Source organism: Simochromis diagramma, unplaced genomic scaffold (assembly GCF_900408965.1).
Source record: "Simochromis diagramma unplaced genomic scaffold, fSimDia1.1 OVJJ01000747.1, whole genome shotgun sequence".
In the NCBI taxonomy this organism is placed as follows: domain Eukaryota; kingdom Metazoa; phylum Chordata; class Actinopteri; order Cichliformes; family Cichlidae; genus Simochromis; species Simochromis diagramma.
In genome coordinates, this window is record NW_024386897.1 from 686,205 (window position 1) to 758,293 (window position 72,089).

Below are 72,089 nucleotides of genomic sequence, written 5' to 3' on the forward strand. Positions count from 1 at the left end.
AGATTAATGTCATTTGGGTAATCAGATTACATGTTAAGTTTTTTTTAAATAAATGTATTTATTAACACATTTACAACAATGACAGAGATAAATTTTTTACCTCCTTATACCACAATAAGGTATAAAAAAAAAAAATTCTGCTCTTGCTCTTGACGAAGGCGGTCACACTTTTCTCCTCTCCTCCTCTCCCTTAGCTTCCCTGCTTAGCCTCTTATGTCTAGTCTCGTGTATTTTGTATTACTTTTCCCTGGAACACTCTCTCACAGTCTGTTCTCTAAAACCTAAAAGATGAATTATGGATTGGATCAACCGGTCCCTAAATGCAATTGACACCCCTTTCTCAACGAGAAGTTTGGGCTTGGGTGAGCCTGAGTGCTGAAGATATCTACCTATTTGGAACCATGATAACAGGGTTCTGGCGGATCGGAGCTGGCTTGGGCCTGACTTATCGAAGAATTAAGAAAGCGGAACCGGCTGTTCAAACCCCCACAAGGCTGCCCGCTGGGATTGAAACGATGGGACGAGGCGTGAGTTTCTCAAAATGGGCTCATTGAGTGCAGCACGGATAAGATCTTGGAGAGGCTACGGCTGCTGTGAATACTCAGAATAAGATCTCTGACTGCAGACTGGATACATCTCTGAAGGGCTAGCTCGGAATAACATCTCTGGGCGCAAATTGGATGACATCTCGGGGAGGCACACTGCCGTGAGTTCTCAGAAATCGGCTCCTTGAGCACAAGAAATGACAACATCACAGAACGCAAGTATGGCGAAGTGTAGGTGTATTTTTTTCTCCTTATCTTTCCTCATGTGGTGCATTTTCCATTGTTATACCTCTCTGACCTGTCTTCCCCATGTGATGTTTTTGTGTAATGTATGTATGGTCGGAGGGTAAGATGGCACCGCCATTGCATGCAATAGGTCGGCAGCCTTATGAAATTTCCCCTTGTGGGACTAATAAAGGTATATCAATCAATCAATCAATCAATCAATCAATCAATCAATACCTCATTCATTTTAAATTGTGTTACTTTTGCAGCTATTTCTATGATAGCTATTAAACTAAATAGTTACTGTGGATTACAGTTATAAACAACAGCCAATGTATCCTGTATCATGCCAGTCCTAAGCCCAGATAAAATAAGAAGACTTGTACCAGGAATGGCACCTGACATCAAGTCACAGTCAAATATGTGGATAAGAAGTACATTTCCATACTGGATTGTTAGCGCCCTGAGTTAACATTTCCCAGCACCAGTGCTGTTGATGAGCTCAGTGCCATTACAAACTGCTGGGCTTTGACAAAGGAGGAGGATAGGGGAAGGTGTATAAATATAGGGAGGTAAAGGCAGTATGGTGTGTAAGAGTAGGGATTTTAAATGTAGGGACTATGACTGTAAAGGGAAAGCACTGGCTGATGTGTTGCAGAGAATGAAGGTGCATATAGTCCTGATCAAAAGTTTAGGACAGCTTAAAACATACCTGCTACTTAAAAACTTCATTTAATTTCACATATTTCTCTCAGTTATATTGCAGCCATCTTTAGAATGTTTCGATTTGTGGGGTCAATTTGACCACAAACATAAAATAGATTTTTTTTTATGTCTTTTTCATAAAAGACCTTGTCTGTTATCAGTTGCTCACAGGTTCTTGCACTAACATTATGCACACTGTTTAACAAATTTCTTTTTGAAACATCACATAAAGTTTTTTATAAAAATATATGACAAAAAATTATGAATTTACTGTAATGAATTTATGATTTTAAAAAAAGCCTATATCAACTACAAGCTGTAAAAAGAGTCAATTAGCTGTTTTATTCAGCTTTTTAATGCTTTGAATGTATTTCTTCCAAGAAAAACTCAACTTGTGAGGTAATTTCGTGTGATGTATGGAGGTTCGCCCACTTTTTTGCAGTTGTTTGCTTTTGAAATATGAGTGGGCGGGAGTGGAGATTCATTGAAAGCCCAGGAACACCAGCTATAAAGCGCTGACCATTACCAGTATTATTTGTATCACAGTAAGTATGCTAATTTTCTTTAGATTTCTATGTTTTCCAAGTCAGTTTTATTGACATGCCAGTAAACCAATTCTCAGCGGGACCAATACTTAATAAGCTAACAGCTATCAAGCTAACACAGCCACTTCACTAAGATAGTGGACTGAGTTCACAGCAGTAGCTGTGATAGACAGATAGATATGCTAAGTTTTTAAACTATACATAGTGGGATATTTTCAGGAATTTGATTCGTTTTCTTTTTCATTTTTTGATACAATGCTTATTATGGTGTACAGACATTATAATGAAATCTAATCTTTTAAAATATAAGGTGAAGGATTTACTGAAGAATTCAGAACTGATTAAAAAAAAGGGCCAGGAGTAGTTGGTAGGTAAGTGACATGAGATGGTTAAAGTCAAGTCAAGTTAACCTTTAGTGATATCCATGTACAGAAATGGCTGAACTTTTTGGGAGGAATATGTTGCTGGTCTGCTCAGTTAAAGCTAAAGTTAATACAAACCCATGATATTATTTAACAAAACCCATTGTATGGAGAAGCACTATAACCTTTGAACTGATTAAGTAGTTTTGCTGTACAGTGGAACCCCGACTTACAAATACCCCGTTTCACGAAAAATTCCAGTTACGAATGCACTGAACTGCAATATTTCTGCCCGTGTTACGGAAAATGCCCGATAAACAAAATCCACTGGCTCTGATTGGCTGAGCCTACAATGCCCAAAATGCCTTCCGAATCATGTGACAACCCCTTGGCTTCCGTACTTGCGCTTTCTGTTCCACTTGAACGACGTATTGTTGTTCTAGTTAGCAATTAGCCTATAGCCTATCGTTCAGCATCGCCTCACTCAAAATGCGCAATGGGTGCTTCAACATACGAAAATGTTCGACTTACGAAAGACCCTGGGGAACAAATTAATTTCGTAAGTCGGGGTTCCACTGTATTTAATTTTTGCTCGACTTTCATTGTAGGTGTACTCAGAGGTCCAATCTTCGAAGGGGGTTTAAGCAGAGAATGCCTAACACTTTTGTCATCGGCTTTCATCACGCCATCTGGTCTTTATTCATATACAGTCATGGGTTTTGGTTTACACAATGCTCCAGCTACATTTCAGCGACTCATGAATATGGTTGTTAATGGGCTAAAATGATAACAAGTAAGACTGGTTTCTGAGTTTTACAGCTGGGGTGGACAAGGCTAATCATCAGGCTTTCAAATGAATTAAAAGTCTGTCTTGGTCTTTCGTTAATTAATAGGCTGGTGTGAAAAATTTCTGCCACACCGCCCCCTCGGCCTGTACTTCGAGATTTCTGGTAGTTAGAATGACTCGGGGGTGTTGATTCATTTAAACTAACATAATCATCCTGCTGCAACCAGGTTTCTGTAAGGCAGAGTAAATCCATTTGTTGATCAATTATTAAGTCATGTACTAACAATGGAATGAAATCAATATTTAGTAGATCCGCCTTTTGCAGAAATTACAGCCTCTAAACCAGGGGTGGGCAATTCCAGGGCCCGAGGGCCGGTGTCCTGCAGGTTTTAGATCTCACCTTGGGTCAACACACCTGAATCACATGATTAGTTTGTTACCTGCCTCTGGAGAACTTCAGGACATGTTGAGGAGCTAATTTAGCCATTTAAATAAGCTGTGTTGGTTCAAGGACACATCTTGAACCAAGATGTCCCCTGCAGGGACATCGGCCCTCTAGGCCTGGAGTTGCCCACCCCTGCTCTAAATGCTTCCTGTAGGTTCCAATGAGAGTCTGGATTGTGGTTGAAGGTATTTTGGACCATTCCTCTTTACAAAACATCTCTAGTTCATTCAGGTTTGATGGCTTCAGAGCATGGACAGCTCTCTTTAACTCACACCACACATTTTCAATAATATTCAGGTCTGGGGACTGAGATGGCTGTTCCAGAACGTTGTACTTGTTCCTCTGCATGAATGCCTTAGTGGATTTTGAGCAGTGTTTCGGGTCGTTGTCTTGTTGAAAGATCCAGCCCTGGCGCAGCTTCAGCTTTGTCACTGATTCCTGGACATTGGTCTCCAGAATCTGCTGATACTGAGTGGAATCCATGTGTCCCTCAACTTTGACAAGATTCCCAGTCCCTGTAGTGGCCACACAGCCCCACGGCATGATGGAACCACCACCATATTTTACTGTAGGTAGCAGGTGTTTTTCTTGGAATGCTGTGTTCTTTTTCCTCCATGCATAATGCCCCTTGTTATGCCCAAATAACTCAATTTTAGTTTCATCAGTCCACAGCACCTTATTCCAGAATGAAGCTGGCTTGTCCAAATGTGCTTTAGCAAACCTCAAGCGGTTCTTTTTGTGCTGTGGGTAGAGAAAAGGCTTCCTCTGCATCACTCTCGCATACAGCATCTCCCTGTGTAAAGTGCGCCAAATGGTTGAACGATGGACAGTGACTCCATCTGCTGCAAGATGATGTTGTAGGTCTTTGGTGCTGGTCTGTGAGTCTACATATGCATATATGAAATATATAAACTTTTTTATCAATGACAGTAAAAGGTCCAATCCCAATGGCCCTGCTCAGATGAGAAGGCTGTCTCTGGAAAAATTTCTGTGAGTCTTTATGTCTGCAGACTTTGACTTAAGGCATCACCTGCAGTTTATAGTGCTGTGATGTTAACCACAGGTTAACCACGACAAGCGTTAAAGCACAAGACAAAAAATTAAACTTAAATAATAATAATGGATTGCCTTTATATAGGGCTTTTCAAGACCCTCAAAGCGCTTTACAATTCTACTATTCAGTCACTCTCACATTCACAGCTGCCCTGGGGCAGACTGACAGGAGCAAGGCTGCCATATTGCGCCATTGGCCCCTCTGGTCATCACCAGTAGGCGTAGGTGAAGTGTCTTGCCCAAGTACACAACGACCAAGACGGACAGAGCTGGAGATTGAACCAGCAACCTTCCGGTTAGAAGATGAGCTTCCCATCCCCCCGAACCACGGTCACCCCCTAAATAAGCACGATCTTTTTAAAAAGTGGATACCAGAAGTCCTGGGCCTTCAGCAGGGTGCTAATACAGTCGATAGAGCCAATCGCACTGGACCACCTATGAGGCTTACCGGCACAGAGGGACTGCATGCAGTACTGGTCTGGCTTCATTACTACACCGACGCACAGAAGATTCTCCAGGCTGCCAGGGCTAAAGGTACCGTACACACAGAGGCAGGAAAAGTGTCCTTTTATCAGGATTTCTCCGCCGAGGTGGTACGAAAGAGAAAGGAGGTTGACATTACACTCCAGTGCGGGGATGGTACGTGTCTGTATCCCCCTACAGCTGTACTTTAGAGCAGGGTACATATAGATGTGTATTTTATTTTATTTTACTTTGTGTTATTTGTGTTGGGGAGAGTTTAGGTTTCCAGGCTTTGTGTTCTTGTTTCATGCTCAATTAATGTCCTTAATGTAAATATGTAAGAAAAATTGTGTAAATTTCTGTTCTGTGTCCTGTGTACTGTTTGTTTGTATATGTGTCTTTTTGGCTGCTGTTACAACCAAATTTCCCCTTGTGGGACAATTAAAGGATTATTAAAGGATTATTCTAATTATTTTGGTTAATAGGTTCAGACTGGTTACACGTAGATTTGGTTAAATATGTAAACAGCACAATATATATATATATAAAAACACCCAGCACGCCCCTGCGGGCGGTTTATCCTTCAAGCTCGGGTCCTCTACCAGAGGCCTGGGAGCTTGAGGGTCCTGCGCAGTATCTTAGCTGTTCCCAGGACTGCGCTCTTCTGGACAGAGATCTCCGATGTTGTCCCCGGGATCTGCTGAAGCCACTCGCCTAGTTTGGGAGTCACCGCACCTAGTGCTCCGATTACCACGGGGACCACCGTTACCTTCACCCTCCACTTCCTCTCGAGCTCTTCTCTGAGCCCTTGGTATTTCTCCAGTTTCTCGTGTTCCTTCTTCCTGATATTGCTGTCATTCAGAACCGCTACATCGATCACTACAGCCGTCTTCTTCTGTTTGTCTACCACCACTATGTCCGGTTGGTTAGCCACCACCATTTTGTCCGTCTGTATCTGGAAGTCCCACAGGATCTTAGCTCGGTCATTCTCCACCACCCTTGGGGGCATCTCCCATTTTGACATTGGGACTTCCAGGTTATACTCGGCACAGATGTTCCTGTACACTATGCCGGCCACTTGGTTATGGCGTTCCATGTATGCCTTGCCTGCTAGCATCTTGAACCCTGCTGTTATGTGCTGGATTGTCTCTGGGGCATCTTTACACAGCCTGCACCTGGGGTCTTGCCTGGTGTGATAGACCCCAGCCTCTATGGATCTTGTACTCAGAGCTTGTTCTTGTGCTGCCATGATTAGTGCCTCTGTGCTGTCTTTCAGTCCAGCTTTGTCCAGCCACTGGTAGGATTTCTGGATATCAGCCACCTCCTCTATCTGCCGGTGGTACATACCGTGCAGGGGCCTGTCCTTCCATGATGGTTCCTCGTCTCCCTCCTCTTTCTTGGGTTTCTGCTGCCTGAGGTATTCACTGAGCACTCGGTCAGTTGGGGCCATCTTCCCAATGTATTCTTGGATGTTCGTTGTCTCATCCTGGACTGTGGTGCTGACACTCATCAGTCCCCGGCCCCCTTCTTTCCGCTTAGCGTACAGCCTCAGGGTGTGTGTGTATATATATATATATATATATATATATATATAAAATATTCCTTTATTGGGTGAGAAAATCAGAACATGTCATAACTGCTTTAAGTCATACGGAATAGATATCGGAGCCTTAAACAGGCTGACTTCTGCTAAATGGGTCAAACTGGGCAGAAAGTCTACAAACACATGACATCCTTATAGAATATGATGTAACACTATAGATCAACTTAGCTCAGAATATATAAAGCATATAAACAATTACAGCAATATGATGCAACAAACACAGCAGTGCTACTGATCCAAAATACTCAAAGCTTCATTGAACTGAAACAAACATTTATTTTTAGCTCCATTCTGCTGCTGATACATACTTTAGGTTTCTGAACATTAAACTTGTTGCTGCCTTTCATAGTGTGTAACTTGAAGGCCCTGAGTACTTTCTCCCACACTGAAAACACTGGAATGATAACATTATTTGAACATTACCTAATAAGACTGATTCAAGACAGACAATTAGTTATTTCAAACTTTCCTAGCAGTCCTTCACAAACAGGGAACAGTCTGTCTATTCTCTCCATCTGTCAGCTGCTGCTGGCTCTTCCTCCTCCTCTTCCTCACACACTGCTGAGTTTGTCCTGGTGGATCATCAAGGGTGCAAAGCCTCACAGATGATGTGCAGCAGTGGGTCCCTCAGTCTGTCCTCACTATGGACTAGGGATGGGTATCGTTTAGGTTTTATCTGATACCCCTGCAGCTATAGGGCATATATGGTATCACTCTTGGCTGGAAGCAGTGCTTAAACAATGGAAAAAAACACCAACTTTGTCCAAAAACCTCTCATGTTTAACTGTTTTCCACTTTTTCTTTGGTCATTTTAGCCTTCCTGGCCAGGGTGAAGGAAGTATCTGCCATTAAACAAGAAGACAGCCAGATGTAGCTATGATGATGTTTGCTAGTTCACCTTACATGCATTAATGTAATAACGTGGTTAGCCTACTCAACGTAAATTACACACGAACAACATTAAGCTACTCACGCAGAGAAGAACGGCTGCTGCTGCTGCCATCATCATCCTCATCATTTCTGCTACACTGGCAGGGCTAGGGGCCAGGACTCTCCTCTTCGTGTTTTTGGGGGATGTTGCTCCGGGTCCGATAACTGGCAACCCACCCGCAGTAGATGTGCTCGGTGTGAGGTCTCGCAGCAAGCTATCAAATACGGCGCATTTCTCGGCTTTTAAAAAAACGCTATGCGTCGCCAGGTGTTTCATCAGATTCGAGGTGTTTCCTCCTTTTCACAGTATCAGCTTAAAGCACTTGTTGCTGCTGAGTTTGCATCTTTTGCTGTGAAGTACAGCCAGACTTTGACCGCTTCGCTTTGGGCATTTTTAATCTGTAGCTCTGCTCTAAAAGAACGTACGTACCTGGACCCGCCTACTACGCTCGCAAAGGTAAAATGATTGGCTAGAATCCGAAGTGTATGACATCTCAGGAAAAAAAAAGCACCGAAATGTGCGCTGCTTTTTACTACCGTTTATGTCAGAACCGGTGCCATAATGGCACCGGATACCGGTACCCATCCCTACTCTGGACACTTGCAGTTGTCACACATGGAAATCAAATGTGTGATAAGCTGCAGGATTCAAACACAAGTGTAACTTATAAATACATGTTCCTACTTTCATTACACAATCAGAGAGAAAGAAACAGAGAGAGTGCAGGACAGACAGACAGGTGACAGTGACAGATCCAAACGGGACACAAAAAAAAAAAAAAAAAAAAAGACAGGTGACAGTCTCACATGTATACACTGCTACAAAACAGCACAAGAGAAGGAGGATTTAGTGTTTGTGTTATTACGAGTGCTAAACAAGAAGAGTTCCCAGATGGTACAGTGGACACATGTGTGACTCCTGTGATTAAAGCATCTTTCTTTCAGCTTAACGAGTGAACCGTCAGCTCATTCAAACACACGTTAAAGTCCGTTTGGCTCGACACCACCAAACAGAGGCAGCAATATAACATAGCTAACATTAACAGTGCAGTGACTCCTGCTTGTGCCGTGATATTCAGGACTGCAAACCGAGCAGCATCACTGACTTTCAGCCTGTTGTGCTTGTGGATATATGACTGACTTTAATTATCCACAAAATCATCACATTCTCTGTAAGATTAAGGTCAGCTATATATATAAGTAAAGGCTTTAAAACCAAGTTAACACTGAAAGTACAAACATCACAAATGTCGCATAACTTTGCCGACATGTGGCCAACAGTAATGTTTTAATGTTCTTTGTTATTAAACATTCGCACATAAATAAGTGACATCATATTTAGTACTTACTTTTGACAGTTCACTCTTTGGCCGCTCCCTTCTGCCGTCTGCCGTATTTTGGAGAAAGGTCTGGCTGCAGCCACTGGGAAGCGCCATTCTTGTGGGGTATTTTGCAGCAAAATTATCCACACCCACCGCCGCGCTATGAATTGTGGGGTATATGGGACCACGAAGCGTGCACCGGACCACGCTTGATATTTGGGGAAATCGACGGCGCATTTGGAGTATGTATTTGAAGTACACTTCGAATTGGGACAGCCGTCGTCACGTGATGGTGACGTAATCGCACTCAAAATGCGTACTTCAAGCGTGCAGTCTCTTAATTGGGACACAGCCCCTCTCACTACCCAATCCCTACTGGAAACTCGATCGGTACCCCGCATGCGCGAAAGGTGTCTACTTCCGGTCGAAGCATTTAGTTACGGGTCCGAGTATCTGTTAAGATGTTAGGAATAACAAGTATCTCTTAAAATGTTTCCAATAAAGAAACATTTCAATATAATGTAGACAAAAACGAAAAATAAAAAGATAGTTACGGATCAGGACTCCCCGATCCTTACTGCGCATGTGCAGGGGTTTTCTTCTTCTTCTGTTCATTTAATGGCAGTTTACTCCCCAGTGTACGAGGATACTGCCACCTGCTGACCGAGCGAATGAACCCTATTATAAACTGAATTAGCATCATTACAAAGGTGTGTTAAATTTGATTTAGTGATAGTCGAGTGTGTTTATGCTTGTCTGTGTGGAGAGGATTGATTGGAATAGTGATGATTATGTCCGCTATCACTGTCAATTGTCAGTAAACACTTCATCTGGCTGATAAATCTACACGTGAGATATTACAAAGTCTTTATTATTAACTCTGTAATTAGGCGCCATTCTTCTTATTTTATGGCGCTGTTGTTCAATCGGGGGACGCTCTCTGTTGAGGAGAAAAGCATGAATTTGTTTGTATACGGATTATCCATTGTTTAAATGTCCCGGTAGTCGAAAAGGAGGCAGAGCTGTTGAGAAATGCTAGGAGCTAACTGGGCGCTAACCGTATCATTCAAATATATTGAATGTCGCAATGTTGGCAAAGAGAGGAAGTGACGTAAGATTTGTGCATGTCATAATCGGGTTTCCGGTACGGATCGGGTAGCGACAGGCCCCATGAGTTTTAATGTGGATCAAATGTCAGGAGGCAGAGTTCAGGAGTCTGACAGCTGTAGGGAAGAAGCTGTTTCCGTGCCTGGTGTTATTAGTACGGAGGCTCCTGTAGCGCCTCGCAGAGGACAGGAGGGTGAAGAGTCTGAGTGCTGAATGACTGGGGTCTTTTTTTATTGTAATAGAAGACTTTATTTGCTTTTAACATTTAACCAAATGAGAACAAAAACAAAACAAAACAACAAACAAAACAACAACAACAGAAAAAAAAAAGACAGCTTCCAATCCCATGGTTAATTCACCTTTGCATTTTGGGTCTATTTTCAATAGTTAATAACTATCGGTACACACACAAAAAAAGGACAATAAAGTCAAATTCTTAAGTTATTCCGTTACTGAGTACCCCATACAAACATACAACACAGCAAACATAAAGTTTAACAAAAGATAATTGCCCTGACAAAATAAATTCCAACAATCTCAGCCAAAAACACTTCCCCATGATTTGTCAAAACCCTCCCTATCATCATTAATCCTAGCCAAGTATTTTTCATACGACACTATTTTCAGCATATTTTCTTTCCACCTATTATATTCTGGAGGAGATGGTTCCTTCCATACACTGAGAATAACTCGGGCCGCTGCAATCACCCCCAACTTTATAACCACAAAATCATATTTTGAAACCCCAGGTAACACCGACTGATCCCCTAATGAGCACAGTCTTGGTGACAAGGGTATTATCAAACCAATCCACCTTCCTATTTTGTCCAATACTTTTTGCCAAAAGGGATAAACTTTCCCACATTCCCAAATAGCATGCAAAAATGTCCCTGGATCTGAGCTACATTTCCGGCATATATTGTTGGGACTGATTCCCATTCTATAAAGTTTAGGAGTGAAGTACCATCTGTGTATTAATTTGTACTGAGTAAATTTACCCCTGGCCTCTCTCATATATTTATCAGAGAATGACAAAATTCTACACCAATCTTCTTTAAAAATTGCACAACTCAAATCTCTCTGCCATATAATCCTCAAGTTTTCACATGTCTCTTTTTTTAGATTGTTAAACAGTTTGTAGAAAACAGCTGCCCTATGTGCTGTACTGGACAATTCTAAAAACTCCACCACCGTATTTGTGCTTTGAGTAAATTTTCCTTTGGTAATACAATCCCTTATTTGTAAATATTTCCAAAAATTATTTTCTCTTATCAAACCATATTTTTGGGTTATTTCAGCGAATGACATAAACACTCCCCCTGAGTAAAGATCACTTATCCTGTGTATGCCTTTGACAAGCCATTCCTTCCAGAACACCGTTTTTTTTCTCCAATCTGTACAGCAGTGTTGTTCCATAGCGAGGTATAAGGTTGTCTTAAATGAGATGCTCCACACATCGTGTGCACCTCTATCCAGACAGCCTTAGAATGCCCGAGCACTGTGTTATCATTAAAGTCTTGTCCATTAACAGCTGAGCCCTGTGAGAGAACATCCAAGGGTGTAAAAGGGCTCACTAGTTCCTGTTCAATCTTCATCCAGCTAAGTGACTCAGAGTCGGATCCTGTCCAGTACTTGGCCAGTCTTGACATTTCAAATGCTAAATTATACAACTTAACATTTGGGAGGGCCATTCACCCAAAATTATTTTTTAAATTCACATACACTTCTCCAATCTGTTACATTATGTCCCACAGTCCTCTAAGTCGACTCCTGCAGAAATTTCTCAGCCTCCTTTCCATCTTTGAATGTTTTCTTTTGTCCGTTCCACATAAAAATAAGCGTTGCAGGATACACCAGCCTATGCTTCACTTGTAGCTCTTGGAGACGCTTCTTCACCGGGTTGAATGCCTTCCTCTTCTCCACCAGCTCTCTTGTAACATCTTCAAAGAAGGAAAGCTTGGCGCCTTGCCAGTCAATTCCCTGCTTCTCCACCCGTAGTACTTTCTCCCTAGCATATGAACGTAGAAGCGGACATGTATCGCCCTGGGAGGCTCATTAGATTCCGGCATTGGTACAGGGGAACGATGCGCACGTTCAATTTCAAATTCACTTCCAGAAAGCTCAAGTGCTCCGTCACATATTTGTCCACTTTCCCGGGTTCCTCCATGCCTTCTTTAAGTCCAATAATCCGTATGTTGTTTCTCCTACTACGGTTTTCAAGGTCCTCCACTCGTGACCACAACACCTCCAACCTTTTATGAAATTTGTCCACTTTTGCCTCGGTAAGCACGCTGGCATCTTCCATGTCTGGTATACGTTGTTCCGCCTCTCCTAACCTCACTTTTCTATCTTCCACTGAATCTTTTAGTTCTTTAGTCGCCTCTTTAATAACAGTGATGTCTTTTGAGACGAGCTGAAGAGTAGCATTCATTTTCTTAATTTCCTCAGAAATGTCCGTTTTGCTCTCGCTCCCCGTACCGTTCTCCGCTGCTGCTGGAGAGGCGGCATCAGATGCAGGTGTGTTTTCGGGCGGCTCCGGAACGAGGCTAATGCTAGCTTGCTTCCTCCTCGTGGTAGCTCCCTTGAAAAAGTTTGCTTTGTTATTACCTGCCATTTTTCAAAGGTGGTAATTCTTGAAAAACTTCACAGTCGGCAGGGGGCGTCCACTTTATGACTACAGCTGAAGTGTATGTTTCCAAATTCAGAACGTTAATCAACAGGCTTTAGGAGCGCCTCTGTGCGCCCATCTTCCTCGGCGGTCCCACGTGACTCCATGACTGGGGTCTTTGATGATTTTCCCAGCCCTTTTCAGACACTGCTTCCTGTAGATGTCTTGTGTGGCAGGAAGTTGTGCTCCGGCGATGCGCTGGGCAGTTTTCAACGCAACACCTTCCAAGGCAGAGCAGCTCCTAGACTGTTATACAGTTGGTCAGGATGCTCTCGATGGTCCAGCGATCTGAGGACGGGTGGTTCTTCCTCAGAGTCCTCAGGAAGAAGAGGCGCTCGTGAGCCTTCTTGACCAGCTTGGGGCAGTTGGTTGTCCAGGTGAGATTCTCTGAGATGCGCACTCCCAGGAATTTGAATCTGTTCACACACTCCACAGCATAGATGGGTGGATATGGGTCAGCAAATCCCACTTCCCCTCTAATAAACAGTTTAATTACTTTCTCACTTAATGTGAATTTATTGGCTAAGTGTCAGACTTCCAGCAAATTTACATCTATTTAAAAGACAGTTTAAAAATCACAAGCCCACCTGATGGAGGCAGAGAAAGCTGAATTAAATCAAAGTCATAACTTGCGCCTGTATCTGTATCTATACTTGTGCTTTAGACCTTTAAAAAGACACGTCTGAGTAATAATGAACACACAAACTTGCATAATAAAAGTATTGCTGCTGCCTGTGATGAAACCTTTATTGCTATACATTCTGTGAAAGGATCATAACTAAAAAGCTAATATTAGATAAGTGCACGTTAGTAGCAGTGTGGAACAAGAGGTCGTAAATGCAAGGACACTGGATGTGAGACTTCAGTAAAAAAAAAAAGAAGCAAACTGTTTTAGGTGAAAGTCCTCAACAACAAAGTCCAAAAAGGAGAGTAAGGAGGAATCAATGAAGTATGAGGGAAAAAACAAACAAACTCTTGAAATAAAGCAAGGATCCTACGAGGAAACTCAAGGAGACAAAAAGAGACAAGTAGGCAGTTCACTCTTTTAAGATGTAAATGTCAAGACAAACAAGAAGCTTAGATAAATTACCTAAATCACATAAATGTATGTATTTATTGTTAAACTTTTCAGTTTCGTTTTTGATGGGGTTATCTATGGTGAATACATAGTTTTGTAAAAGTAGCTAAACGTGTTGTTTATTTAGGGTTATATACTGTAGTCATTTACTTTTTACTTCTTCTTAGCTAGAATTTGATCAGCTTGTTACTATGTTCAAACTATGTCTTTTTATTAATAGTTTAATTAAATCTTTGTTTTTTTTTAACCTATTTTGTTTATTATTTCCTGTTCCTGAAATGACTAGAGATGGCACGATACCACTTTTTTTATGTCCGATACCGATACTGATATCATAAATTTTGATATCTGCCGATACAGATAGGAATCCGATATAGTGTTTTTTAATCAACAAAACTGTTTTTTAAATATCTTGCTGCATTTTGTATAAGTTCATACTCAAGTTTAAAACAACAACTACACTAAAGCTATTCTGTTATACCTGTATGCAAAAAAAAATATTTCATAGTTCAGCAATACTGATCAATCTAATAAACTTAAACCTGCACCATCCTCCCTATTCTGGTATTTTAAAGAGTACTTAGCAGAAATATTAAGCAGCCTAACTAATAGGGTTGCAAACTCCCACCAAAAAAAAATAGGGAACCACCCCCCACCCTCCACCTCACGATGCTTAATCGACGTAATCAACTTTAATTTGATGCAGTGTGAAAAAAAATGCACAGAAATAAATTATTTTTCAAGAATAATTAAATAGATAAAACATCTTTCTTCTACAGAATTGCAGACTGCAAGATGGTATCTTCCCAAAGGAAAAAGTACTATAGCTTACTAGGGTATATTAGACTTAACAGTTACTATATATAGTAATGGACTTCTATATATTTTACATAAGATTAAAACTTTGGATGTAAGATTCAAATAATCATTTATTAAAAGCTAGACATTGTAAATGAGAATAAGAAAGAAAAGTATGTCTTTGTGCCCCCTTTTCCCTGTTAATGCCCTATCGGCCCCCCTGGCTAAACTTTGCTAGATCCGCCCCTGCACAGTTACCAGCCGTCAGCTGCACAGAAAAGGATCCTGGTCTACAAAGTAATATTAAATACATTCTAACAACAGATTATCAAGCTTAAACGTGCTGCTGTTGTTCAGCCGCTGGTTTCCTCTTTCTGGTGCAAAGTGGGCCAAAAACAAACAAGAGAGACGGACTCGCAACAGAAAAGCCGATCAGCTGATCATTGATCAGTTTAATGATTGAATTAGCAGCATGAGAGGGAGAGAGAGAGAAGAGGCAGTCGCTCCATATATCGGTTGTTAAGTTTAACGTGGGAATGCTTTACAAACATTCAGAGATGAACTTACACACTTGCTTTACTTCTCTCTGGGATCACTTCCTCGGAGATGAAATGCTGGTTTGGTAGCGAGGCTCCAAATACACACAGCCGCTCTATCACGTGAGCACACTGCTCCAACGTGCTACGATTATGAGCCGAGTTACGCCATGTCGCAAGTTTTGTGAGGTGCTTTTTTGATATTTAATGGATCGATTACATTTTTTTATTTTTCTCCGATATCCGATGCAGTAATTTACGTCAGTATCGGACCGATACCGATACGTAATATTGGATCGGTCCATCTCTAGAAATGACACATTGTCTTCTAAAGATTGAATGATTTGTTCTGATTCCTAAATATATTTATTTTAGCTTTTCTTTTAGACAATCTCAGGCTCCCTCCCCACCGGGGAGGTGACATTCAATGTCCCAATTGTCAGTCTGGATAGCCCTGACCCCCACCCAACAAACAATAATGTCATGAAAGCATCATTTTAAAAAGGGCTATGCAAACATGGCCAATAACTTTCATTCTAATGATGTGCAAAATGATTTGGGCACAAAACAAATTTTGCTGTTAGAAAACTTGCAGACTTCACTATTTACAGTGTAGACCCTCTAAACTAAGTTTGGGGGATGTGATCTTTCAAGAAATGCAGACCAAACTGCTGTTTGTTTACTTACACAGCATGTCTTGTAGAATTAACTGGAGTCACCAGCAACAGCATAGTGCAGTCATATCTCAAGTCTAATAACAGAAGACAGGAAAAGATCAGTACAGAAACAACTTCCCCAAACCAAAGCACAAATAAAACAATAAGTAAAACAGGCTGATCTAAAGTATGATTAAACTTCAACCTGATTAATATAAATGTCACTGACAGTTGCTAATATATTGGAAAACCAAAATACTTACTGATGTCTTTCTGTCCAACAGCAGGAGTGCTGGTCCCGATCCTCAAAGACAGTAAGAAGGAAGCACAGGGAGAAAAAGCAGAACATTTTTCAGAAACCGATTTGATCCTTAATGGCTGTGCAATCACTGTAACATAGAGTTTCCTTATGTTGTTAAATAAAGTCTAGATTTGACATTAATAGATGCCACAGATGTTCAAAAGCTGCCACAAAGCATGAAAAAAATGGACGTCTCCGAAAAGGTCGGAGCATTTTTGCAAGTATGTGATGTCTTGATAAATCGAACAGATATTTGAACTTTACACAGCTACATTCTCGCCTGAAAATATCTTAAAAGTTTATTTTGTGACCAGGGCTGGACTGGGACAAAAAATCATCCCGGGCATTTTGACTAGAGATCGGCCCACCAGGTATTACAGGAAAAACCATAAAGCCTTTGAATGAAAACAAACGTCGTTGTGACAGTGATGTACACTGTCTTGTTGGTACATATGTATCAATCTAATAAACTTAAACCTACACCATCCTCCCTATTCTGGTATTCTAAACAGTACTTAGCCGAAACCCAAAGGCTGCTTGGTTGAGTTAACTTCCTGAACTATCTACAACATATGGTGGAAACCTGAAATTAAGACGGAGAAGACTAGAGGTGAGACATGACCATTACTGAATATTAAAAATAATAAATGACAGATTTAGTGATATTTTCATAAACTATTTATTTACCACATCAATAAACAGCATGGCAGGGCAAAATATTTTTTCTAACATGGCAACCTTTCAAAAGTGAAAGGATACAGAAAGACAGGTGAGAAAGAATAAAACTTAACTGACTTTTTGATTGCATTTTACACAAAGTACTAGTACAGTATCTGGAAAATGTGGGAAAATACTGGCATCATGTACAGTACTTTCTTCTGAAGAAATTATGTTGGGACCCTGAAAAAAACTTAGTATGTACAATAATGGATTTCTATAAATTTGACATCAGATGAAAACTTTGGTTGTAAGATTCGGATAATTATTTGTTAAAAGCTAGAAATTTTAAATGAGAATAGGAAAGAAAAGTATTTCTTTGTGCCCCCCTTTCCCTGTTAATGCCCTACATGCCCCCCTAGCAAAAACTTTGCTAGACCCGCCCCTGCACAGTTACCAGCTGTCAGCTACATAGAAAAGGATCCTGGTGTTATTTGTCTCTCAGAAACAGTTCATAACTTCCCTTCAACTCATTCATGTCACCTAAAAGGTAAACCTGTTTCTCCATCACAGCTCTGATGATTCAGTAAGGACATCTCCTGGTTTCATCTTCATGTTTCCCTCTCACCAGATAACCAAACCGATATCATGACCAGCAGCTTTTACGGCCTTGGCTCCAACAAACATCACCTGATACTAGAAAGTAATATTAAATAAATTCTAACAGCAGCTTATCAAGTTTAAAGGCGCTTCTGCTGTTTAACGCGACCTCCGCTAGTTTCCTCTTTCTGGCGCAAAGCGGGAGATAAACAAGCAAGAGAGACGGGACTTGAGGCAGAAATGCTGATCAGCTGATCATTGATCAGTTTCATGATTGAAGTAGCAGCAGGAGAGGGAGGGGGGAGAATGAGAGAAGAAGAGGCAGCTGACAGCGTAAAGACAGAGAATAACTCCAGCTTTTTGTCTTTTTTTTTATTGTAGCCGAAGTACGTGTTTATTTTCAGCTCAATACGAAACACGTAATATTAACTCTGAATACCAGAGGATTCTGTTTTTTACAGGACGGTAGGCAACTCTACTAACTAACTTTATGAATAAAATAAAGTTCACCAACGTTTCCTCATCTAATGTCACTCACAGTGGTCCAAGGGATCGCTCAGGGAGTTTGTGTGTTCACTCAGACACATGAAGAATTAGAGTGTGCACTGTGGTCACGCCGGCATCGAATCCATCCAAGTTACATGGTTTATTAAAATAATCAAATTACAGCATTTACATTTATGTTAGACTACTTTTAATTAACTGCTTTAGCCCACTTACAATGAAAATTAAAAAAATCTAGTCATTGACCTGTGTAGTATGTTAAAACTATTGGAAGTAAAAATAACTTTAACTCCAATTTCGAAAACACAACTTTCTTTCTTTTTTTTTTTTTTATAAAGCTCTGACTTGTATTAGAGTCTGTAACTCTCTGTCTGCAAAATACAGTATATAATGACCAGTGTTGGGCAATAATTATATAGTTACTTCTTCAAAAAAGTAACTAAGTTTGGCAAACAACAAAGTTTTTTGCAGCTATTTTTTTTAAATCCAGCCAAGGCGTTTTTTAAACAAACATTTCAAACTATTTACAGAACAATCAGCTGTTCTGCATCAAATCTGATGCCACAAAAATTATTTGTGCCACTCAAAAATATTTCTGTCCACTATGAGATAAAGGAGAACAACAGCCTGATACCTGCAGGCCTGACAACAGATGTATCACTGCTGTAACACCTGGAACATTCAGCAGTCGCCTCATTGTTCTGACACACACAACAAAACTATTGACACACTACACACTAACTACACAAGATTTGCGCTAAACGTCTCAAATCTCTCACATCTCAAAACACTGCCATCACTCCTAAAACTTCCCCGCGTTTCTTAACAACTAGATGCCACGTTGCCATATCATTTTTTGATTGGTCGACATACTTTTTTGGACGAATAGGAAAGGGAGAGGGGGTGGGGTTTGTGTTTGCTCGTAGGCGGAGATTGCTTTCGAGCCTTTTTTCTTATAAAAATTTTAGGGTTTCTTCCCGCAGTAAATATAAACAAGACAGTATTCAGGAAGAAAACCAAACATAGCATATTTTTTTATCACAACTCTGGTTTTACGTGGCCTATCAACACAATTTAAAAACTGGTATAAAGTCCACACTGTCCTGCTCACATCTCCAATTGTTGTACACGTTGTCATTAACGTGGCTTCACTCCACATCAGCCACGCCGCTTTGCTAGCTAAAACATCGGTGTCAGCACATAAGGATGCTGTAGCCTGTCAATGACGTTGATTGGCTGCGTATATACGCATTATTGGCTGAACTATGGGATAAGGTGGCATCGTTCTAATCCCATATGGGAGCAGCCAGTCACTTACTGACTAACACTGCAAAACAGGATTGTTGAAGTATTAATCTTAATTTCAATTCTGGTTAGATTTTTTTTGTGCGCAACGCAGATTTTCTGTGCGCAGAGACCGTGCCAGCAGTGCGCAATTGCGCACGTGTGCAGCTTAGAGGGAACATTGTTCACCAGTAACATCATAGCACCCACCCAACTGTATAGAAACTCCATCATGCTAGCTAGTACACAGTACGAGTTATTGTAACTGACTGTAAAAAGTCGGCACAACGAAAATAAACTACACCTAAACTTGGTTTATATCTGACCCAGATAGACTGCAGGTCATAACTTCTTACCTGAAGCTCATTTCACCTGACAGTCCACCTCCGCCTCCCCTTTCCCCCATCCACCTGCTGGCCTCCACCACTTGCTAATTTTACTGAATCTGTGAAAGCTCCACCATAGCCACTACCAAACAATTGAATTATTTTTACACGTCTGCCAGCATCTGTCCAATCCGCCACCTTTCACTGTTTACACGGTTACAGAAAAAAAGACAACAACAAAACATCGGCCCATTTAAAACGAAAAATTACCATCGGCCCACCGGGCAAATTATAATAATAATAATAATTAGTTAGTTAGTTAGTTAGTTCTATGGATTGAAAATACCCCCCACACCCCTCCCCTAACGGCTGCACCTCCCGAAGAATTTTGTCTGGGCTCTTATCTCACTTTTTTTTATTTCAAACAATCAACAGAAAATTTCACAGACATATTTTTATGTAAGGTTTTTAAAGCTGTGGTGTTAATTTTTAAGTAACATGAGCCCAGCGGCAGCAGCAACGCTAGGCTAACACTAACTAGCTAGCAAGATCATAAACCTGGTGCTAAACTAAGAGAAGCCACAAAATCAGTTTGAATAAGAGTAAACATTTACTCATCAAGTCAGTGTATCAGGTAAAGCTCCACAGCAATGACAATAATATCTTGAGCTGATGCTTCTCCAGGTTTCCTCAGCATATTCCATAACAAATGCACCATGAACATGCGGACTGATCCGAGAGGGAGGAGGACGGTAGTGACGGGGCATTTTCAAAACACATCTTTCATCCTTCCGCACTGAGAAGCAAAACTTCCAGCTTACTTAGTTTTTCTAAGTTAAGACAACTCAAATAAATTGAGTTTATCGGTGTTTTTGCATAAAAAGTACTTGTAACTTATTAAAATTGAGTTCTAATAACAAATTGATAAAAATTGAGTTCAGCCTATTTAATATTTTTAATTAAACACAATATTACATTTTACAGTGTAACACCCGTGTTGTCTGCTCTGATTTTCCTAATGATTTGCATGTTCGGGAAGTTGAATCACCTTTGTGTAACCTTGCTTATGCTAAAAAAGCACACGTATGGTCACATGACCAAAAATAACACTATATTGAGTTTTGGGAGTGGCACCACTTTCAGAACTTCATGTTGTTTTATTGTCAATAAAACTATTTGAAACATGAGCATTATAAAATGCATGTTGTTCAATATGTCATAGAAACATGTAAATAAAAGTTTAAAGTTTACTTTGGTGCCACGACCAAAACATTCAATGACTATATAGACTCACAAAACCTGCTGGCCCACAGGTTTTATAGAACTTATCTGCAAGTCCACTCGTTATGGATAGGCCCACTTGAAGATATATTAAACATTTACATATACAGTTTGAAGTAGTAAATTGAAACATTTTCATGTTCAGCATGAGTTTTGTAAGATCTTGAAAGAAATGGTAAGGTGATAGTCAGTAAACTGGTTTTGTGCTTGATGAATGCTCAAAACATACCAATAATAGTGTAGTAGTTTAGATAAACGTGTGTTTTTAGCATTTGCATAATTGCATTCATGTATTCATTAAGACAGATTTATTCCTGTATCTCCACATGTCTTCACTTTCTAGAGAAAGTTGACTCCCTTCAGGTTTCCTCATTTGACAGTAAAATATATGAGAAGATCAAATCAAACAAAGACTTTCTTAAAAGCCAGCTTCAGTCAACAGAGGAAAAGATAAGCTGTCAGGTGAGTTACAAATCAGTACTTTATTAATCACAAAACTTAAAAACGTATAATTCACGATTTAAATCATTTTTTAAAGATAAAAAAGATTTTTAGATATTCAAAAAGTATTTAAGTATTTATTAAGTATTGATTTATCTTGGATATGCACATTAAAGTATATATTAAGCAACTTATTAGACTGGAGATAAGAAACCTTAAATGATAAAGGTGGGTGTTAAAAAATACAGTACAATAATAATCACAATGACTATATTTGTTATACAGAAACAAAGAATGGAAGAAACCTGTTTACTGCTCATCCTGCTGCTCTCAGGTCAGTAATATTAATATGTTAAACATTTCAAATATAGCCTATAAACACAGAGAGACAGACTGATGTTATTTGGGAGAGTTACATCATGATCAACACCTGAGATCAAATCACTGCTAAATCAAATACATGGATAAGAATGAAATTTGGAAATTTGGTGGCCCGGGTTAACAGTTACCACCAGCAGTGCTGTTGACTAGCTCGATCCTGGTGGCACCTGTTGGGCTTAGACAAAGGAGGAGGATAGGGGAAAGTGTCTAAATAGTAACCTGGTCTCATGGCAGTATGGAGTGTGAGAGCAAGGATTTTAAATGTATGACTGTAAAGGTAAAGGACTGCTTAATATGTTCGAGAGAATGGAAATAGAGACATCCTCGCTGGTTTTAAACAAATTAAGTGATGTAAACTTCATTTAAAAACAAAAACAAAAAACAATCGTGCTAACTTAAATAATATATGGTCATCTAAGATTTGCTACATTTGACTTAGTTCATCTTATGATTTTTTGATCAACTTTATCTGTTTGAATCGTAAGTATATGCTACTTAAAAATATGATTTACATTTATTAATTTATTTCAATTATATAGCGGTCATCTGTGAAAGGTTTTGATTCGTGGGTTCAATTTGAACACAAACATAAGACTTATGTCTTTCTGACAAAAAAAAAATGGAGTAAAAGTGAAATGTCCTTGCCTTTTATCAGTTGCTCACAGGTTCCTACACTAACACTATGCACAAATTTTAACAAAGAGTTTTTGTTGTTATTGTTTTTATTTCTTTTTTGAAACAAACATTTTTAAAACAATGTATGAAAAAAATTATGAATTTACTGTAATCCCCAAAAGCTGTTCATCTGGACGTAGCGTTTTGTGGGAGAAACGTTTCATCACTCATCCAAGTGACTTCTTCCATCTCAGCTCACTGCAGGTTTCCTGAGTCTTATAAATAGTAAATTTGCAATAATGGCTAAAATCAGCCCACTGAAAAAAATATGGGCTGTGAGGTCAGTCCCTTGATCAATAATATTAATATTAGAGATGGCACGATACCACTTTTTTATGTCCGATACCGATACTGATATCATAAATTTGGATATCTGCCGATACCGATAGGAATCCGATATAGTGTGTTTTAATCAACAAAACTGTTTTTTAAATATCTTGCTGCATTTTGTATAAGTTCATACTCAAGTTTAAAACAACAACTACACTAAAGCTATTCTGTTATACCTGTATGCAAAAAAAAATATTTCATAGTTCAGCAATACTGATCAATCTAATAAACTTAAACCTACACCATCCTCCCTATTCTGGTATTTTAAAGAGTACTTAGCATAAATATTAAGCAACCTAACTAATAGGGTTCCAACTCCCAGCAACAACAAAAATAAATAAATAAAAAATAGGGAACCACCCCTCACGCTCCACCTCATGATGCTTAATCGACGTAATCAACCTTAATTTGATGCAGTGTGAAAAAAAAATGCACAGAAATCAATTATTTTTCAAGAAATATTAAATAGATTCAACATCTTTCTTCAACAAAATTGCAGACTGCACAGATGGTACCTTCCCAAAGGAAAAAGTACTATAGCTTACTAGGGTATATATATTAGACTTAATAGTTACTATATACAGTAATGGACTTCTATTCATTTTGCATCAAATTAAAACTTTGGGTGTCAGATAATTATTTATTAAAAGCTAGACATTTTAAATGAGAATAAGAAAGAAAAGTATTTCTTTGTGCCCCCTTTTCCCTGTTAATGCCCTATCGGCCCCCCTGGCTAAACTTTGCTAGATCCGCCCCTGCACAGTTACCAGCCGTCAGCTACGTAGAAAAAGATCCTGGTGTAGAAAGTAATATTAAATACATTCTAACAACAGCTGATCAAGCTTAAACGTGCTGCTGTTGTTCCACTGCTGGTTTCCTCTTTCTGGTGCAAAGTGGGCCAAAAGCAAACTAGAGACACGGACTCGCGACAGAAAAGCCGATCAGCTGATCATTAAGCAGTTTCATGATTGAAGTAGCAGCGAGAAGAGGCAGTCGTTTGTTAAGCTTAACGCAGGAATGCTTTACAAACATTCAGAGATGGACTTACACACTTGCTTTACTTCTCTCGGGATAACTTTGTCGGAGATGAAATGCCCGGTTGCTAGCGAAGCTCCAAATGCTATCCAGACCACCGACAGGTCCCGCATGCCACAGCCGCTCTATCACGTGATGCATACTGCTCCGACGTGCTAACGTTCTGAGGTGAGTTACGGCGTGTTGCAAGTTTTGTGAGGTGCTTTCGTGATATTTAATGGATCGGATTACATTTTTTATTTTTCTCCGATATCCGATCCAGCAATTTAGGTCAGTATCGGACCGATACCGATACGTAATATCGGATCGGTCCATCTCTAATTAATATGGTCCGCCGGCACAAACAGAGTACACTGTTAAGTGCCAGGAGGATTGTTTTTACATCGGGGAAACCAAACAACCTCTGGCGAAGCAGATGGCACAACACAGAAGAGCCACCTCGTCAGGCCAGGACTCTGCAGCAGAGGTGGGACCAAGTCATTGTTTTGCAAGTCTCAAGTAAGTCTCAAGTCTTTATCCTCAAGTCTCAAGTCAAGTCTCAAGTAATGTCAGGCAAGTCAGAGTCGAGTCTCAAGTCACTGGTGTAAAAGTCCGAGTAAAGTCACAAGTCTGAAATTTTGAATTTCAAGTCCTTTCGATTCTTTAAAAAAAAAAAAAACGATAAAAGAATGTTGCAGTTATATACTAAATGTAAATATTAGACCATGTAATTTTTAAATCTGTGTTTTTCTCAACACATGACAAAATAGTGAACTTAGAAAATATACACAAATTGTGAAATTACACCTCTTTAAAATGCAGCTCAATTAAACCTAGCTCCAAGAATAATTTTCACCGACGGTTCTGAGATAAGCTGCATGTTATTCTTGGATGCGCTTGTAGGACCGGCTTTAAAATCGCATGACAAAAATATCATACATATTAAAAAAAACTGCATCACCAACGTAGCCTGGACAACATTTGCTAGTTAGATGAAGTCAGCTATCTCATTGTAGCATATTTATATGCATATTTATAATCATACGGTTCTTGGAGTGAGTGCATACACTCATGAAGTTTAGTAACTTCAGGTCACTGCAACAAGCCCAGGAACAGTTTACCGCCGGATGGGTGCAGGACCTTGAAATGCACCGTGTAGAAAGTAAAGACCATCGTACATATCATAAGTTTACCAGTCTCACAAATTGTCGTCATAAATACACATTCGTTAACCGTTTATTAATATAACCTTTGAGCTCAACGGTAATTAATTAGTAGTGGAAATAATTTCTGGTAGCATTACAGAAATGTAGCAGTGACAATAATACTGTATGCTGTAATCGCACTGGACAATTAGTGATACAAAAAACCTGTTTTATCCTGTGAATAAAAGTATATGTTTTTGTCAATGTACCATAATAACAGAAGCGAAACGCAATATTGTGTCAGGACAATTCATTATTTATGCACAATAAACAAAGGAGCATAGCGCGACAATTTCTGTTCAGCGCCAGACTTGCTTGTAACCTATATCACCAATTATGTTATGAAAATGACGTATTAACTACTAAAAAACACTGACCTTCGTGGAAATGCTTGGAGCAGACTAACATGTGAGCTGGAGTGTTCTGGGACGTTATATTTGGTCTTTGAATGGCTGCAATCCAGGCCATCCGTCGCGTCTTTGTTACTTCGGAAACATGGCTCGAACAATTTCTCTTCAACGACGTAATCCGATAACAACCGATCTCTTTACCTGTCGGCTTCCCGTGGCTGTCATGCGACCGGCTATTGCAGTTAATAATACAACAGCTTCTTGCCATTTTTGTGTTTCTTTTTATCGCTGTGTGACTGATTTCAATTGAAAGCCTGCGTGCGCTAGTACCTCTTGCCATGAGTTCCCAGAATCCTTTGCGGTTTACCCCTGAATGACGTCACATTTTCAATCTCTATATAATATGCATGTTAAATTTTATATTTGGGGTAAAATATCAAGTCTTTTCAAGTAAACCGGTTCAAGTCCAATTCAAGTCCCAGGTCATTGGTGTAAAAGTCCAAGTCAAGTCACAAGTCTTAGAACATTTTTTCAAGTCAAGTCTAAAGTCATAAAATTAATGACTCGAGTCTGACTCGAGTCCAAGTCATGTGACTCGAGTCCACACCTCTGCTCTGCAGTCTATTTACACCTACAGGCCAGTGGACACTCTTTCAATGATGAGGATGTAACATCCTGGACAGGGAGGAACGCTGGTTTGAGCGCAGAGTCAAGGAGGCCATTTACGTGAAAAGGGAAAGACCATCTCTGAATCGAGGAGGGGGCCTAATGGTACACCTTTCACTATCTTACAATGCTGTGATTGCAGCCATTCCTGTGGGAATGGTACTCATAGGCTGTATTCCAGTTCAGGGTCTGCATTATTCAAGGCCGCATTTGAAGGCTGATTATGTCACAGCGACACAACGAAAGATGTGCCAAAGCGACAGCTACTCCAAACATGGCTGAAAATCCATCCTTCATTTCCCTGAATCTGAAGGATGGGTCTGGTGTATCCTTCGTGGCCTAACCTATCCCAGAATTCATAGCGTGGTGGTCAGTGTGGATAATTTTTCCAGAAAAAACGGAGGATGGCTGAAGCGGGCTACCGAAGAACTTTTAAAAGTAAGTACTGAATATTATGTCACTTATTTATGTGCAAATGTATAATAATGAAGAACATTAAAACATTACTGTTGGCCACATGTCGGCAAAGTTATGTGACATTAGCGATGTTTATACTAACTTGGTTTTAAAGGCTTTACTTTAAAATTTACGCCGTTCAATAGTCGGCCTTAATCTTACAGAGATTGTGATGATTTTATGGATAATTAAAGTCAGTCCTATATCCACAAACACAACAGGCTGAAAGTCAGTGATGCTGCTCGGTTTGCAGTCCTGAATATCACGGCACAAGCAGGATTCACTGCACTGTTAATGTTAGCTATGTTATATTGCTGCCTCTGTTCGGTGGTGTCGAGCCAAACGGACTTTAACGTGTGTTTGAACGAGCTGACGGTTCACTCGTTAAGCTGAAAGAAAGATGCTTTAATCACAGCAGTCACACATGTGTCCACTGTACCATCTGGAAACTCTTCTTGTTTAGCACTCGTAATAACACAAACACTAAATCCTCCTTCTCTTGTGCTGTTTTGTAGCAGTGTGTACACCTGAGACTGTCACCTGTCTGTCTGTCCTGCACTCTCTCTCTGTTTCTTTCTCTCTGATTGTGTAATAAAAGTATGAACATGTGTTTATAAGTCACACTTGTGTTTGAATCCTGCAGCTTATCACACATTTGATTTCCATGTGTGACGACTGCAAGTGTCCAGAGTGAGGACAGACTGAGGGACACACTGCTGCACATCATCTGTGAGGCTTTGCACCCCTGATGATCCACCAGGACAAACTCAACAGTGTGTGAGGAAGAGGAGGAGGAAGAGCCAGCAGCAGCTGACAGATGGAGAGAATAGACAGACTGTTCCCTGTTTGTGAAGGACTGCTAGGAAAGTTTAACATAACTGTCTGTCCTGAATCAGTCTTATTAGGTAATGTTCAAATAATGTTATCATCCCAGTGTTTTCAGTGTGGGAGAAAGTACTCAGAGTACTCAGGGCCTTCAAGTTACACACTATGAAAGGCAGCAACAAGTTTAATGTTCAGAAACCTAAAGTATGTATCAGCAGCAGAATGGAGCTAAAATAAATGTTGGTTTCAGTTCTATGAAGCTTTGAGTATTTTGGATCAGTAGCACTGCTGTGTTTGTTGCATCACATTACTGTAATTGTTTATATGCTTTATATATTCTGAGCTAAGTTGATCCATAGTGTGACATCATATTCTATAAGGATGTTATGTGTTTGTGTACTTTCTGCCCAGTTTGACCCATTTAGCAGTAGTCAGCCTGTTTAAGGCTCTGATATCTATTCTGTATGACTTAAAGCAGTTATGACATGGTCTGATTTTCTCACCCAATAAAGGAATATTTAATATATCAGTCTACTCTTCATTCTATCAGACACAGTTATCACAGCTTGTACGTTTTGTTTTTACACATATATATAAGCATCGAGCCAAATTTAGTAATGCCAACATATTAAAAGAACAATATTTGTCTTTTTATTTGAGTGAAGATTTAAGGTGATAGGAAATATAAATAAATGCAATTTTACTGAAGCTCAGTATTTGACACAGAGTTCAAGTTCACTGCTGTAATAACTAATAATGATTAATATAATAACTATAATACTGGCCATATTATATTTACATTACCAAAGTGAGATGACTTTAGTCTCATGAACAACATGAGGCATCACATCAGGGCCTGTGCTGCTAAACCAACTGAGCCTCACCAGGGCCTTTGCTGCCGGCTGAACAAACTGCATCGGTGTTGCTAGTGGAAGACATCAGCACCACACCAAGGCCTGTGCTGCTCGAAAAGCTTATCTGCAATACATCGGGCGCTGTGCTGTTGATTGAAGCCTTCTACACCACATTGGTGAATGTGCTAGCAGAAGCCCTCTGCTAGCAAGCCACAAGGACCCGAACTTCTGGCTGGCGCCTTAATTGCCATCCTAGGTTTGTGCAGCCTATTTAATTCAGCATGAACAATCATTGTGTTTTGGATAATTGCTTTTTTTAATAACTTTACTTTGCTTATTGGCCGTGGGGGACTTTTGGACACTCAATTTTTCTAAGATGAGAACATTTAACAGTGTCCCCATTCTGTGAGACATGGTTCCCAGATCTACATGCGTCACTGCTGCTATACATCCTGTACAATTTCCAATGTATTTGGAACAGGACATTAATCATTTTGAACTACAGAAAGATTTACCTCATCTTCAAAACCTTCTTGCTTTGTACAATTACAAAATTAGTTACGAAAAATCCTGCTTTGTGTCAACATTTCACACGTCAAAATCAATAAGTACAAAGCAGAGACTTCTGATCGTCTTACTACTGCTCTTATCTGGTAATGTGCAACCTAACCCAGGCCCTGAGCTGCAATGTAGCCAGACACCATCTGAATTTAAATCCTCACCTGGGCTGAAGATAGTTCATCTTAATGTGCGCAGTTTGTTACCCAAGATGGATATGATCAAGATCTGGGTTCAATCAACAGATGCAGATATTGTCCTCATTTCTGAAACTTGGTTGTCTAAATATATATCTGATGAACATGTTAGCATGGCTGGCTACAATATCTATCGCACCGATAGGCTTAAGACAGGTGGTGGTGTTGCTGCTTATGTTAAGTCAAAATTTGATGCTACAATAGTTCTATCAGAATCAATTTGCAAACAATTGGAATGTTTGGCTCTGAATGTGAATGTTGCAAAGGGTCTTTGCACAACAGTTGCTTGTTGCTATCGACCCCCTTCTGCCTCCACAGAAGCTCTGCGTTCTTTAAACCTTTTGCTGTCCAGACTAAATTATGGGGAGCTTGTTCTAGCTGGTGACTTTAACTGGGATTGGCTCAAAACTGTTTCAGATGATTTTAAATCTTTTTGTGATTCTATCAGTCTTACCCAGCTGGTCAATTTACCCACTCGGCCGAATCTCAAAAGCCCCGAAAAGTCTACCTTGATTGACTTGATTTTGACAAATGTTCCTCATAAATTTTCATCTTTGGGTGTCTTCTGTAACGACTTAAGTGACCACTGTATTGTTGCTGCTATTAGAAATACTAAAGTGGCCAAGTCACAACATCGTATTATTTTTAAAAGAACTCTTAAACATTTTAATGAGCAAGCATTTTATCATGATTTGTCAAATTATGACTGGAAGAAAATAGGATTGATCCCTGATGTAGAATTAGTGTGGGCATTCTTTAAGGATGGGTTTATGCAAATTGTCAATAAACATGCTCCATTAAGAAGATATAGGATAAAAGGTCGTGAAAACCCCTGGTTTTCCCAAGAGCTGGCAGATATCATTCATGAGCGTAACCTGGCTTGGGCCAAAGCGAGGAAAACAGGCTATCCCAGTGATTGGCTTCTTTTCAGACAACTAAGAAACAGATGTACTTCCTCTATTAAGAAAGCTAAAACAGAATATTATCTGTCTGTCACCACTGAGAACCTAAATAATCCACAGAAGTTCTGGAAAATCATTAAGTCTCTTTCAGTGAGTAAAAGCTCCCACGCTCTACCCACCTATGTTTTTATAGATTCTGTTCCTGTTTATGATAGGAAGGAGATTATGAATTGTTTTAACAAGCACTTCATATCTTCTGGCTCTTTGTTTGACTCTCTGAACCCAGTCTCTGTAAAATCTGGCACAAACCTTCCGGTGTACACTGGTCAGCCATTTAACTTTGTTCCTTTCTCTGTGCAGGAGGTCTGTAAAGCTCTTAAACTGTTAGATCCTAGAAAATCTCCAGGGCCAGACTTACTAGATCCTTACTTCTTGAAACTGGCAGCTGATTTTGTGGCAGAGCCTCTCACAACACTTTTCAACCTCACACTGGATACGAATAAAATTCCCTCAGTATGGAAATCAGCTTTTGTTGTTCCTCTATTAAAAGGGGGCGACCCAGCAGTGTTAACTAATTACAGACCAATATCTAATCTATCTGTGCTGGCCAAAGTTCTTGAAGCTCTTGTGTGTGAGCAGTTAAAGGAGTTTTTACACACCAATGCCATTTTATCTGAATATCAATCAGGCTTTAGGAAGAATCACAGTACTATCACAGCTGCAATTAGAGTGGTAAATGATATTACTATTGCACTTGATAAAAAACAACACTGTGCATCCCTTTTTATTGATTTGTCAAAAGCATTTGACACTGTTGATCATTGTATTTTAAAACTTAGACTCTTCCAGTCAGGACTCTCTGAGAGAGCAGTGGCATGGTTCTCAAACTACCTCAGTAACAGGACTCAGTGCATTAAATCTGACGGTCTATGTTCTGACTTTGTTACAGTGCACAACGGAGTGCCACAGGGTTCTGTATTAGGTCCCCTTCTATTTATCATTTACGGAAACAATCTTAGTCTACATGTGCCAGATGCAAACTTGCACTTCTATGCTGATGATACAGTTATTTACAGCTGTGGTTCAACTCTTGTCCAAGCCATCGACTCCTTGCAGAAAGCCTTTTCTGCTGTCCAGCACTCATTACATCAGCTTAAACTTGTTCTCAACGCAGACAAAACAAAGCTCATGTTGTTTTCTAAATCAAGGAGACGAGCCCAAACAATCCCATCAGTAACCACTCTTGAAGGTAATAAAATAGAGTTGGTTCACACCTATAAATATCTGGGAATCTTAATTGATGACTCGCTTACATTCAAACCACATGTAGAGAATCTTGTGAAAAACCTGAAGTTAAAACTGAGATTTTATTTTCAAAATAAGTTGTGTTTCTCTTTTAATACAAAGAAGCGGCTTGTTGCTGCAACATTCTTGCCTGTGCTGGATTATGGTGATATTCTATATATGAATGCTTCTGCTCAATGTCTTCGAATGGTTGATTCTGTGTATCATGCTTCTCTGAGGTTCATCACTAACTGTAAATTTCAGACTCACCACTGTGAGTTATACTCTCAGGTAGGATGGCCTGCTTTGGTAAGTCGGAGGAACTCTCATTTATACAGTTTTATATATAAGGCGATACTTGGGTTGCTGCCTTCTTATATATGTTCCCTGCTTGTAATGAAACATGCTGGTCGGTATTCTCTTCGTCCGCATGGTTACTTGTTGCTTTCTGTTCCATTTGCCCGAACTGAACTTGGTAAAAGAGCTTTTGTCCATTTAGCACCCTTGGCCTGGAACAAACTGCAGAAGGAAAATGACTGAATTCATTTCATTAAGTGATTTTAAATCTAAACTACGAATCCTTGAGGCCAAGTCCATAACATTCAACTGTTTCAATTAGATTGATTATCATTTTAACTGACTTTTTTATTTTATTTGAATTTTATTTTTTATTTTATTTGTATTCTTTCACTTATTGTTGCATGTGTGTTGTTGCTGCCTGTGTTTGAGTAATTTCTGTAACTGTGAGACACTTGCTGCTGCCTATCTTGGCCAGGTCTCGCTTGAAAAAGAGGTTTTTAATCTCAATGGGATCTTCCTGGTTAAATAAAGGTTAATAAATAATAAATAAATATCTAATTGTTATTTACTTGCTAATCTTAAAATGACTGTTCAGTACAGAAATGAAGCCCAACAATCATGTTTTACAGTCCCGTGGTCTAAGCCTCAGATACTTATCAAATGAAACAAAGCTCATAGAAAAACAAACAGATCAACAAAAACATTTTCTCCTTCATTTCTGTCAAACTGTCACGGCGAATGGGATGAGCCGTGTGTAGAAAATAAACGAGGATCCAAGTGCAGGCACTCGTGGAGGTGCGAAGGAGGTTTATTGTAAAATAAAACACAAGGTGAAAATGGCAAGCAGAACTTAAGACAATCTAAACTGGGAAAAACTAAACTACTAAACATGAAAAAGAAAACGGACATGAAAGAGGGTGAGCAGAGTTATATGACGGTAGAGAGCAGGTAGAACACACTGAATGTAGATTCACAGACAGACCAGCGACTAGTACACAAGTAGACATGACTTAAATACACACAGAGGAACACAGATTACACAGGGAGATTACACACAGGTGGGGAACACAGCTGGGAGTAATTGACAAGACGAGACAGGGGAAGCAAAACTGAATACACTGACATCAGACATGAACCTTCAAAGTAAAACAGGAGACAAGAGACAATTCACAAGACACAAATTTGACACTGAACTAAAAGGGACACATGGAAACATACACTGACTAAACTCAGACCTCATACTGACACAGAACCAAAAACCTAGGAACAAACAAAGACATCAAGAAATCAAAGATTAACAATACAAAAGAGACAATGCTGGGTCACCGACACAAACAATGCTGTATGAAATGTTTCCAGTGGTTAGTATCATTGTTGCTAGGCAACCTGAGCCTAGACGGTCCCATTTCACAAGCTTCGCACTTCTGGCCTTCTCGGTCTTCGAGGACGTGGCCTACGTAGACCGCGAAGTCTGGGTCCTCCAAGGCTACAGACCCTGAATTGGGATACAGCCATGGTCACTGATCAGTTTCCATTGATAACCTGTGAAATAGCCTCATGCTTTAAAACTGCCCAAGAACTGCTGATTAGGTGTGGGTTTCAATGATCAATTTTCCAGTTAAAATGGATTTTAGCTTGAATAACCCGATATTGATTCATTAAACCCTTAATCGACTTTTTAAATAAAAATGTATTTTGCCAGAAACGCTAGAATCTCAGGTAAAAGCTCACGAAACTATTTCAACATCCCCAAAACAGCTAAAACAGTAAATGAGAGCAGATAAACAGATTAAACACAAGGACAGAAACACAGAGCGCGGACCTGATGGATCAGGATCAGTGAGATGTTGGCACAAACACGCCGTCGGGGCTGAAAGTTGACATCTCACAGATTCTCATGCATCGGGTGCACGCTTTGTTTACGGCTTTTTTGCGCTCAATTCTGATGCTGTTTTGATATGAATGTTAACCAAGTATTAAATCCCGTTCTTTGTATTCTTTAATGGTCTGACAAAACAGTCAGATAAATCAAACCTTACTCAACTCATTCTTCTCCACTTCTATACCATTGATTCATTAATTTTGAATTCTGCTGCAGCTGCTCTATTCCCATGTTGTTGCAGTATACTAATGACTAAACTCGTATTATGGATGGATTATCTCAGGTGTTCCCCTGACCAAAGTTTGGTCCATTTACAGTATCCTGCCATGCGATTGCATTTGTCCATATCCATCAGGAACCCTCACATTAACCTTTATCAAGTGGAAAAAGTGGAAAAAAGTTTGCGTCCAGCAGTGGCGGTCCTAGCTTGTTTGGCGCCCTGGGCGAACACTCCCTCCTTCTTCTTTTCTATTTTTTTCTAAACTGAGGACCTGATGGCTTTGAACTTTTCTTGTCCATCTTCCATTGGTTTTAATTTTGCACTCCAGTATGAACACAAATCCCCCAACTTGAGGATCGCCATAACATAACCTAATAGATCTACACCTTAGTTCACAGGAGAGCTGATGTTCGACCAGGTACCAAAGCAAATCATTCGTACTGTACAAATAATGTAAATATGACGGTGTATCATGCAAGATTGATATCAAACTGATCACTTGACCCATATTACGTTACTTTTTCTTCAAGTGAATCAACAAATGGCAAAATGAAAAGCCGAACAACAACAATGCTGTTTCTTTAGAGAGTCTTAGTGTGTTTTTGTGTGTTTATTTCCTATTTTCAGTTGTTACCCTCCACGGCTAAATAAATCGGTTTCAGTAATGTACTGATATACAAGAATGGACATAAGGAGCTTCTTTCAAAGAAAAAACTCTGGTAGATGTTATTTTATATATTATGCTTTGTATGTTGTTCAGTATATTTCTATGCAAAACAAGAGGAATTTCAATACACAGCAGTATATTCACAGTTGAAACCAGATATTTACATACACTTTATGGAAAACACAAGAACATTTTTTTACTGTTAAACATCAATTTAGAGTAAACTTTTGTTTTAGATAAATAAATATTGAAATATCTTTTGAATTAGTTAAATGTCAGAATAAAGAGAGACAGAGCTGTCTATTTTAATCACTTTCATTAAATTTAGGAGTACATGTACACTAAGTTTATTGTTAATTAATAAGAAAACTCCAGATGATTCCATTCTGAGCTGAAGAAGCTTCTGATAGGTTAGTAGAGTCCATGTGAGTAAACTGGTGGCACAGCTGTGGATGCATATAAGGCAAAACACAGAGCCTGTTTCTGTGACATGGGAAAATCAAGAGATGTCAACCAAAACACCAGAAAAAGAACTGTGGAGCTCCATAAGTGTGGCTCAATTTTGAATACAATTTGGTGCCATTTACAATTAAAAAATACAGATAGTTTCTCTCTTTACTCTTAAAGTTAACAAATATGTTTTTATATTTATCAATAAAAAATAAACATTTTGTCTGATTTGATGTTACAATTAAAAAAGTGTTTGTTTTTATCTGAAGAGTTTGTAAATATCTGGTTTCAACTGTATATTTGATGATGTTGGTGTTTGGCTTGATTGTCAGCACAGAGAGGGAGAGAGAGGAACAGAGACTTTTGACTTTTCACACAACTTTATTTACACTGAATTAAAACAAAACAAACAAAAACAAAAAAAAACTAATGCAAAAATGCTACCACATAATCACAACATTCATTGTACACTAACCATTAACTAAGGTACTCAGCACACACACTTAAAAGATAAGCACAAGTGTCCCATCAGCTCCTACTGAAAACAAAACCCTTCCAATGCCCCACATAGTTTCAAAGGAGTCCAGACTATTAGTCAGAGAGTAAAAAGCATGCTCTACTCTCAGACGGGATGCCAACAGGCCCTTTAGACTTTGCACAACATCAGTCCAACCCTGATCTAGCACCTGGTTCTTCCTAGTCTTCCATATTGCCAGCTTAGCTGTGCCAAACAAAAAATTAATCAGAACCAAGGTCCGTCTTTTCTGCACTGAATACTTAGGGCCAAAAGCAAACAAAGGTACAGAGAAAGTATCCCCTAAAGATTCCACCCACTCCTGCAACAAAGAAAATAAATCCACTAGCCGCCAACAACAGACCACTAAGTGCTCCAGCGTCTCCCTTTCTGAACAAAAAGGACAACCCTCCCCAGTGCTTGGGTCCAGGTGGGCTCTGTGTCTGTTCATGGCTATTGCTCCATGTATAATCCTCCACTGGAGGTCAGCCATCCGTTTTTCAACAGGAGGCTTATACAGGTATAAGCCTCCTGGTGTCCCCAGGGAGAGAAGCATGCCACTCCCTTCAGGCTGCTCCTCAAAGGCAGGACTGACCATCAATGAAGGGAAAACATATTCGCTGTCATCAGCCCATTGATCAGCTAGGACATGATCTCCAGCAAAGTCTCTCAGTGATGGCGACAGAGATTGCCAAACTTCCTCCATAATTCTCTCCAGCACTCTGTAGGACTTAATGACTGTGACACCACCAAGTGCACCCATAGACATCCTTGTAAGATGACCCAGTTTGACAACGCCAGCCTCCACAAAATTGGTACTTATTGTAGCAGAAGAAAATACAGTGCTGGGAAAAAAGTCATTAAAAAACAGTGGCTCCTCGAAAAGCAACATCCCAGGTCTGGAGTCAGGAGTACATGCGACCTTCAGCGCCCGCCAGGCGTTAACCACTGAGCTGTAAAATGGCACAAGGCCAGAAAGATCCACTTGATCCAATTTCAGAAGAAAGAGGTGTTTATCCAATCCAAGCCGGCCCGCTCTCCTGAGCAGCAACTGAGCAGAAGTCATCCAGCTGTGACCACAGCCATACAGCAGCCTCTGTGCCATCTGTAGTCTAAAGGTTGCTGTTCTGGACAAAACATCTATTAGGCCTTGTAACCCCTCCACCACAGGAAGATACGGGCCCGCCGCACGAAGCCAATGCTGTCCCGACCAGACAAACTTCACCAGAAGCCGCTGCACTTCTTCCAGAAGACCGGGTGGTGGCACTAAAACAAGTAATCTGTGCCATAAAGATGAGGCAGCTAGATTGTTAGCTACTAGAACTCTACCCCTGTAGGACAGGTAGGGGAGCAACCGGTTCCATTTAGACAGCTTAGCCTCCACCTTTTCCCGCACTCCCTCCCACTTCTGCTTCACAAAGTCATCACTCCCCAAGTAAACCCCAAGAGTTTTAATGCCCCTTTGACCCCAGTGAAGGTTCCCAGGAAGCTTGGGAATACTCGACAAATTCCACTGCTCCACCAAACAGGCCTCACTCTTACCCCAATTAACCCTAGCTGAGGAAGCATTTCCATACAAAACCAGACATTCCTGCAATGCCTGCACATCCTTTTGATCCGTAATAAAAACATTAATATCATCAGCATATGCCGACACAACGACAGGAGGGCTCTGAACCATATCTGGCAAAGAGAAACCCTTAAACTGGAATACAGTAAGATTGATCCACACCAATCAGCAGTTCAATGACCATTTTCAGTCTGTTCGATAAAACCTTGGAAAGAATCTTGTAGTCTGCACATAAAAGGGCCACTGGTCTCCAGTTTTTAAGAAGGGTTAAATCTCCCTTCTTTGGTATGAGAGAGATAACTGCACGCCTGCAGGAAGCTGGAAGTATCCCTTCCATAAAACATTCCTTAACCCTTTAAGACCTACCATAGAACCAAGTCCGCCAGAGCTTATATTATATTTTTACATGGTGTGGTGCCATTTTTGGGAGCATTTCAAATTGCTATACATCAATACAACAATTATAGCCCAGATTTTAATAATATGTATTCATTAAGTGCATAATAATTACATAAATTGCAAAAAAGTGCAATAAACTACAAAAAAATGGAAAATCATTTTTGCTTTTTTAACATATATTTCTAGTTAGAGAAATTTAAGAGGCTTATCCCTCAAAACTGTAAATACAAAAAAGTTGCACAAAATAGTTTCCTACCACAGGAAATTTATTTTGAGTGTCTTCAAAGTTTTATTTTTGAAATACACCAATTTTATATACTGCAGGAAAAACGAAAATAAATATTATAATGCAAATTTGCAGAAAAGCAGCATATGCATCAAAATAAACTATTTCCAGCAGTGCAATATGAGTCCTAAGCATCCCAGAAACGACACAGAAAGTCATAAAGTCAAAGATAACTTTTAAAAACACCAGTATAGGCCCTGAGGCCCTGATGGTAAAAAAAAACTACATTTCCGCGAAAATGACATCACTTCCGGTTTCGGGCAGGTAATGGCGGACATGCAAAAGTTCGCGCTGACGTCTATTCCAACGTAGGAAGTGTTCTGAACACCTGATCGGATCGGCAAAGCGTGTTTCTGGAATATTATGTTTTTGTTGCTGCAAGTGCTTTTTATGCAGTTTTTGCAAAGCTATATGTGGAAGGAAACCGTGACCTAGGGCAAGCTGATGGCATAAGATGTAAGTACAACTCCTCTGGTTTCATATGCAAAAAAAAATATTGCGCTAGCTTACGTGGTTGCAGAGCTACCGGGATTTAAAAATAGTTACACAAAACAGAGCGTGCCCGCTCCGACCGGCTCTAAAGGGTTAAACACGTCCAGTAGGTCCCGACCCAGAAGACTCCAGAAGTGCTTAAAAAAGTCTGATGGTAAACCATCTATTCCTGGAGCTTTGCTTGAAGCCATCTGAGACACCGCCGCAGACAGCTCATCCAAGGTTATATCCCTGTTCAAAACGTCCCGATCCCCTGGGCTCGGACCCCTGCAGAAGGTCCGAAGCAGAGTCCACATCACAGCTATCCGCAATAAACAAGTCTGTGTAAAAGGCCACTGCATGCCTTCTCATCTCAGCCGGATCCATGGTCACTTTTCCATCCGAAAGCTAAAGACACACCATTTGCTTTCTGTGAACCACAGACTTCCCCAAATTAAAGAAAAATGTGGTTGGAGCGTTCATGTCCTGGAGCCTGGTGAAACGTGCTCGAACCAAAGCTCCTTTAGCTCTCTCATGTAAAAAATGGTTAAGCTCTTGCCTTTTAGAATGTAGACAGTCATTATTCCGCTGACCTAACTTTGAACCAGAGACATTCTCCACACGTGTTATCTCTTTTTCAAGGTCCTGCACAGTTCTCATGATATTGGCTGTCAAAAGAAAACTATATTGCTGACAAAACACACGAATTTGAGCCTTTCCTACCTCCCACCATTGAGTTAGGGAATCAAATTCACCCTTCCGTGATCTCCAGTAATCCCGAAGAAAACTAAAATTGTCACAGAATATCCGATGATGCAATAATTTTATATTAAACAGCCAAAAAGATTTGGATTTGCTGGTGGTAGATAGAAACAGCTCCAGTAAAACTAAGTGATGATCTGTAAAAACAACAGGAAAACACTGACAGTTAATAATTCGAGCAGTACATGAAACAGACACATAAAACCTGTCTAATCTCGCTGCACTAATCCTGCCATCAGTCACTTTCACCCAGGTATACCGCCTGGATGAGGGATGCTTCATCCTCCACGCATCAACCAAATTAATTTTCCGTAGGACATCTGTTAGAGCAGAAGATGACTGAAGATGCGGCTCCGCCCCAGTCCTATCCAAAGTAAAGTCAAGACAACAATTCCAGTCCCCACCCAACACAATACAGTCCCGTTGAGCAGCACCACTTAATTTTTCTTTCAATAATTTAAACAAAATCTCACGCTCAGACATGTTCCTCCACCTCTCCTTCCCCCGAGGCAACAACACACTCTACACCCAACTCAGAGCTCCCCATTTCATCCCCATTCCGTGCCGTACTGACCGCAGGTCCAGCCTCCACCCTCTCTGTCGGCTTGGTTGTAGTCATGCAATCACTCACCTCACTCCACACTAAAGCCGTAGCGTCCGCGGGAGAAACGCCAACCTCACCTCGCACCGAGGGCGCAGTGTCCTCTTTAGATAGAGCAGTTTCACCATACGCTGGAGGCACAGCTCCAGCCGGGTCAACGGCGGCCTCGCCCCGCACTATAGACACAGCCTCAGCCGGGACAAGAGCAGCTTTGTCCCGCACTAGAGGCACGGCCTCAGCTGGGGCAACAGCGGTCTCACCCCGTGCCGGAGGCGCAGCAACGTTTAGCGCCTGCTGCCCGCTAACCCCCTCCCCACTATCATCCACAGCAGGTCCCGCTGCAAGCTGTCTGTGAGGACACATTATTTTCTTACGACCCACATCTCCACACTCAAAACATTTCATGTTCCCAGAACTAGCATACTCCATGTAGAACCCTTCTTCATGTTTGACACAGAAGGAGACATCCAGTGTCTGTGTGGGGGAGTCTAAAAACATGTGCCTCCGAAGGGACTGAACATGCTTTAACTTGGCGTCCTTACAGCCCAGACTCACTGTCCGGAAGCCACTGGCAACTCTCCCAAAGCGCTTCAGTTCTTGCTCTAAAGCCGCATTGGAAATAAACGGAGGCACCCCCGACACAGTGATCCAAGTGGAGGGCACTGCGAGGGGTGAAACCTGCATAAATTCATCATTCAAATACAGGCCACTCTCTATAAGCTGATTGACAAACCCAGCCAACAACACCTGCTCGACAGTGGTGCTTGGCTGCGGCACCACCCTGACTCCATGCTTCAAAGACAGGGACAGCGTCCCACTGGACGCCATCCCTGTCAAACTGAAATACAAACTACACAACCACAAACAGCTATGAAACAATCATACAATAAACACAGCAAGAAAACAAGGGGAAAAAAGCATTCATTGAAAAAAAAATCACACACTCTCACTCAGACACACCAAACTCACCACCATCAAACTCGCAGCATGCAGTGCGAGAGAGAGAGAGAGGGAGAGAGAGGAACAGAGAGGGACAGAGAGGAACAGAGAGGGAGAGGGAGAATGAGGACAGAACAGAGATGAACAGGAGCAGGTGAGACACACATATTAGTCAAATGGTTGTTTGCCAAAAGTATCACCGTATCATAGGTACTCATGTATCTCGTACCTAGTGTTTCTTTTTAGGTTTGTTATTTTTCAAATTCTATATTTATTAAGTTTTGCAGGCTTGTTTGCACAACAAGGATAAATAATTATATAAACTTTTCTCAATCTAAATACTGTACTTTGGTAGAATCAAACAATGAGTGTAGTGCAGGTCTATGATGATTTTTAGTGCTACTATCATCTAGTTCTGATTCTGGTTCTATCTTGGTTAAATCCTAAGTAGTCCTGATTTTGCACTCTTGTAGTCCTGTTTTAATTCCGGATCAGTTCTGGGTCTGGTTGAATTGGGGTTTAGTCCTCGTGTCTTGATACAGCCCCGACTTTGTTCTGCCTTGCTGCTTAATTAAAAAACTAGTTTAAGGTGTCCTGCACATGTGATCTATATTTTTCCCTATATGAAGTCATTCTTTTTTGAACAAAAGTCAAAACAGAGCCAATTAATCTTTCAGTCATTTCTAACCCTGCGACATGCCTACGACATTCCCAATATGCGCTGGCTGATGTCGTGGCAGCATGAGTAGGAGCATTTTTTTTTTTTTTTTGCTGATGCCCGTCATGCCGCCCCGGGCAACCGCCCGTGTCGCCCGTATCAAAAACCGCTACTGCCCTCCAGCTTCACTGTGCTAATGTTATGCTAACATAGCTGCTAACTTCTTGCTAACTTCCTGCTAACTTCTAACACCGTTAAATTTAATAAATCCTGTTTTCATGGATGCCTGGATGTTAAACTTAATTATTACACCTGGTAAAGCAGCAATGCTGATCATTTTATTAAAGATTAAAGAATTTAGACAATTTTTAACGTTCAGTGCAGCCGCAGTGATTGTTTGACTTTGAGACCTGAAGCAGACGGAGTTTTGGACCCAGATTACTCGGCGAGGCTCCTGACTATGGTAGCTGTCTCCGACAATGCTCCGACAATCCATCAAGTGGTGCAGCTTTGTAACTTTCCAAAGTCATACTAAAACATTTTTGACAGATTTTTTAGCGCCGTGTACCACATAAAATCGGTTCAAGTTCAGTAAGCAAAACCAGAATTCATACATAAGATTATAAGGCGTAAAGTTGAGTTTTGAGAAAATTAGAGGATGCGCCTTATAGTGCGGAAAATACAATATTTAAACACAACCTGTATATTTTTGTCTCTTTCATCTCTCTGTATGAGGAAAGTCCAGGTGATAGATAGATCAATATGTTATGTTCTATGTGTTACTGTTCCCACCAATTAGACTCAAAGAAGTTTGATGTTTACGGGCGTGCAGTGATGAGCAATACGAACTTCCCCCAAATAGGTTAAACAAAGAAATGTGTTAAGAATGTTAAAACATTTCTTTTTTTTTTTCTCAGGAGGACTTTCCACTCTTCCTCCCCACTCCAGAGAATATCACTTTGTGAACCAGAAAATGACCTGGACTGAAGCTCAGAGTTACTGCAGAGAACACTTCACTGACTTGGTCACCATCTACAACAGCAACATCAAACAACTGCTTCTCTCAATGGCACAAAACATTAATGAGTGGGTATGGATAGGGCTCTATAATGACCGTTACAGCTGGAAGTGGTCGATGGAGGGAAAACTTTTTTATGTTGGCAGCACACATGAATTTTTGATCTGGGCTAACGGCCAACCAGACTGTATAAATGCAAATGAATACTGTGTGGCTCTTCAGGGACAAACACAGATGGATGATAGACCCTGTGGAGATTCTTACCCTTTCCTGTGTTACAATGGTAGGAAAAAAAATATTTGTTGGCCTAGTTATCCCTACAATTTTACGAGATTAATAATGTGTGTTTCAAAATTCATCCTTTCTTGAATCTTTCACAGCCAAAAATGCAAGTTATATCTTAGTGAAGGAGAGCCGCTCCTGGTCAGCGGCTCAGTCGTACTGCAGGACATACCACACAGACCTGACCAGTATAAGAAGCAAAGAGGAGAAATCCAACATCACGCTCACTTTGAATGGATCAGGGGTTCAGTATGTGTGGATTGGCCTCTACAGGGATCCCTGGGCCTTCTGGTCTGACAACACAACCTCAACATTCACTAACTGGAAGTCTTCTGAGCCTAATAACTTCGGTTCAGTTGAGTACTGTGGAGCATTTGATTTAAAGTCAAGGGAATGGGCTGATGGCTCCTGTACCAGCAGACACTTTGTTTTCTGTTTCACAGGTGAGGTCCAGAATGCAAACACTGTAAGATCCTGTCATCATGTAAAACACTAATGTTTGTGTTGTTATATGTGGTTCATTTTTAGCAGTGACAAAGCAAACAGTGCTGAAAATGAAGCTTCAGTCAGAGGCAGACATGCACAGCACAGAGATCCAGCAGCAGGTTTCACAGCAGGTCAGCAGTTCAGTCACAAACACAAACTTGACACAAGTTCAAACTATGCTGCATGTTTTTCATCATCTGCACATTTTGTCCAGCTGTCAGGCCTCATGCTGTCAAAAGGACTGACAGACTTCAGGATTCGTTGGAGGAAAGTCCAGAGTTACCGTGACGACCAGTCAAAGAAGCAGGATGTGGACGGTGACTGCAAAACTGAAGACTGACTGGACTGAACCACTTCATGTGTGAAGTTAATAACATGCTGTGCTGAGCTGTCTCATCCTTTAAATCTTTTATTTCAAAGTATATTGATTGCAGAAGTGCCACCAATAACTTGTTTGTTCAGCTACGGTTGTAGTTTTTCAGAAAATCTTTTAATTAGAGGTCCATGCACTAATTTTGTGGTTCATCTTGAAGTTTTTGTAGGCTGTAGTTTCTTGAATTAATCTCTGTCAGCACTATAAACACTGTTCTGGCTTTTTGTGCAAGCAGTTTATTAGGATCCATATTTCTGTTTAATTGTGACAGTAACCTCTGCTGACTTAAAAAAAATGGTAAACAAGAAAGTGAGGAGATGCAAAGCAAAAACAAACAAACCTCCCCTGAACAAAACGTTGTACTGTTTATTTCCTGTTTTTTTACGGTGGCCCCGAGAGGCCAAACGGACTGCAACTTCAGAAAACACTTGCAAAAAGAAAAATGCTGCAAAAAGAAAAAACACCTGCAAAAAGAAAAACACTTGCAAAAAGAAAAAAGCAAGTGTTTTCTGAAGTTGCAGTCCATTTGGCCTCTCAGGGCCACCGTAGATTTTGCTCAGACTGTTTGATTACCATTTGATAACCACAAAAATGTAACCATAAGAGTATCAGACCTTACCCGATTTAAATTTGGACGATCACTTTCAACTATGTGCAGTTTTAATGCAGGCTGGACGTCATCTTGACAGACACTTTAATTGAATTAGTTTTTTTTCTTTTTATCAAAGTGGCTGTGATGGATTATTTCAGAAGGGATTTATTGTTTTCTTAATGCATTATTTTCATTAGAACACTGAGATAACAGATCTTCAGGGCTGATGTGCCCATCTCCTCTCCAACCTCTCACCTCTTAAAGATAAGAACAGAGTGAGTGATGGGTTTAGATTTTATTATTGTCATTTGTATTGGGAAATATTTAACCATATATTCTTAGAGGTGTATAATCAATTGTGTAGTGATAGGATGTGTGATCTTTAGCAGTCTGCAAAGGCTTTGTGTGCATTTCAGAGTGTTCTGGCATTCACACCTACATCCTGGGAGCATGGGAGAGGTCGTACCTTATCTTATTGTTTCATGGTAGGATAAATGTATCTATGTCAGTTTTAGTCTAAGTGCCTGTTGTTTAGATGAACTGCTGGACTTCCAGACCAGCAGGTTTAGGGAAGTCTTTATGGGGTCACACACTGACCCCCCCCCCCCCCCCCCCCCACACACACACACACACACACATATACTTACACAACGCACAGGCAAGGTACTCTTTGTGTGTATGTAGACGTCTTATGTTAATGAACCTATGTATATTCATGTAACCTCAATAAAAGAGAAGTGTTATGGGGGAGTGGACGAGAGCAACTGGGGTCAAGCGAAGGAACGGCGCTTGTCGTGGTTCTCTCCCTCATGCATGAGTAACACGAAGAACTTTGCCTACTTGTGTCTTGTTTTTGCTGTGTAGTAAATTGTCCTTAACATTCCAGCGAATGGGTTTATGCTACAAACCTATCAGTCAGCATTAGCTCAGAGTAGATTAGTTAGACAATTGTAATTGATGTGATTTGATTATTATTTGATTTTTATTATCATTTCATTCTTCTTTTGCTTTTGTCCTGCTACATTGCTTTAAAAAAAATTGCTGCAATTAAAATTTCATTTGTGAAAATGAAAATCTGAACATTAATTTGTCACAATCCAGAGGGGATATTTCGAAGGTTTTCCCTGTGGAAAAGCAAAAGTACACAGCAAATTCAAAAGTGTTAAATGTTTTGGTGTTAATAGTCTCCTTGCAAAAGTAGAGTTAATTTTACTCTAAGCAGAGTCACATTCTTTTAATGTAACTCTGAGGTGTAAAATGATAGTAGTTAAAATCGAGTGTTAAAAATGAGTGTTTCTCTGTCAAATCTGGAGGTGTTACAATGGAAACATTAACTCTTGACCTCTTAACTCTGAACTCCTAGAGGCGCTATGACACCAACAGAGTAAATTCACAGACTCCGCCCCCAGCACGGCTCCAATCGAAGCTGAAGTGAAGCCGTTTCAGAACATTTTGCTCTACATATTTGAGTTGTTTGCCATGCTTGGTAAGTCATTTTTTCAAAGATTGGTTCAATTATTATTATGAGCTTTTACTTCTGTGGCTCTTTGGAGTTGAGACAAAGCTGTGTGAAAGGCATTAGCCGTGTTGCTCGGTGATAGCATAATATTCTGTTTTAGCTAGCTGAAAGGTATTGTTTGCGGGCAAATACCACAGCCTTGAAAAAAAGCTTGCATGTGAATTTTCAGTCAAACTTTTGGTCAAATACACCTAAAACAATGTCTAGAATGTGAAATGTTGGTATAATGGTAATGAAGCCTGAAAACGATCGCCCATAAAAAAAACAAACGAGCAAACAGCAGTAGCAGACGTCCTGACTGGATTCTACGTTAGCATTTAGATCCCTCCACAGTTTTGTGCACAAGGTTTAGGTAAAAATGAAAAAGGTTGAGGTTTTACATTTAGTTCAGTATTACCTGTTGCCTGTGTCTTTGTCTTTTGGGAAAATACTTTACACAAGTAATCGCTCAAAGAGGATTCCTTTTTTTTTTTTTTGACTGTGCTGCAATTGTTTACTGGATTATTTGTGCCATTAATTAGTGTCAAACTAATTTTTATTCGATCTCCGCACAGGATATGCTTGTGAAGATGGAATATGGGGGAGAGCAGAAGTGCGTTGAAGTTCCACAAAGGGATGAATGAAGGACATGCATATTGTATTGAAGAAATAAGTGATGAGAATGCTGTTATTTGCATTTACCATGTCAGACCTTTTGATAAACAAAATTCTAATGAAAATGAGAACATGTATACTGTTACATTCTTTCAGAAAAATGTTTTGAAATTGTGGTGCACAGTTCAGAATAAATGTTTTTCAAAAACCATTGCATCTTTTTAGTAAATGTTTATTTCCAAAAAGAAATTTCTAGAAGTTCAGAACAGGAAAATTCCTGCTTTTTAGAATGAATTAGAAGAAACGCAAAAAATATAGATAATTATTGAGTACACAGTGTAAATTTCAATCCAGGATTGGGTTAACCTAAATCAGTTACGTACTCAAAAAGGTTAATTAACACTCTCGTGTGGACCATTAGACCTTTAATATGTTGAAATCCATCTGACAGTATTGACATGCTGGTGGTAAGTTTGAGAAGATGTGCGATCTATCAAGGAATCCTGCTTTCCAGATTATTTCCACAGAGCACTGAGGTGGAAAACATTTTCTTCCATATCACCACCAATTTCTCTCCCTCCAAAGAACAAAATCAGCATTAGCTTAGAGTGGATTAAATAAATAAGTAGAATTGATGTGATTTTATTATCCTTTTCTAAAATCAGTTTTGCTTTTGCTTTGCTCTAAATTGTTTTAATACAATCTTCTAGAAAAAAAAGTCTAAATAATGAACATTGATTTTTTTAACCTTTTATGAAACAATATATATATATGAATATGACTATTAATCTATATTAATCCAAATAGGTTGCTCTAGCCTTTCCAAGTAACATCTTTCTTTGGGGCCTGCTGTCCAGGCTCTGAAACCAAGTCAGATAAAAAACAAAGTGCCATGATCAACAGGGGAGCTTCCATCGTAGGTGTGACTGATACGATTTGACCCGCGAGACTACTCAGGTTTCTTCGTATCAGGGTGAGCAAGGGAAAAAACGCAGATGTCAAGGCAGTCAGGCTGTGTGAGACCTCCCACCCACATCGACTCATAGGATCAGGGATTCGAACTTCTTCTACAAGGAGCTGAACCAGACTTCCTGTATAGCGGGTTCATGGGCCTACCAATTGACATTAGCTTAAAAGGTGACTCCTAACATCACCTCAATCTTCAGCTATGCTAGCATCCTTACTCTTCTCTCAACATCATGGCAGGTTTTGAGAAAAGTGGAATAGAGAGAGATTCAGCTTTGATCTTTCATATTTGTGTAAATAATAAACAGACTGGTTCTTATATTGTATATAGCACTTTTCTGATTACTCAGATAGAGTAGAGTGGGTGAATGAGGCAAGTTACACAACTTGCCTCATTCACCCATTCACACACGCACTTTTTCTAAGATTTTATTTCTATATAAGTGCTGGTTATCTAACATTCACTCACATTCATATTCCGTTAGCTACAAGGCTGCCCCCTGCTGGATGATCCACAGCTGCCCTCAGAAGTTCTGATAGACCAGGCCAAACACCTGGGCAACCTGACCTCTGTTAACCCTTTAAGACCTACCATAGAACCAAGTCCGCCAGAGCTTATATTATATTTTTACATGGTGTGGAGCCATTTTTGGGAGCATTTCAAATTGCTATACATCAATACAACCATTACAGCCTAAATCATAATAATATGTATGAATTAAGTGCATAGTAATTACATAAATTGCAAAAAAGTGCAATAAACTACAAAAAAATTGAAAATCATTTTGGGTTTTTTTAACATATATTTCTAGTTAGAGAAATTTAAGAGGCTTATCCCTCAAAACTGTAAATACAAAAAAGTTGCACAAAATAGTTTTTACACCACAGGAAATTTATTTTTGTGTCTTCATAGTTTTATTTTTGAAATACACCAATTTTTATATACAGAGGGAAAAACGAAAATAAATATTATAATGCAAATTTGCAAAAAAAACAGCATATGCAGCAATATGAGTCCTCAGCATCCCAGAAACAACACAGAAAGTTATAAAGTCAAACATAACTTTTAAAAACACTAGTATAGGCTCATGAGGCCCTGATGGTTAAAAACTACATTTCCGCGAAAATGACGTCACTTCCGGTTTCGGGCAGGTCATGGTGGACATGCGATAGTTTGCGCTGACGTCTATTCCAACGTAGGAAGTGTTACGAACAGCTGATCGGATCGGCAAAGCGTGTTTCTGGAATATTATGTTTTTGTTGCGGCAAGTGCTTTTTATGCAATTTTTGCAAAGCTATATGTGGAAGGAAACTGTGACCTAGGAAAAGCTGATGACATAAGGTGTAAGTACAACTCCTCTGGTTTCATATGCAAAAAAATTTTTTGCGCTAGCTTACATAGTTGCAGTGCTATCTGGATTTAAAAATAGTTATGCAAAACGGAGCGTGCCTGCTCCGACCGGCTTTAAAGGGTTAATGTTTGTTTTTTCTTTCTTTCGGGAAGTACAGGACAATGACTACCTTTTAAAAGATTTAATTCATTTCAGCAGTTGAAATTAGAAGATCCAGCATACTGGACCTCAATGTGAATCAGCGATCTGCTTCACAAACAGGATGACCCTGTAAGTGGGCAATACAGCATAATACCACAACAACATAATACCCGTTTGTGTCACGATCCTGGGTCTTTTGACCCAGTGTTTTGAGTTTTAGTTTATGTTTAAGCCCTTCAGGTTTTCGAAGTTCATTTTTTATCATGCCTAGGTTGTTCTAGTTCTTTGTTATTAGATTCCCCTTGTGTCTTCCACCCCTGTTACGTCTCCCTTGCCCTTCATGTGTTTCGTGTCTGTGTCTTACGTTGTCAAGTTCAGGTTGTCATGTCTGCGTCTTATGTTTCCCGTTTTATTTTGAAGAGGTCTTGTGTTCCTGTGTTCATCGAGTCTAGGTTTGGTTCTTTTGCCATCAGAATTGTGGTGTCTCCATCCCAGACACCACAGATCCGCTGCAGTTCGCCTACAGATCCAACAGATCCACAGAGGATGCCATCGCCCACGTCCTACACACCACTCTCAGCCACGTGGACAAGAAACAGGGTAACTATGTGAGAATGCTGTTTGTTGATTACAGTTCAGCGTTTAACACAATAGTGCCCTGCAGACTGTTCACAAAGCTGAGGGATCTGGGACTTAACAGCCGTCTGTGTGAGTGGGTGTTGGACTTCCTCACTGGCAGAACTCAGGTGGTGAGGGTGGGCAGGTGCTTCTCCAACAGCATCACCATCAACACAGGAGCACCTCAGGGATGTGTCCCCTCGCCACTGCTCTACTCCCTCTACACTTCAGACTGTGTGGCCACCCATGGCTCCAACACCATTGTGAAGTTTGCTGACGACACAGTGGTGTTGGGTGCCATCTCCAACAACGATGAGGCGGCCTACATGGATGAAGTGAAGAATCTGGCATCGTGGTGCCAGGACAACCACCTCCAGCTGAACGTCAGCAAGACCAAGGAGCTGGTGGTGGACTTCAGAAGGGGTCAGCACAGAGACTACAAGCCCATCATCATCAATGGAGCTCCAGTGGAGAGGGTGCAGTCCTTCAAGTATCTTGGTGTCCACATCTCCTCAGACCTGACATGGGCTGCCCACATTCAGGTCCAGACCAAAAAGGCTAGGCAGCGCCTGTATCACCTACGACAACTGAGGAAGTTCAGGGTCTCTCCAAAGATCCTCAGGATTTTCTATACAGGCGCTGTGGAGAGCATCCTCACACAGAACATGACATCGTGGTTTGGGAACAGCTGTGTGAAGGACCAAAAAGCTCTCCAGAGAGTGATCCGTACAGCAGAACGCTGCTGCAGGATTGCTCTCCCCCCGCTTCAGGACACCTACACCAGGAGATGCCGGACTAGAGCAGCGCAGATACTGAAGGACCCGTCCCATCCTGGCAACAAACTGTTCCAACTTCTGCAATCTGGTAGAAGGTTCCGCATCTTCCGGGCAAGGACAGAGAGACTCAAGAGGAGCTTCTATCCCCAAGCCATCCGTGCCCTAAACACACACACCCGCCCTCTCACATCATCTATAATTGACTGAGACAGGACTCTTCCAGACACTAAACCCAGGCACAATGTACATTTCAATTCCTTTAATTTTAAATATGTTTATATTGTCTATCCTGTAAAATAGTCAGATGTCTATTCATATTAATATACAGAATTCACCTGCTTGCTGCTACTACTGCACGTTCACCCAGTGTATATACTATATGTCTGTATATATATATATATATAATGTTCTTCCTCTACACCCCCCCCCCCCCCCCCAATTTTTGCACATGTCGAGGAGCGTGTCAGGCTACATTTCACTGTGTGTTATACTTGTATAACTATGCATGTGACAAATAAAGAACCTTGAACCTTGAACCCTTGAACCTTGAATTATTGTCTAAAGGAGAGGAAAGATGCCCAACGGATTTACTTTACCAAATGGACCATCCCAGCCTTGCCGTAATGGTCTATTTGATTCACCTTTTATTGTTTATTTTATTTTATTTTCACTTGCTAAATACAGGAAAGATTTGACTGGGGAAAAGAAAGGGGAGAAAGAAAGAGGGAAAGAAAAACAGCGGGGAAGAGGGACGGAGATAAAGGGCAAAAGACAAAAACCAACAAAATAAGCAGACAAAAAATACAAATATCGATCACCTGGATCACCTGTTGAGAAAGAAAAAAGAAAACAAGCAGAAGAAAACAAGGAGCAACATAATAAACAACATCACGATGATCTATGGGAATATAACTGTAAATACTAAATATTAAACATTATTGTGCAGCACGTAAGATCGACAGAACACAGTGTGCTTTGAGGTAGGAGCCAAAAAGGGTGTAGTTTGTGGGTGTGATCACCCGTGTGTACACCTGTGAGCATGAGCGCGCTTGTATTAAAAGGTTCCTTCATGTAATGATCTGCTAGAGGGTGTGGGGGGGCCACAGCCCCGTCCTCCAGGGCATGAAGCAGGTATGAGGGAGATCAAGACTCCAGACATCCAGAGGCCCTCAGAACACAAGAGACCAAGGAAGAGCAACGGAGGGGCAGCCGCACCACTATCCCAGAGAGAGCTGAGGAGAGCCCCAGGCTCCAGGCCCCGACAAGCAGCCACCACGGAGTGAGCCGGTGTGTACCTGGACGTCCACCCCCGGACACAAAGAACCACCAATGGACTGATGTCTGAGGGAGTCCGCCACTGGCAGGGGAAGTGGTGGTGGGGGAGATAGGCCTCCAAACCTTGGTGGGCCTGAGATGTCCCCAGAGAGGTGGCGTCTGATATCCAACCTGACATATAGACACAGACATACAGGCACACACAGACACAAACATCCATTCCCACCCTCATGCTCTCATATGCAGTTACTCAACACTCACCCAACGTGGAAACAGACATAAAGAGATGCTGTACACACAATCACACTCCCCAAGCGTACTCTACAAACCGGGTCTAGGTACCCTTGCCCCTGGAGGGGGAAACTGCACCCAGACCCAGGTGGTGTTACCCTTTTTCCTGGGGTGGAGAGAAGCAGACTGCCCCGACTCGGCAGCAGCAGGGAGGCCCCACATTCCAGACCCCATCTGACTGGGGTCTGGAATGTGGAACATGAAGCGATTTTATTGTTGAATTATCAGTGATACTTTAATGTGTTTTTGTTGAGAAATGTTAACGATGTCATTAAAAGAAAGCATTAAATTAGGGGAAAAAACCCGTTCGCAGAGAGGGTCCCCGGTTCTCCAGTTAGATTGTGCTTCATGGCGTCATGTTTCGCCGTGACGGGGTTATTATTGGAGTAAATGGATGGCTGGAGCCTCTGCTCGAAGCGTCTCTTATCGCCGCGCGCGGGTTCATATTGGAATGAATTGACAACCCACAGCGTCGCATAAAAACGTGGAAGGGTACCTTTAGCGTCAGCATGAGAAGTTACGGGACGTGACAAATCGTCAGTATTTTACGTGTCGGGAGTGAGAACGGGTTGCCACCACCTACTCCACTCTCACCACCACCGTTACTACAGACATCAGTTCAGTTCCCTGTGCCAGTGCAGACTCTCTCAGTTCAGTCTCCCGTGCAGTCATCTACTTCACCACCATTAGTAGCTCAGCTCCCACTCTCATCTGTGTCTCCAGTAGCTCAGCTCCCACTCTCATCTGTGTCTCCAGTAGCTCAGCTCCCACTCTCATCTGTGTCTCCAGAAGCTCAGCTCCCACTCTCACCTGTGTCTCCAGTAGCTCGGCTAGCTGCCCAGCAGCCACTCTCTGCTCAGTTAGCTGCCCAGCAGCCACTCTCTGCTCAGTCTCCTGTGTCGCCAGTTTTGCTCATTCACTCCATGCAGGGAGGTAACTTAATTTCTACTCAGGGTACTTTTCATGGTTTAGCCGCTGTTGGCACAGTTTGCCACTCCAGGGCTTCCCCAGAGGCTAGGTCAGCTGATTCTGGACCCGTGAAGTTTAAGCAGCCCCCTAAGAACTGCACCATGTTAGCATTGCCTGGGCAGAGTCAGTGCTTGGTGCAGCGCCAGTTGTCCTCATGTCAGCCAAAGGACTTCATGCCTGTTGGCTTTGTTTTGGCCTCCGCTGGAGGGTCCGAGGGGCCCGTTCAGCCTCCTGTATCCGCTGGAGGGTCCGAGGGGCCCGTGCAGCCTCCTGCCTCATCAGCTGGGGGTCCGGGAGGACCCCCAGACATCCTAATGTCTGCGGACGATTCTGGCGAGACCGTTCAGCCACCACCGGCTCCACCGCCTGCAACCTCAAAATCCACGCCGCCTGCAGCATCAGCATCAGCTTCTGCTTCGTCCCCGTGTGGTCCAGCCTCGCCCGAGTCTTCGTCCCCGCCTGGTCCGGCCTCCGAGCCTTCGTCCCCGTCTGCAGCATCAGCTTCTGCTTCTGCCACGCCTGGTCCGGCCTCCGAGCCTTCGTCCTCCACGCCTGGTCCAGCGATTGTTACACCCCCGTCCAAAGTACATCCAGCACCTCAGCATCGTCGGCCAGTTTCTGGGCCTCTAGCCGGACGTCATCGCCATCGTGGTCGGCCCCCAGACCGCCTTCGCCTGAGTCGCCGCCGTTACCTTCCGCACGGCCGGCCTCGAGACCAGCTCTGTGACCTGTGCCACCCACCTGGTCGGCCCCCCGACCGTTTGACTTATGAACTCTTGTGCCGGCGACCTCCGGGTCGGCCCCCTGAACTGTTCCTCTGTTGCCTCCGTTGCCGTCCGCACGGTGAGCTTCACCCCTGGACTTTGCTGCTCACCAGTCAGCTTATTCTGAAACTGCCTTTGCAAACCTACCTACTCCTGTGACCACTCCTGAGCTCCGCTCTCCACCACCTGTCCTGGCTCCCAGGGTGAGGCCAGCCAGGACACAGCCTACCTCCGCACCCGTACCTACTCCTCGGGTGGGAGCGGCTCGTGTCCGGCGGGTGCCTGCACCCATTCCCGTGTCCGCTGAAGGCTCAGGCGAGCCTATCCAGCCCCTCTTTTCCTCCAGTCAGCCCCTATGAGCTAAGGGGGGGGGGGGGTCACAGCAGATTTATTGTCCTTTTGTCTTGTATGTATCATATCCCCCATCTGCATTCCTGTGAAGGGGTCCCTCACTGCAATGTCTGCCAGCATCAGTCTACAACAAGTGACAAAATACAAATATGTGATGCTAATTATAAGATATTAGCCTTATCCCATCAGACCATACTGTTCCCAACCTCGTATTATCTCGTAATATTGTTGCAGAGTCGTAACTCTAGTAATTCAAGGTGGTGGGTAAAGTTTGTGCTAGTGCTGCCAAGAGTTATTGTTGTGATTTTAGGTTTTGAGTTGTATTTTCTATTATGGTGACATGTTTGTCTACTTTTCTTCATGTTATATTTTAAAGGGTTTTTGTTAATGTTGTCTTCTTTGCTGTGGTTTAAATTATATTTTTGTGCTTTCTGTGAAAAACCAACAGCTATTTGCATGAAAACAATGCATCTGTGTAGGTAGGTATAAAAAAGTATACAGTAAAATATAGCTTAGCAGGAGTGAACTAGGGATCATGAAACTAAGGATTGGAGCCCTGATAATTTCAGTTGTTTTTTCTTTTGAACTTAATGTGTGGTGTAGCTACTTTGAGCTTATTTTTCTATTAATAAATGAATGAGTCCTTTATGGGTTTTTACACTGAGTGATAAATCTGGTGACATTGCTATAGATCCATGAAAGTAAAGGCAGTTTAATACTGACGTTTTTGTTTATTTCGTTTTTCTTTTTCTCGATGTAAGTTTGAGGTCGCTTTTAAAATCAGAGGTTTTCAAATGTAAAAGGCCTGAATGTGATTTCTACAATCTAAAAAAGAGCAGCTGTAGTGGAAATAGGAAGGCTGAGAAAAGAGAGCTGACTGAAAACTCCAGAGAAACTTATATATGTTTAGTTAAACTAGACTTGTGAAGTATGTTATATGTTGTACTTATGGTTCATAGTAGAATTGTGTTAAATATATAGCTTTCAATCAATGACAGTAAAAGGTCCAATCCCAATATCTCTGCTCAGACGTGGCTGAATGCTGTCCCAGAGTGAAACTGGAGGAGCCCGAAGTCTCACAAAATTTCTCTTGAAATTCTGTGAGTCTGTAGTTCTACAGACTTTGTAGAAAGGCATCACCCACAGTTTATAGTTGCTGTGATGTTAACCACAGGCAGTGGCGGTCCTAGCCTGTTTGGCGCCCCGGGCGAACACTCCCTCTGGCGCCCCCCCACCCCACACACACACAGACACACACACACATAAAACATATTAAGGATTATACATTAACATAAAACTGTTGTCGGAACCATATATGAAGAGAGAGAGAGTATGCATTGTATGCAAACAGCTACCAAACAGCCACCATAATTCGTCATACAATGAGAACAGGACAAATTGACAATTGACAATGACTAATTAATATTAAAATCTGTAAAATAATGTATTGTTTGGAGTTTAGTCTGTTACTGTTACTATTTTTACCATTTCTTCTTGGAGCAACTGTAACCCACATTATTTCCTTAGGGATTAATAAAGTATTCTGATTCTGATTGTTTCAGGATGACCTGCCATTATCCAATGACACATCTGCTTACCTGTGTCTTTTGCTCCTCTTTTTTTCTATTTTTTCTAAACTGAGCACCTGATGGCTTTGAACTTTTCTTGTCCCTCTTCCATTGGTTTTAATTTTGCACTCCAGTATGAACACCCATCCCCCAACTTGAGGATCGCCACAACATAACCTAATAGACCTACACCTTAGTTCACAGATTCACTTTGTCTAGGGTTTATTTCTGGGATTTCACACAACCCAGGACTCAAATCATGAATACATAATGGACTTGGATTTACATCATTATGAATGAAATGTGCTCTATTTGGAAGCAGCTGCGCCCCTCCCCTTTCGACGGCTTGTGTGTGAGACTTTAAATCATCAAACTGTAAATTATAAATTTTAAATTGTTATTGGTCCCTTTACCCCGAGTCCTAAAGTGTATATTTATTTTCATAGTCTTCTTATATTTATTGTTTGTTTGCTTGCACTGCTGTAACTGGAGCCTCATCGTCTCGTCTCTCTATATACTGTACTGTACAGGGAGTGCAGAATTATTAGGCAAATGAGTATTTTGTCCACATCATCCTCTTCATGCATGTTGTCTTACTCCAAGAGTGCCCAAAAGCACAAGGTGTGCAATACTCAGAGACATGGCCAAGGTAAGAAAGGCTGAAAGACGACCACCACTGAACAAGACACACAAGCTGAAACGTCAAGACTGGGCCAAGAAATATCTCAAGACTGGTTTTTCTAAGGTTTTATGGACTGATGAAATGAGAGTGAGTCTTGATGGGCCAGATGGATGGGCCCGTGGCTGGATTGGTAAAGGGCAGAGAGCTCCAGTCCGACTCAGACGCCAGCAAGGTGGAGGTGGAGTACTGGTTTGGGCTGGTATCATCAAAGATGAGCTTGTGGGGCCTTTTCGGGTTGAGGATGGAGTCAAGCTCAACTCCCAGTCCTACTGCCAGTTTCTGGAAGACACCTTCTTCAAGCAGTGGTACAGGAAGAAGTCTGCATCCTTCAAGAAAAACATGATTTTCATGCAGGACAATGCTCCATCACACCCGTCCAAGTACTCCACAGCGTGGCTGGCAAGAAAGGGTATGAAAGAAGAAAAACTAATGACATGGCCACCTTGTTCACCTGATCTGAACCCCATTGAGAACCTGTGGTCCATCATCAAATGTGAGATTTACAAGGAGGGAAAACAGTACACCTCTCTGAACAGTGTCTGGGAGGCTGTGGTTGCTGCTGCACCAACACGTTCTCACTCCCAAAGCGTAACATTTTACGCTAGGTGACAAATCGTCAACATATTACGTATTCGGCTACCCACCACGTTCCTAAATGACGACCTCGGAAAAAAGAGGATGTCGGAGTTTTGGACCCAGATTACTCCGCGAAGCTCCTCACCACGGCAGCCGTAATGCTCTGACAAGCCATCAAGCAGTGCGGCTTACCAAAGTTGTACTAAAACATTTTTTAACAGATTTCTGCACGCCAAAAGTTCGAAGTCAGTAAGCACAACCAGAATTCATACATAAGGCACACTCTCGATTTTTGAGAACATTAAAGGATTTTAAGTGTGCCTTATACTGTGGAAAATACGTTATACAGAAGAAAAGAATATATCGTGATATATATCGTTACCGCACATGCTCCAAATTATATCGCGATATCAATTTTAGGCCATATCGCCCAGCCCTAGCAACGAGTTTAGATGTTTTGTTTTTTTTAGTTCTGTGAACTAATTAGATTTTACAGTGTATCAAAAACCACTACTGACCACAGGTGTCATGGTATTGAGTCTCTGGACTCAGTGGTTTTGTTTTGATTATTATATATTATCCTTGGTCTTGGTTTTGAACTCCCTTTGTTTAAAGTTCTGTCAGGTCTCTGTAATGTCTAGTGTTTCTGGATCTAGGTTCACGCTTTCTGGCTGTTTCCTCCTCATCATGTTCATTGGGTTCAGCTGTATCTCCCTCCTGTGTCTAGCTCGTCACCTTGTGTCTGTGTCGTGTGTTTGGCTGTGCTGGTTGTTGCTCTGTCTACATTTCATGGTGTTCTCTTCATTCGTCCTGCATCGCTCTGCTCTTCGTCCTGCTTTGTTATTATTTCAGGTCTCCTTATTAGTGTTCCCAGTTTAGGTTTTTAGTATTTTCTCATGCCTCATTTCCTGTTTTCAACTTTGTGTCTAGCTGTTTCCTGCATATTGCGTCCTTTTTCCACGAACACCACACGGCTTGCTCCGGCAGCCGTGACAACAGGTTAACCAGGACAAGCATTAAAGCACAAAAAACTGAACTTAGATAAGCAGGAAAGAAGAAACGAACTCTTAAATCTTAGGGTCGACTGGGATTTGGCCAAATGCCACACCTGTAGGAAAATAAACCTTAACGGATATAAAAATGCCAATGCTGTACGTTACTGATAATCAATAATAAGAAGTGTTACCGTGACGACCAGTTGAAGAATCAGGATGGGGACGGTGGCTGCAAAACTGAAGTCTGACTGGCCTGAACCACTTCATGTGTGAAGTTAATAACATGCTGTGCTGAGCTGTCTCATCCTTTGAATCTTTCAATATTTCAGAGTGTAAAGTTCCACCAACAGCTCATTTGTTCAGCTGCCGTTGTAGTTTGGTAGAAATTCTTTTAGTGATCTGCTCAATATTTTTATGTTCATCTTGAAATTTTTATGATAAGCTTGGATTCATAATTTTAGACACTGTCCCTCTCTGTAAGTCACTGCACAGGCTTTGTCTGTGTGCGGCTTATTGAGATCCATAGTTCTGTGGATTAACTGTGTTAATGCTGACAGAGGGGATTGTAAGTAAGCACCAGCTTTCAAGGCTTGATCTGCCTCCATTACAGCAGCACAGCTTTAAATTTTGAACCCATTTTGTGTTCCCAAAAAAGACCTTTTTGTATAATTTTGAAATATGCATTATTTTTCACTTTTAGGTAACCTTACCTTTGTTTTAACCTCTGCCAGTTCATATCGTACCTTTACCATTTCAAGCTATTCATTGCACTTGAATGACTTGGTATGCAATAAATAACTGGAAAAATTGGGGTGTTCTAAAACTTTTGACCGGTATATTAATAATTATATATCTTCTAAGTTCATTAAAAATATTTGATTATTTATTTATTTATTTATTTATTTATATTAATCCTTTAATAAATTATCTGATGATGGTTTGATGATGACCCAGATGCTGACCGAACTTTGGCCAGATAGACATTCTTTTCATGGCTCAATACCAACCAGGCCTACACACAGGCATTTGGACATGTGTGGACCCAAAGTGTACTTTATCTTTTGAAATACTCTGTGTCTGTCACCAGCTACACTTTTAATATTTTTTAGGATTTAGTGGCTTATTCTTTCAATATTAGCAAAAGTACTCCAATGATCCCAGAGATGGCTGCCAGCTCACCTCACAAGTGGTCGAGTTGAAACATATTTTGCATAACTCTCGCTAACACCGGACTCGGATATTTATTCCTGGATGTTCATTCATGAGCAGATGTTGCTATTAGGAGCTGGTGTGTGTATGTGTGGTGTTCTTGAGATTGTTTTCCTTTTTCGGCACAGGTAGGCGGGGCGGTGCTTTGCAGGATACCTGGTACACCTGCGGCGCATCAGATGATATCAGAGGGAGTGTTTTTGAAACTGATCAATTAACAGCTGATCGGCTTTTCTCTCTTGTTTGTTTATCGCCCACTTTGCGCCAGAAAGAGGAAACCAGCGGATAAACAACAGCAGCACGTTTAAGCTTAATCAGGTGTTGTTAGAATTTATTTAATATTACTTTCTAGTATCAGCTGATGTTTGCTGGTGCCACAGCTGTAAAAGCTGTCGGTTTGTATATCTGGTGAGAGGGAAACATGAAGATGAAACCAGGAGATGTCCTTACTGAATCATCAGAGCTCAACAGGTGATGGAGAAACAGGTTTACCCTTATGAGTTGAAGGGAAGTTATGAACTGTTTCTGAGAGACAAATAACACCAGGATCCTTTTCTAAGTAGCTGACAGCTGGTTACTGTGCAGGGGCGGGTCTAGAAAAGTGTTGCCAGGGGGGCAGATAGGGCATTAACAGGGAAAGGGGGGGACAAAGAAATACTTTTCTTTCTTATTCTCATTTAAAATTTCTATTTTTTTAATAAATAATTATCTGAATCTTACAACCAAAGTGGTCATTTGATGTAAAATGTATAAAAATCATACATATACCAACAAGACCGTGCACATCACTATCACAACAGCGTTTGGTGGGCCGGTCTCTAGTTGAAATGCTTGGGCCGATTTTTTTGTCCTAGTCCAGCCCTGGGGACAGACGTCTGGTGTCGAAGTATTGTTGCTTCCACAATTGGTTAAGGTGTTTTTGTAAAGACTCTCGAGATTGACACTACATCTTCTAAGTATTCAGGATCGGGGCCACTTGGGCAAGAGGGTGCAACACCCCCCTTAAATCAAACTTTTAGAAGTTGAGAAATAAGCTGAAAAATCCAGTGCAAAAGGCACAAATGACACGATAGATTTCACCTCTCGTTCACTCTTTCACTCCTTCCTCTGTTTGTGTTCAGACTCACACAGCGCTCACCCCCTCCCCCCAGCTAAACAGTCAATCGCTGTTAGTATGCAAATAACCCGGTGTCAGATTACTCAGTAGGCATGGCAGTGCAAAATGAATCAGCAAATCTCTGTCGTCAAATTCATAAGCGACTCGTGAGATAATTAACAACTAAAAAATACATCTATATTTGTACAGTCAATGGGAGACTTTTCCATTGTTCTTCTAACAGTTTCAGTCCTGTAGAGACGTGTTTCTCTCTGTGAGCCTGTCTGCTGCACAGACTGGAGGACCTGTGTCTGTCAGACCCACAAAGCCACGCCCACTTTCAACTCTGCACTTATCAGTTTCCTTGTTTCATATCCTGATGTAATCTCAGCGATTTTAGTAAAGCTTGTTCACTTTTGTTACATAAAGAGAAAGAAATGTGCTGATCTTGGCCCATGAGAAGTCCATAACAAATAACTTGGATACGGATCACTCTGTAAGAGTTTGTGGAAAGGGAAGCAGGAGACTGTTGTTGTAGAGTGGATTGAGGAGAAAGGAGAGTGGAGGTGTTCAGCTGCAAAAAGAATTCAGTTCCTTGCAAAACAAACAAGCTTAAAACAAGACATGAAAGAAGAAAATGTTCTGTTCTACAAATTAGTTTGAGAAATGTAGGAAAATACATGGTGAATTGTTTTTATTACAATGCCAGCCCTTTTTAGTTTTGTTAATACTGGCAATTGTTATATTTGATATATGCCATCCAATAAGGTATGTCATGTTTTAGTCGTTATAATCTGATTAGAAGGCTTTTATTTCTATTAAGGTTCTTTTATTTTTCAGTTTCCCCCCTAAGGGTTTGCCCTCTTAACATGGTCAGGGGGTTTGCATGCCTCAGTGACCCTAAGAGCTAAGTTGGTCAGGTCTTAGTGTAGAGGCCTTTCAAAGTGCAATCCAGAGCACCACCCCACCCCTTTCCTGCCTCTGTTGCCACCATTTCCCCCCTTTACATTTCTGTCTGCCCCCTCATATATGCCTGTCTAGAACCGGTCCTGTTCAGGATTTGTCTCTGTCAAGCTCTCTAAGTTTGTGCAGCTTTCCCGCTTGAAAGGGAGTGATGCGTCTACCACAGGTGTTTAACTGGATTTCATGCAATGACCAGGCAGATCTTTTGTTTCTCTTTTCTCTTTAATCTTTCTTCGGGCATAGTGAGCAATAGGTGAACAAACTTTAAATACACAAATACCAACCATGTTTGTTATCACACATCTGTGAATATTGTGAACAATCCAAACCTTTTTTAACACATCAACAGCAGTGTATAGCCTTTATGGTACTATGGTAATATTTACTTGTGTATTTTTGAAATGCTGGCATTATGTAATTTGCTCTAACCATTGTACACACAAGCTTAAAAGATACTGCTTATTTTTAAAGTACTGAACCAAATGCCCATTTGTCACTGTACTTATTTGTCTCAGGGCTCACCACCTGGTTTTGCTTGACAGTCTGCTTGCCTGTGTTCCCTTCCACTAACCTGTCCCTCTGCTTGCTCGCCTGCCTGTGGCTCTGGAGATTGTATTCCTTGGTTTGAACGGAGATCTGCCTCGCCCCTACCTGTGGTTCCAGAAGGGCTCTTCCTGCATCTGTATTTTCAGTTGTATCACGTAAGCTCTCCAACTCTCCCCGTGCGCATACGTTTTGCTCTTGGTTTACGGAGTCATTCCCTTAACTCTGTTTTGTCCTTCTCCCTTAGATTGCTCCAGTATGCCACCAATCCTCCCCGCACGCTTGCAGCTCTGTGATTTCATTTTCTCCTCATCATCGTACATTTAACATGTTACTGTCAACAACGTTCACGCTTGTATATAACCTGTCACTGTGAATAAACCTTATTCACTGCTACTTCCTAACTTAACTGTTGCAGCATTGCAACAGTGTTTTGCAGATATGTCGCCCCCCGCCGCCTGGCTGTACCAATCTCATGGAACATAGTTTTTAAAAACACTCCTCAATATGACAGTGCAATAACAGCCCCACAGGTTACCTGCACATAAAAGACACCTTGTTCAGAGGGAACTGGCCGAAATGCTAAACCTGGGAATAATAAAAGAGTCACTCAGCACCTGGTGTAGCCACATATTTATTGTGGTGAACTAAGGTGGGTCTATACGGTTCTGTGTTGACTACCGCAAGTTCAATGAAGTGTCACAATTTGAGGGTCATCCCATGCCCTGGGGTTGACAAGCTCCTGGACCATGTTAGTCACTGCTCATTTTTTCCACAACACTGGAGTTAAGCGTGATATTGGCAGATTCCCTTGTCTGTAGAGTCTAGAGTCTAAAAAAAGCTTTCTCCAGTACAGTTGTACAAATTTGCCACACTTCCATTTGGCTAGTTTGGACACAACCCACCACCACCTTCTAGCACTTCATAGACCCAATACTGTGTCCATATGCTTCATATGCACCAAAGACCACAGCGACACCTTGAAGACCCTATTTTTGTTTAAAATTAAAAAATTTTATAAATGATATGCGTCAGGGCTTAAAGAAGCAAGGTTACCAAAAGGTGACTCTCCCTCACCAACATGACTATCATTAGGAAAATCAAGTTAATAAAATGAGAAACAAATGTGCACAAGATCATACAAGGTCCTAGACCAGAGGTCAGCAACCTTTCACACTCAAAGAGCCAGTTGGACACGGTTCCCACGCAAACGAAAACACTGGGAGCCGCAAATACTTTTTGATATCTCAAATGAAGATAACACTGTATATATTGTTTTTTACCTTTATGCTTTGTGTGAACAACTAAGGTGTGTTGCTTATCAAATCCATGAAGTGCTACAGAGAAAGTTACAATTTATTTATGTAATTAACACATTTTGAACTCTTAAAGAAATATAACAAAAGGAAAGCTGAACTAAAATGATCCAGCAAACAAAAACTGTTGTGTGCAACAGATATTTTTCCTTTGGGCTTTTGGAGCTTTGACCCGACTTTTAAAAAATTAATTGGAAAAAAAGCGCTATGCTGCTAAAAAAAAATAAAAATAGATATTTGCAAAATTCTGCCTAAATATGTATTTTACCTGGTTAATGTGTGTTTAAATATTTATAATATATTTATATATTTAAATATCACAACAATCTTCCAATTTAGAACTACAAGTTAAAAAATACTAACATAAATAAAATACACTTCAGCTAAATACTTCTAATTTATTTTCCCAAACCACGCGGAGCCGCAAAATAAGGACTAAAGAGCCACATGTGGCTCCGGAGCCGCAGGTTGCCGACCCCTGTCATAGACATAGAAAGGCATTTTATAATGTTCACGATTTAAAGACTTTCAATGACAGATAAAAAACAAACAAACATGCAAGTGGAGCCAATCCCAAAACTGAATAGTTGTATTTTTGCTCAAGTGACAGTGCCCATGTTTAAAAAAGCAAATTTTATATAATGTTGGTGTAAGATTACCGAAAGGTGACTCTCCCTCACCAACATGAATATCATTAGGAAAATCAGGTTATTAAAATGAGAAACAAATGTACACAAGATCATACAAGGTCCTAAGAAGAGAAGGCATTTTATAATGTTCACGATTAAAAGACTTTTAATGACAAATAAACAAACTTGCAAGTGGAGCCACTCCCAAAATCGAATAGTGGTATTTTTGCTCAAGTGACAGACAAAACCTGCAGGGACAACGGCCCTCGTGGACTGGGATTGGGGACCCCTGCTTTAAATCTTTCAATATTTCAGAGTGTAAAGTTCCACCAACAGCTCATTTGTTCAGCTGCAGTTGTAGTTTGGTAGAAATTATTTTAGTGATCTGGTCAATAATTTTGTGATTCATCTTGAAATTTTTATGATAAGCTTGGATTCATCGTTATTGTCCTTCTATGTAAGAGACCACACAGGCTTTGTCTTTATGCAGGTTATTGAGATCCATAGTTCTGTTTCACTGTGGCAGCAACCTCTGCTGACTTGTTAAAGTGTGGACAACAAGCAACAAAACATTGCTTCGTTTATGTCCAGTTTCTGCTTAGACTGTTTGATACCCTTAACAATGGCAGCCATAAATGGGACCATAAGTGTCCCAAACCTTGCCTAATTTAAATCTGAATGATCCCTTTCAAGAGACAGTTAAAGATCCAAAAGCCTTATTTTTATGTATTTTTATGCATTCACTACAGTTGGAGGGTCCCAAAATGAATGAAATAAGAACATCATTGATTGGTAATTAAATGTTTTATTAAATAATTAATTTGGAATGAAGTAATAAAAGTACACTACCTGTCAAAAGTTTTAGAACACCCCAATTTTGAAAATTTTGAAAATTCTGCAGTCAAATTATGAGTCATGCCACTTTAGTACAAATAAGCAATTGTAGTAAAAAAAAAACAGAAACCATGGAATCAATTTATAGACCAAAATGTATTCTAAGCTTATGACTCATCAAAGTCGCCACCTTTGGTAGACGTAACAGCTGAACACACCTGTGGTATTCTTTCTTTCTTACATTAAAGTCTGTATTACAGGTGGTATCATAATCACATAATAATCTTTCATTGCAAGTGCAACTGTAATCATTTTATACACATTGCATTTTGTGCCTATAAAAGAATTGTGGCTCAGTCTATTAATTGAAGGTCAAAAGCTTTGGCTGGCGATATGTCCAGCCAATCTATTGTGTAAGTGGCTTAGAGCTATGGAAGGATTGCATACACGCTTACAATACATACATCACATATAATCTAGAAACAGGCCTGAATAAAGGCCTGAGTGTATTCAGCAACCTGCTGCGTTTGAGTTTGCTTGGTAACAGATGACTCAGAATAAGTCAGGAAGTGTACTTCTGAAATGTCTTTTTTTTTAATTAAGCTTTGAGTAGTGGCATTTAATTAAAGCATTTATTCAATATATACATATATAGTTTTAGTTAGATTGTTACACATATCAGAGTGGCCTCTGTCTGGTTGTGAGCTTTAGTAGGCGAGGTGAGAGGTGAAACAAAGTGCAATTGAGGTCGGGAGACATATACACACACACATCTTAGGTAGACTTATATTCTAGGTAAGAGTTCAGACATTTTTCTTGCAACTGCATTTTTGTGGCTGCAGAATTGACAGTTTTGTTGCAGAGCATGCATCTGAGGTTTTGGTGAAGCAAAAGCGAGATGAGCTACAGGAAGCACCTGGCTTGGAGGCGAAGAAAATGTTCTTTTTAACTGTGTCAAAAGTCGTTAACAGAACATTTGTGGTTTTGAAACTTATGCATGTGATGTATCTGTTTGACGTACGAGGGGGCGTCATAAATAATACCCTGATGTTATAAAACCAACTGCTGGTGTATTATTGGGCGGAGATCGATGCTGTCTGCGTACAGTGTTCATCTCCCCACGTGTGTGTTCATTAAAATCATTGCTTGACCCTCCTGGACCAGTGTTGTTATTTTGAATCCCTCCTGTATCCCTCCTCAATATTTGAACCCTTAACACAGGTCACAACTGGTTAATGTTTTTTCTACTACAGGATTTCTGGGTTTATGTGTGAAGGAAACTGAGTTTACAGGTTATTTGTTGATTATGTTATTACACTGTGTTGAATATTACAGGGGGAAAATTTGAATACAGTGTGAGACACATACTGTGTTGAAACCAGTGTCACTCTTTTTCACCGCTACGGATGGCTGACTTTATTGCCTTTTAATAGCACCTCTGTAACCTGTTGACCTGCGCCTGACCACCAGGATTGTCCATGTGTGTGGCTAGTGTTTGTTTTTTCTAAGAGTCCATGTAGAGGATTCAGCAGAGACAGACAAGTAACACGAGAAAACAAATGAGAGATGCAGTGTTTATGGAATAGTTTCATATGGGGCTCATTAGCTGGCCACTATTGAGCTCCTAGTGATAAATGAGTGGAGTGACTTTGCTTAAGGGAAGTCACAGATTATATTAATGTTGCTAAATACATGGGACGATCCATGTCTGGGGCGAATTCTGGCAATAATTGTGGTTTAATGGTTTGAGAAAACCTGCACATGATACTTGTCTTTGATGCTGAATACTTTATTACTCTTATGATCTACAATTGTTTGCGAGTGTGAAGGTTGATTTAACTTATAGATCCTGTTTTCCAGGCCATGATGGCGTGTATGCAGGTGTTAAGCAATCCTAGTATGCGACACACACTGTCATCTGTTATTACGGTACAATATATGAAGGTAGGGAGAGGTGCTTCTCCGGAGGAGGTGACGTCCTGATGTTGCCTGGGACATGTTCTAACTAACCTTCTTCTTTAAGAAAGGAATCTAGTTTTGATGAGTTGACTCATGGGAGTGTCCATGCGTCAAAAGGAGGGGTCCAGAATTAACATGAAACTATGTTTTATATGTTTTATATGATTTTTGCAGTGATTTGTGGGATTAACAGGTTATTTACAGGTATTAAACCTATACAAGTGGTGCATCCACGTTTAGATGAGGCTTTGATGGCCTATAAGTGAAGTTCACTGAACTAAAAGGGAAATGTGGTTTGATGATGGTTGTTTTCCATGTTTCATGTTCCATGTTTTCCAAATAGAAGTTTTTCCTTGTAGTATGGAGATACAGGTGCAGCAATCTCCTGAGAAATCTTCAGAGGCCCAGTGAGAAACAAGAACCATTCAAAGCATGGCTGACAGCCCAGGCAGTGGTTGAGGTCAAAGGTTGTGCTGGTTGGGGCCCTGCTGGTCATTATGAGAAGTTTCCAGAGCCACAGCAATGAACATAAAGCTACGTTGGAATGACAGCTGTGCCACGAGTCTTTCCAGAGGCCAACAAGAGGAGATTGTGCATGACAGACAGACATCTGAAGGATGAGGGGAGCATGCCAAGCTCCAATCAGCAGTGCAGAGGGAGTTCAAGGATGCCATCATGATTCTGCGAAAATCACAGAAACCAGAAGCTATTTGCTGACGACAGCAATCTCCTATGAACATCACCTAATGCTGTGTCACTGTGCAATGCATACGTTGACACTCTGACCAGGGTCTTTGTGTCATTGTTGTTGTTATTTGCTTCATGACCACGTCTATAAGACTGCTGAGGTGACTCAATAGGTGGGATCATAACAGCAGTAAGACAACTGGATCGAACAACCTTTCCAAAAAGGGGTTTTCTGCAGAGATGAATGGACAACAGAGGAGTCATAAAATCCCCCTCGCAGGACGAAGGCCTGAAGTGAGGTGATGGGGGTTGATAGAGGCCATAAAACAAGAGTGCTGATAATGCCTGCACCTTTGAAGATGGCTGAAAGCCATGTTGACAAGCAAGAAAACCAACTGGTATGTTTGAATGCTTATTCTACATACATTAGGAATCTTGTCCTATAGACAGTGATGGAAACAACTGGAAGAGACATTTATGCAGAACTTAAACCACTCTGCAGAGAGACGTGTGACTTACATGCCTAGAGGAGGAGCACCACTAAGCTGGAATGATTTTGAAAATGTTATTTCTTATTTTAACTATTTACAATTCATTTGTTTGCTTGTTGGATGCGTTTTACCATTGAATGAGATCAATGAGGAATAGGATAACTGCTAATACATTTGTCAACTGTGTACTTCTACAGTAATTTAGGGTGATTCGACATAAGGTGATCATAACTTTGAAATTTCTAGCATAAATGTCAAACAGGGCGAAAATGTAGTTGGAAAAAATGAATTGCGTACTAATAAACTGTGAACTGAATAATGAAGACAACTGACAAGCACAGGCTCCATAATCCTTCTCACTTGTTGATAAAACCACCCATGATGTCTGTTCCTAGAAACATGTCTGACCTTATTTGCTTTTAAATTTTTTCCTGCCTTAAAAGCTTGATTTCCCTAATGTTTTACATGTTGGCAAAGTAGAACCACCTTTGTGTAACCTTGGTTCCTTCTTTAAGAATTGAGACACGCCATTTACAGAATTTGTGGTTTTGAAAAGTTTTAGGTATGGTCACATGACCAAAAAGTAAGAATAAGAATAAGAATAACTTTATTTATCCCGAGGGAAATTCTTTTGTCATGTACATGCTCAAAGCAGCAGGAGAGACAGAGGAACAGATGAATAAGATATAAGATATACAATATATACAATAAGAATAGTAGTGTACAGTAATATACAGTAGGATAGTGCAAGACATAGTATCAAATAACTCTAACGAAGTAATATATATAACTATATACTGGTGAATAAATAACTTAACTATCAGTGCAGGCTATTCTAGAAAGTATTGTGTATTGTGCAATCGAATAAAGGGAGTAGCAGCGTATGATGGGGGGATGAAACAAATATTCAATAAGGTACTCTTGGGTAATATTGCACGGTCTGGAAGGAAACAGAACAAGATTGGTAATCGTCTCAGGAAAATCACCTACAGAGTGAGGAAGAGCTATACAGTCTTATTGCCACTGGCACAAAGGATTTACTGTGGCGGTCAGTTCTGCATTTCGGGGCAATGAGTCTTTTGTTGCCTTTTCTCTGACGGTCCATCATGGGGGCATGCATGGGGTGGAAGGGATTGTCCATGATAGAAACAAGCTTTTTAGCATTCTCCTTTCAGACACCTCCTCCAGGTTCTCAAGTCTGACACCAGACAGAACCAGCCTTTTTAATCAGTTTGTTCAGCCAAAGTTTGGGGAGTGGCATCAATACAAGAGCTACATGTCATTTTGTTTTGGAAATAGAAGTCTTTAAACATTACAGATAGGCCTTCCTTGGGATATAAAACTTTAAAATTTACACTATTCAATATTTAGCATCAAATGTAAACATTTTTATGTTTAGAAAATGTTTTGAAGATTACAACACTTAAAAAAAAGTAAGGTGAAGAATAAAAAAACTGTTCTACGACCTCAAAACATAAACAAGAGATTTAGTTGATAAAGGTGTGTTAACAGCATTTGCTTGACTACATGAATGTAATAACATTATAATTAACATTCATTAAAACACATTTTTACTTCAACTCCACACGTGCCCAATTTGTACAGAAGGTTCACTCCCTTCAGGTGTCCTGATTTGACAGTAAAATATATCAAAGGATCAAATAAAGACCTGGTTAAACTCAGTTTCCCTGAAGAGGTCACAAGATACGTTGTCATGTAAGTCACCCATCATTATTTTTTTCTATTATTCTGATTTAAACTATTATTTTAAGGGAATTATAGATTTTAAATGCTCAAAACCTTTTTGATATAATTATTTTGGATATGCATATAAACTAAGCAACTTATTGGACTGGAGATAAGAAACCTTAAATGATAAACATCTTTGATAATAATTATGGTACAATAACAATCATGATGACTACATCTATTATACAGAAGCAAAGAATGGAAGAAACCTGTTTATTGCTCATCCTGCTGCTCTCAGGTCAGTGATATTAATATCTTAAACATTTGAAATATAGTCTATAAACACATCGAGACAGACTGCTGTCATTTTGGTAATCAGATTACATGTAATGTTTTTAAACAATGTATTTATTACCACATCAGCCACAAGGACAAAGATGCATCTCCTCATGCTACAACACCTTCATTAATTTCAAATGTAAATTCATTTTTTTACATTTAATTTTGGATTAATTAAAGGACATTTATGTCATGATCCTGGGTCTGCTGACCCAGCGTTTTGTGTTTAGTTGATGTAGCCTTCAGGTTTCCTAAGTTCATCGTTTTCATGCCTAGGTGTTTGTAGTTATTTTCCCCTCGTGTTTCCACCATGTTAAGTCTCCCCTGCTTTTCATGTATTTCATGTCTGTGGCTTATGTTGTCAAGTTCAGGTTGTCATGTCTATATCTCACTCTGTTTCCTGTTTTATTCTGAAGAGGCCTGGCGTTTCTGTGTTCATCGTGTTCAGTTTTGCTCTCCCACTGTGACGTCATTATGTTCATGTGTGCCAGCTGTTTCCCCAGGTGTTGCCACTTCCCTCATTATCCTCCTGTGTCCATTTAGTCTGTGTGTTCTCAGTCATTCTTTGTCAGGTCGTCCGTTGTACTGGTCCGTTGTATTCGTCTGTTGTACTGCTCATCCATGTCTCGGCTCCAGGTATCCCTGTCAGTTTGTTATGTTTAGAGTTTTGTATGTTTCGTTTTAGTTCACCCAGTTTAGGTCATTGTTTAGTTTTCATCGATTCCCTATTATTTTGTACCCTCGTTTCTTGCCTTAATAAACGGCTTGTTTTGTTATTCATACCTCATTTCGGTCTGCGCTTGTGTCCTTCCCTGCAACATACGGTCTGCCCTAGCCAGACCGTGACAATTTATGTAATATCCAACTAAGTTGTTTTTCATGTTTTCACTGCTGAGTTAATATTGTCCCAATAATGGGGATTTTTTTTCTTGCTTCTTTTTCTCCTCCTTCTTATTTTTACTGTTATTAACCACAAACCAGTCTATTACTACTGCTGAGACTAAGCACAAACAAAGGAGAGTTCCATCAGGAACAACACCTGACGTCAAGTCTTTGCCAAATGAAACATTTTGCTAACAATGAGATTTGCATCAAGGTCAGCTGTGGTCAAGATATTTTAATTACTGCATGCTGGAGAGCTGACCTTGGGACTTCGCAGCATCCCTTTTATAACATCACACATACTCTCTGTAACCTTTTACTTTCAACAGTTTTTTGTCCCCCCTGACTGTTGCTGGGCAGGGAAGACTTTCCCACTATTTATTCTCCAGGAAGCTCTTGGCACTGGTCTTCTTGCGAGTTTCATTTTTCTATGTCCTAATACTTAGCAGATAACATAGTTAAACATCGTTAAGCAAAGCTAAGCAGTTTTCATCAGGTCATATTGACACACATCTTTCATCTAAATCTAAATGTGAGGATAGACTAGTGTGCCGTTATGGGTGCATGTCTGATGCAGGGGCGTTAACACCTTTCTTATATCACCACTCTGAAGACCGATGAGCGTTGTCAACAGGTTTACTGACATTCAAAAGTGTAAAACTAAAAACAAGACAAAAAATACAGTCATGACATACATATGTGCAACATAATATGCATTTATATACCACAATGCTACTACATAGCATATGTCTAATTATGTAAACTTTTTAAACTACTACTGATGCTATCCCAGACAACCTCCAAAATCGCAGGTAACTAGCTTAACAAAAGGACTAGCTTTACAGCCAAATACTGCATTAGCGGGCAACATATTGTACAAAAAACAAAGTTACAATTTATACTTTAAGTACATACCGGCGATACAACCATAAACCGAAGATGTGGACTGCTCCGTTATTTGAGCTTATGGATGTTATTTGATTGGAGGCATAACTCACAGACACACGAGACGCGCCATTACTCCAATGAGTGTCCTTTATTATTTTTCTTCCCCCCCCCCACAACAACAACCCAGCAGAAACGTTCCTACCGCTTAACATTTACCTGATACTACATGGACAGTATTTTTTCCAACAAGACACCATAAACTGTGTGCCGATATGTTTCCCTTTGTTTTGCTCACTTGCTTTTCTTGAGCCGACTTCCTGTTCAATAAAGTTGTTTCAAAATAAAACCGTTTCTAAAGTACATTACTTGAAGCAACCACAGAGGGCGCTATAATCGCATAATAAATAACAACTGACTGAGAATGATATTTTGGTGATAAAACATTTTACAGCTTTTAGTGATAACAGAACAACTAGAATTTCCCCATTACAATACCTGCGTCTTTGTGGCCCATCTCTGTCTTTGTGGTAAATATTTCAACACAAGGAGAATAATTCAGTTCAATTAAACAGCGCCAAATCACAACAACGGTCACCTCAAGGTGCTTTGTTAACAAGATAATAGACCTCTGTTGGAGTAGCGTTCAGATAGCTGCTCTGCTCTGTGTTGGTACAGGCCATTGAAGATGATAACAGTGGGTGGATTATATTCTTAAACTTAGTTACAGCGCTTTCAGAAAGACATCTACTGTGATAAAGTCTACTCTCCACTGCTGTGTAATCAATTATTGTAAATGTAAATGTTATCAGGAAATGATCAGACAGGAGAGGGTTTTCAGGAAACACTGTTACATGTTCAGTTTCTATGCCATATGTTAAAACAAGATCTAGAGTGTGATTAAAGTGGTGGGTGGGTTCTTCTACATTTTTTTTCAAACATCTTTTGCCTCTGTCCCAACTGTTTCAGGACCTGTAGCAGGAATCAAATTTTAAATGAGTGAACTTAGTGTATAAAATTGTTAAATTTCTCTGTTCAAACATTTGTTCTGTTATTTCTTTTTTCTGCTTTGAATACAAACTTGGCTCATGTGATTTAAAATTATTTTAGTTTTCTGCGGACCTGATGGTTTTGACCTTTTCTTGTCTATCTTCCATAAGTAATTTTGCACTCCTATGTGCCTGACCACCAGGATTGTCCATGTGTGTTGCTAATGTTTGTTGTGGGGTTGGGTATCAGCACCCAACCCCACAACATAAACTAATTGTCATGGTCCTGGGTCATGCGACCCAGTATTTCTGAGCTCCATGTTATCCTGTCCTTTCATCTGTATTGTAGTTTTTTCTCCAGTTATCTAGATACATTTGGTCATGCCTAGTTTACAGTTTTACTTCATGGTTTATCAGGTTCCACTTGTGTGTTCACCCCTGTGTTAAAGTTCCTTAGTTGTTACGTGTGTCTTATCTGTCATGTTTTGGGTCTGTGTGATTCTCATTGTCAAGTCTGTGTCATATCCACGTCTTCATGTTTCCTGTTTTATTTTTTAAAAAGAGTCCAGTGTTTTTTGTTTGTCATATTTAGTTCCACTTCCCCTGTCCTGTCATTATGTTCATTGTCAGCTGTTTCCCCATGTGATTCCACTTCCCTTGATCATTACTTATGTGTATTTAGTCTGCGTGTTTCCGTTCAGTAGGTGTCAGGTCGTCTGATATCATCACCATTGTTACAGTCATTGTGTTTCA

General features: G+C 40.6%; 2 protein-coding genes and 1 long non-coding RNA gene across 4 annotated transcripts in view; all 3 read left to right on the forward strand.

Annotated features, from left to right (window-relative positions):
* The first annotated feature begins 20,485 nt into the window (after positions 1–20,485).
* Positions 20,486–43,177, forward strand: LOC120735062 (C-type mannose receptor 2-like). Its single transcript, XM_040034241.1, has 6 exons — positions 20,486–21,242; positions 21,507–21,555; positions 41,555–41,938; positions 42,036–42,380; positions 42,466–42,554; positions 42,638–43,177. Exons 1-6 carry the CDS (start codon positions 21,069–21,071, stop codon positions 42,761–42,763), a joined length of 1,167 nt encoding a protein of 388 aa, XP_039890175.1. The 5' UTR covers positions 20,486–21,068; the 3' UTR covers positions 42,764–43,177.
* Positions 43,178–44,667: 1,490 nt separating this feature from the next.
* Positions 44,668–51,215, forward strand: LOC120735083. Its single transcript, XR_005696170.1, has 3 exons — positions 44,668–44,678; positions 49,041–49,045; positions 51,126–51,215. It is a non-coding gene; the product is annotated as an uncharacterized LOC120735083 (long non-coding RNA).
* Positions 51,216–68,148: 16,933 nt separating this feature from the next.
* Positions 68,149–72,089, forward strand: part of LOC120735065 (C-type mannose receptor 2-like) — a 7,529-nt gene continuing 3,588 nt past the window's right edge. Inside the window, exons 1-2 of one of the 2 annotated variants that reach the window (XM_040034245.1) lie at positions 68,149–68,268; positions 68,491–68,539. In XM_040034245.1, the coding sequence (XP_039890179.1) occupies positions 68,500–68,539 (40 nt within the window). In that variant the 5' untranslated portion in view covers positions 68,149–68,268; positions 68,491–68,499. Of the gene's footprint in view, positions 68,269–68,422; positions 68,540–72,089 lie in introns of those variants that run through there. The other variant, XM_040034243.1, reaches the window with a different exon arrangement.

What these genes read in the sequence shown, in the direction of transcription:
- LOC120735062 (XM_040034241.1), top strand. Translation starts at nt 21,069, where the DNA reads ATGTATTCATTAAGACAGATTTATTCCTGTATCTCCACATGTCTTCAC. An exon ending in AGGAAAAGATAAGCTGTCAG is followed by an intron (nt 21,243 to 21,506) that starts GTGAGTTACAAA and finishes TTTGTTATACAG; the next exon opens with AAACAAAGAATGGAAGAAAC. An exon ending in CCCTTTCCTGTGTTACAATG is followed by an intron (nt 41,939 to 42,035) that starts GTAGGAAAAAAA and finishes AATCTTTCACAG; the next exon opens with CCAAAAATGCAAGTTATATC.